Raw genomic sequence first — 72,089 nt, forward strand, 5'->3', positions numbered from 1 at the left:
TGCATTAGAATAAGAGAAGCTGTGATGCTATCATAAGAGGGGCTGAAGAGATGCTCAATTTTCACTCAGCATAAAAGATCTTTTTTTTCTCTCTCTCTGTCTTTTTCGCCTGATAGCTTTGGGGAGCAGGATTTGATGGTATATCATCCTGTTGGTTATATTTCTCATTCCTTCCTACTATATTCCATCTTCATGTTGCTCAAGGAGGGTTTCTCACTACAGAGTCCCCAAGGGCTCTTCTTGTAAAGGTTAGGATATTGGCCCTAGGCCAGCACAGTGTCCGTTTCCTGAGTGGTCACACCCTGCATGACCCACTCAACCTTATTTGGATCAAGTTCTGAACCAGAAAAGCCACTGGAGAAAGCCAATTGCTATTCCCTTACAGCCCTTCTTTCTTTCTCTTCCCTCTCCTCACCCCTACCACTTTTAATAAGTTACCACAGTAAGTAAAAAAGCAATAAAACCCTTTTGTCATTGAATTATAAATAGGAAAGTGTCCTTCTTCATTAATGAATGGTTTTTTGAATTGAAATGTTTTACATTCAGTTTGGTTATTATTTTCGTTGGTCCTTATTGAGGCCCCACTTCAGTTATTTCCCAGCATGTGGGCAGCTGCTGCATAATATTTTGAAAATGGACTGGCTCAGATCGCTACAATGGGAGAGGTCAAGTGTGCCTTCATAATTCTGTCGTTTCTATTTTTGCAACTGTAATGATCATCACAATTCCCGTTTCTATTGTTTGTCCATGTTTCTGTTGCTTCTGTTCTAGAGTGTTTTCATTCTCTACCCTGTACGTGAGTTAGGGTAATGTTGGTTGCCCAGAAATCTCAGTGGTCTAAACCATCAAAACTGATTGCTCTCGCAAATCAAGCCCAGTCAGCTGGAGGCTGGGGATGCGGGTTGGGTCTCTGCTCCACAGAGTCTTCCAGAGACCCAGGCTGACTAAGACTTTGCAACCTTCGAGGAAGTTGTAAAGAGTCAAACCTGAAACTGAACCACATCGCTTCCACCTACATTCCATGGACCAGCGCTCAGTCACACCTAACTGTACCTAACTGCAAGGGAAGCTGGGAAATGAGGTCCAGCTGTGGGCCTAGGAGGAAAGAAAACAAGTGTGGCTGAAGGAAAGCTTTCTGAAGAAAAAACCCTTAAAGTATAAGCTCACTGCCAAATGCACCTTATGACTGCTTGTTAAATGATGAAAATTGCCTTTAATTACCAGGGGAACTGGTAATTCATTTTAAAAAGTAGCAACATAACTTGTTTAGGGACTAAAAAAGTTTGTCTCTGAAGAGAATGTGTGATTCAAATCGACTCCCCTTTGTCTTACTATTGATACTTTTGAGTATTTGACTGCCCCATAAGCCCTGACTGCCCACTTGAAAACAATTGGCAAAGCTACAGCCCTATGCCTCAGCCCTGCTGAACCTCTGGAACAAATTTTACACACAATTACACAGTGTTGAAATCTGGTGCTCTTTGGAATCGCTTGTCTACAACTTCATAGCAGAATGGAATTCTCTAACATAAGTTTGAAACTGCTTATCACCGCTACTGCAATGATAATTTCGCAAACTCTATTTGTATTTTGCAAATGTGTTGCAATCCTTCACCGTCTTTGACAGAATTTCCATTCTCATTTTACAAGTGAGGTAGCAAATGGCACTCAAAGTTCTCGTTTTGCAGTCCTGAACTGGGCCCCCTCTCCTGTATCTTTATCTGCAGATAGATGATAGATAGATAGATAGATAGATAGATAGATAGATAGATAGATAGATAATCTGCATCTGTAGTTTCATCATCCTTCTTGTTAATGTATTTGTGAACATGTTTCATCTACAACTTAAGTGATAAAAAAAAAAAAATTGACAGCATCTGCTTTCATGAATCTCTGCCCTAGTAAATGACAATCATATTGGTAGAGCTTATTTCCAAAATTGTCTTCATAAAAGCATTTACATGATGGCAAAGGAAAATGGTATAATCCAAACTAGATTATTTTTTTAGCCAAGTTCATTTTACCTGTGTTAGCTCATTTGTTCCTTCATTTTTTTCAGTTCTCCATTCATTCCTTCAGTCAATCATTCAAAAATATGGTTCCATCATTTTAGTTAACTGAAAAATAGCTACATCTGGTGGGGTTCTGTTCAGAGGACACATTCTGTGCAACATGAACAGGGTTCAAGTTCCACAGACACAAAACTACAAGCAGAGAACTCTTGTTACTAAGTTGTGTTCATGACATATTTGTACGTGCTGCACAGATATCCAGTTCACACATTCATTTATTTTTTCCAGCTGTACTGAGGTATAATTAACAAAAAAAATTGTAATATATTTACAGTGTACGAAGTGATGATTTGATATACACATATATTGTGAAATGATTAACATGATCAAGTTAATTAACACATCTATTACCTTCCATGGTTACTTTTTTCCCCTTTTTTTGAGAATGCTAAGATCTACTCTTTTAGCAGAGTTCAAGTATACAATACAAAATTATTAAATATAGTCACCATGCTGTACATTATAGCCTCAGAATTTATTCATCTTATGATTTAAAGTTTGTACCCTTTGACCAGTATCTCCCAACCCACAGCCTCTGGCGACCACAGTTGAACTCTCTGTTTCTATGAGTTTTTATTATTTATTTATTTATTTATTTTTAGATTCCACATATAAGTGATACCATACAGTGTTTGTCTTTCTGTCTGGTTTATTTCACTTAGTATAATGCCCTCCAGTTTCATCACTGTTGTTGCAAGTGGCAGAGTTCCCTTCTTTTTCATGGATGAGTAATATTCCATTGTATACATACATCACATTTTCTTTATCTACTTACCCATCAATGGACACTTAGGTTGTTTCCATAGCTTGGCTACTGTAAATAATGCTGCAATGAACATGGGGGCACAGATATCTCTTCAAGATAGTGGTTTCCTTTCCTTTTTATTTATACCCATAAGTGGGATTACTGGATGGTGTGCTAGTTCTATTTTTCTCAGGAGCCTCCTTACTGTTTTCCACAGTGACTGCACCAGTTTACATTCTCACCAACAAAGCACAAGGGTTCCCTTTTCTCTACATACTCGCCAGCACTTGTTATTTCCTGTCTTTTTGATAGGTGATATCCTTATTTATTCATTTATGCATCTGTTCTTCACTTACCTATTGAGCAGGTACCACTGCTGGGCATTGTCTTAGATGCTGAGGATCCCAAGATGGATCCCAAGACAGACAAAGTCTATCCCTCATGGAACTTCCATTCCTGTAGAGAAGACACTCAATAAGCAGATATATGGATGGATAGATTATATATATATAATATTTATAGAATTATCACATACATATTCATCGTTAACATCTGTAGATAACAATGATATATATTATATCACAGGTAAAGCCAATTTGTGACTTTTCCTGTCTCGACAACAGTCCTATATAAACATCCACATTCTACCTCTGCCCTTTTAGCATTCAGCACTTCAGGAAAATTCTGGCGATTGGAGAACAAAAGGGCTGCAGCATAATAAAAGGTAACAAAGTTCACTAATGATTGGCATACACATACAAGTGTTGCATTTTGCCATTTTTTAATTATATTATTTTAGAAAAGAAGACTCCAGGGCCCCAAGTTGTTGCTGGTTGAGTTGTTTCTCTTCTTCCCGTCACATGAACACAAATATATAGAATTCTAAAGGCCCTGAGAGATCATCTTCTCTCACCACATTATTTTACAAATGAGGAGAGTTAGGTTCAGAAACATGAAGCAATTTGCCCAAGATTACAGAAGTAGTTGGGGAAGAGCTGGACTGGATTCCTGTTCTAGTTTTACATCCCTGGGAGAGCACAATAGTAACAATCTATTTTATAATACTAATGAGAAGGCAGACTCAGCTATATAAAGTGCGAATTTGAGGTTGTAAACTAGAAAATCGAAAAGTCTATTGAGGGTCGTTTTCTTTTCTTTCTCTCCCTGCCTCTCCTAGGGAATGAGACAGATTTTCTTTACAAAGTTGAATGACTTTCTGACATGGTTGGGAAACTGAATCGGAGCTGAAAATTGAGAAAACAAGACACTGGAGAAAAAGAAATTAAACTCAGGATTATCCCCCTAAACACAAGCCAGCTGGAGGGCACTTTTTCAGAAAAATATACCAGGAGTCCTGAAACGCTCATGCCCTTTGACTCAGAAATGCACTTTTAGGAATTGGTCCTAAGGAGATAATCAGAGATCCAACTAAAGATTTATATTCAAGGATACTCATCACTGTGTTGTTCATGATGGCAATATATACATATTTTTAATACACATTTATATATTTATATAACAGGCTAAACATCCAACTAACAAAGCCATGAGTAAGTAAAGTATGGTATGGATTTTTCTCTGATTATTAATGATGTGAGAGAAAATGCTCACAATGTAAAGTTACATCAGAGATTCTCAACTGGGGATGACCTGCCTACCAAGGGACACTTGGCAATGTCTGGAGTCATTGCTGGTCACCACAACTGGGGGGAGGGGCACTACTGGCAGCTAGTGGGTAGAGGCCAGGGAAGCTGCTAAACATCCTATAATACACAGGCAACCCTCTCCCCCTACAACAAAGGATTATCCTGTCAATAGTGCCACAGTTGAGAAACTGTGTCAGATGGATAAAACACACACAATGCTATGAATGTTGACTTATCTCAAGTTGTAAGAGGATAAAACAAAGACATCACTTGGTGATAAAATTATGGATGAGGTTTATTTTCTTCTTTACACTTTACTTTCCTATTCTACCATGAACATGTATTATTCATAGAGTCAATTAAAAAATGTCAAATAATCCTTCAAAAGCTCTCTGCAGTCTCTTACATCAAATCAAACTCATCTCCACCCTCAGGATCATGCATAATTTGGCCCTGCCTGACCTCTGGAAACCTTCTTCTTCCCCACTTTTCATCAAGAACTCTCCACTTCAATTAGACAGGTTTCTCCTGCACCGCCAACCCACCCTTCTCATTTGCTCATCTCCTTGATCATCTGTGCCACGGGGTAACTGCCCACCTCACGGGATTGTTGAGAGGATCAAACGAGATAAAATGTGCAGAAGGATTTTATAATTGTCGAGTGCACAAATGGTAGTTTTCACTCTGTCACCATGCCCACCTTCTCTCCAGCTGGACTAAACCCCTCCATGATTCAGCTCCTAACCCATGAATCTCTTTTTCTATGATGTCTGTCCTGACTTCCCCCAGGCTGTTTTGGGGAACAGTGAACCCTACAACTTTGCCACCCTAGTAAGAGAAAGGTTGAAGTTGAAGCATAGTTTCCCAAAGTATACTCCTTGGAACACTAGTCTCATATCAGTCGAGGTTATGTCAGGAAATACACGGTACTTCAAATTGGGCGATTTGAGGGAAGTTTAACAATGGGCTATTCACAGAGATGAGGGCAGAGTGTAGGGAAATCACAAGAGATAGAGCAGGGCCCCAGATCTAGTAACAGCAGGGAGCTGTGACCATCCCTAGGGGAAAGAGGGTGGAACAATTTACTGAACCCATAATCAAGAAGGAAAGAGTCCTAGGGAGAAGGTTCCAGATAGGAGCTGGGAGTTCTGTCCACAGACACAGACAAATATAAGTGACCCAGCAGAGTGTGATCCAGAGAATAAACACCGTAACCCAACTCTCCTTCCTTCCTCTAATCACCTGCAGGTAGGCCTTACTGGCCAAACCAACCCAGAAGTTAAGGTGTGTATCAGTCAGGGTTCTCCAGAAAAACAGAATCAATATTGAGAAAGAGAGAGAGATTAACTGTAAGGAATTGGCTCATGTGATTGGGGTTGGGGTGGGAGGTTGATAGTGAAATCTTGAACTAGAATTTCTCCTTCAGGAAACCTCAGTTTTTGCTCTTAAGGCCTTCAACTGATTGGGTGAGGCCCACCCACATTATAGAGGGTAATCTGCTTTACGTAAAGTGCACTGATTGTAGAGGTTAGCCACATCTATGAAATTCCTTCAGAGCAACATCTAGATTCACTGTAACCATGAGAGAGGTCAGCCTCCCTCGTGAGCACACAGCAGAGTGAGGGAGGGTTGAGGGCAGACCTGGAGGAGCAAAGAGGAGACAGAAGCTCTCCAGCACAGTTTTAATGGCCATCTTGTGAGCAAAAGTGTTCCATGGGAAAATAAATTTGAGAAACACTGCGTTAAACAAAGTTAAACCAATTATATTCCTGGTAAAATGAAGAGGGGAAGCATTGTGAACAAGAGAGGTGGGATGTGCAAAGGCTCACGGTTAATAAGTGGGTATAAACGTACACTGCGGGTGTCAATGGTCTTATGAAGCTGGAGTAGGATGCCCAAGTGGAGGAGGGCAGGCAGGGGGCCATTAAATGGAAGACTATACAGGCTGAGGACTTCAGCGTATATAATTAGGAGGTTTAATTTTATTCAAGAGGTAATTGAGAGGTATTCTGGGCTCCTTAGAATGGGAGTGACCTAATCCAAATAAAAGCCAAAGAAAGTATTCATGCTGCTATGTGTAGGATGCATTGGAATAAAGACAAGAAACTAAGAAGACAGAAAGGAGGCAGCTGATGCCCTGGGATCTAAGGTGGCCGTTCATTATTATGGGATTATGGCGGGAATGAAAAGGAAGCAGGAGAGCCAAAAAAGCTTCCAGAGAAAAAAATGCTTAGCGGCAGGCTTGAAGTAGAAAGGAAAGGAGGGAGATACTTCTAAAGTTGGAAAATAACTGCAATGTTATTTCATCATAATTAAAGGTCTAGGATATTCATGCAGTCCAGCCAACTCCAATCAGCAACCAGTTCTCTCATCCCCAACAAAAATTAGAAGATGCTTTATGTGAGAGGTCAAAATAACACAACCCCCATCCACTCCATTGTGCCACCGGAGAGCCACTTCTTATAATAATATAATAATTGAGACTAAAATTGCAGAACCTTCTTGAGGAAAAAGCTCAGAAAAGAATAAACTCATAATGGGAAATAATCAGTGTAATTGAAGAAAACTGTGGAAGGATTGTGTTACCAGATGCAATAAGAGAGTATCTTTCATGATGGCAATCGATGAGGACCTCCACACTCCAGCAGGCAAAGAATCAGGAACCAGGGAAGAAAGGCCATGTACATGTTTTCCACAAAATATGTCTCCCATGCCAGCACCTGAGCTTTTCATGGAAATACATAAAGCTGTGTCCCATTCTCCATCACAGCCTCCAATGAGGACACAGGTAAAGCCTCACTCTCTCCAACCACCCAACCTGCCACAGTGGACAGGGAAGACCCTAGGAAAGAGGTTTTTGCACATACCATGGCCCAAAGGAATGGCCATTGTTCTTAGAGTTGGATGATACAGACCCTGGCTCTGCCACTCGACTTGAGCAAACCCCTTCACCTCTCTGAACCTGCTTCCTCACCTTTAGAATGGAGATAACTTAGAGTGATAACACGATTACATAAAATAATGTAAATAAAAACATTTCATGGACTGAAAAATATAATCCGGTTTATGGTATTACTGTTCATTGGGATCCTTTTGCTATCAGCAGTCACCCCGACCTCCACTGGCCCCACCTTGAGTAGAAAGGGGCATTTGGAGCTCGGGACTTGGGTGCACTGAGAGACACAGATAGACGCCATCCACAAACGGATTCTCTAGGGTCCCCAGTGAGTGGGAGAAAAGTACCAATGGACCAGAACTCGGTTTCCTCTCTTCTTCCTACCTGGTTGCCATGGAAACCCCTAGTCATACTTCCAAAGATTCATTTGACCTGCCATTTTGATGTAATAGAAACAGAAAAATAGGCTTTAATATAGTTAGAATTAAAGACTTCTATTAATTGCTTTTACAGAATTTTTCTGCCATTTAATTAAGAAAAAAGCAAACAGCAGTAATTTTCCCCAAAGGTCAGTGAACAAGAACATAGAGGTAATTTCTCTTCTCTCAGAATGGCTTCAACTTGTCTGATAAAATACCATCTCCCCTGAGTAAGAAGTTACTGTTTTCCCAGAAGATGTGGCAGAAAACTAGAAAATGTCAACTGTGATGACAGTTCCCATTACAGGGGGCCTGAGATTAAGCAGAAACTATGAGCTGTGTCCTCTTGCCACATCAACCATTAAAGATTAGAAGAGGGACTTCCCTGGTGGTCCAGTGGGTAAGACTCCATGCTCCCAATGCAGGGGGCCCGGGTATGATCCCTGGTCAGGGAACTAGATCCTCCATGCCACAACTAAGAAGTCCGCATGCCGCAACTAAAGGTCCCGCGTACCACAACTAAAGATCCCGCATGCCACAACTAAAGATCCCGCGTGCCACAACTAAGAGCCCGCATGCCGCAACTAAAAAGGATCCCACATGCCACAATGAAGATCCCACACGAGGAAACGAAGATCCCACGTGCCGCAACTAAGACCCGGCACAGCCAAATAAATAAATAAAATATTTAAAAAAAATAAAGATTAGGAGGGATCCAAGACCCAGAAGTTACCGATGATATCAAGGTAGTCCAGTCAGCGGGTCATGTTAGCAACTCCAAGGGGTCTATAAAATTGAGAGAGTACATTTCAGACTGTGGATGTGATGAGCACACAACGAGAGCTCACGTTTATTGAGTGCTGACAATGTAGGCTAGGCACCAGGCAGAGCTCCTTCCCTGCATCAGCCCGCTGAATCCTCACAAAAATCTCTTAAAGTAAGCGTGATTATTTGCCTCCACTCTACAAGCAAGGAATCAGAGGTTTAGGGAGTTAAGTAAGTAAATAGCTGAAGCCCTCAAAGAGAATAAGGAGCAAAGCCACCATACCAGTGTGGACAAGTATCATAAGAATCCCAAGGTCAAAGCAGCCTGTCCATAAATTCAGGGTGATTATCATCAGCATCTCAAAGTTCTTGCATTTAACTCTTCCTGCTCACACAGACCCTCAAAAAAAATATCCTCCCACCCCAAAATATCAATAAAAGCCTTCAAAAGATGCCTCTCCTGTGCCCATGGACCAGCTTGTCAGCCAGTCAGCACCTGCCATTTTCACAGTCCTTTCTCCTCCAGCTCCCTCCATCGATGTCTTTGCTAATGCAGCCACTAGGGGGAGACTCAATGCTGACATGGCTGATGGACATCTTGGAACAACCTTGCCCCTGTCTCCTCCCGGTCCAGAGTTGCCAGTTTTGAAAATGCCAGAGTGGTCCTGGGTGCCACGGAGAAATGGGGACACTGGCTCTCATCCTTTCACAGTGATGCCCGTTGTCACGTGGACCCTGAAGCAGCTGAGTGTCTGGCCCTCCCCTTCCTCATGAGGGTTCAATACCTGACCCTCCTTTCCTAGTTTTCCCCAGTCCCCTTCCCTGCACCTCAGGCACAGAAGCAAACACAAGAGGACAGAATATCGAAGTCAGTTTACACTAGGGTATTTTTCAGAGCACCTTTCATAATTAAAACTTCTATAATTCAAGAATAATTTTCCTGTAGGATTGACAAAGAATAGCATCATGTAGTTTTGTTTATCAGCAACCGTAGTAACAGCATAGCGTTTTCGATTCACTCAGTCCTCCAGTTTTAAACATATGTGATTACGGACTTTTTTCTTCTCATTTGGGGAGGTTCACATTAGTTCAAATTTTGTTCCAGAAATAAGACTTTGTAAGTATATTTTTAACCACATTTATTTCATATTTACATAATCCAAATTCACATAAGGCTATATTAATACATGAATATTTCAGCCCTTCCCACTTTCCGCCTGCTTCTAAAGAGGAAGGAATCTTACTTGAGAGTTAAGCGCCGAGTTTCTCCTATGGAGTGTGGAATCTGGGAAATGAGATGATTCTCAGAGAAATAAAAACAGATTATCCACCCCAGAGGCCCAAATGTATCACAGAGGGTCAGATACTGGGAGCGCTAGCTTTAGGAAGGTATGACTGTGTATGAACAGCTTAAGGATGGAAAAGAAAGAGGTGGTGAATGAAGGAGTATCACCGTGGTGAGGGTAGAGTTTAGAGGACAGGACAAGAAAGAGATACCTAGCTCTATACTTGATTGGGGACTCATAGTCAAGAGACCAAAAAGCTGTGCCTTTTGGCTTCAGGGAAGAGTTTTCAAAGACTAAAGAGAAAAAGGGAAGAGAACATTTTATATTTTCATGAGCCACTTCCAGAGAGTTCTTAGGAGTGCTGTTATAAGGCATCATAGAAAGACTGAGAACAATAAAGATGTCTAAAGAAGATGCTCTTTTAAGCTTTGCTAGCATTAAGAATGTACTCCCCCCTTTGGCATTTTTTTTTTCAAGAGGCTGAGTACAGATGTGATTTGCTGTCAATTATGTTTTTCTGCCACAATACTGTTTCTTTGAAGGCAACATTGCTCAGAGACTGAGCCATATAGGGCTTCAGGTGCACTCATGTTATACAGAGTAACAAAGAACTCCCTCTCTTTTCCGGAAAAAAAAAATGGCCCTCAGGCATATCATACATATAAACAGATACCAACCAAGGCCACCAACTTTTGAATCTCAGTATGACGTGAACTGGGACATATACCATAAAAGTTGAGTGCCATCTAGAATCGGCGCTATCTTCCTTCATACCAGTAGGCGTGTTTAAGATACTCAGACCCATTCAAATACTCTGGATTTTTCACAGCAAATACTGCCAAGAGATTTGTGTTTTCTGGGTAGTTTTAGATACGTGCCTCTCCATATCCTTTTTTTCTTCCCTTATTCTCATCTTTGGGACACAAAGTCAAATTTTACAGATCTCACTCCACTCTACTGCTGAATCCATCCCATTCTCCCTGTTTAAAAATAGGATCACAATCACCTCATATGACTGCTCATATCAGTTCCTAGTGGATTAAAACAACTACCATTTATTTCACTCATGATTCTGGGAGTTGGCTTGTTGTTCTTCTGATCGGGGCTGGCTCAGTAGATCCCTGCTGGACTTCTGTGTGCTTCTGGCGTCAGCTGATGGACAGGTGATGGCTGGATGATCTAAGGTGGTCTCACTCATATGCTGGGCGGTTGGCAGGCTGGAGTGACAGAGCCATGTGCCTTTCATCATCCAGCAGGATCGCCTGGGTTCCTTCACACAGTGGTCACAATGTCCCAAGACAAACAAAAGCAGAAGCCGCATGGCCTCTTGATGCCTTGGTTTGGAACTCACTTGATGTCATTGGTCACAGCAAGTCCCCAGGCCAGCCTCAGTTTCAAGGACCGGGAGATAGACTCCATCTCTTGATGAGAGGAGCCGAAAAGTATTGAGGCCATTTTTTGCAATGTATTCTACTACTGTTGTATCTGAATTCACTGTACCCTACTGCAGAGAATGACACTGTAGCTGAAGCTTCATGCACTCTTCCTGCCATTTACTGGCTGCTCCTGAATCGGGAGCAGTATTTTGGCAAAGTTCCTATCAAGACTACCAAAAGGTAACCACTTACATGCTGTGTGTGTGTGGTAGTGAAAGACCTGCGTATCTGCTAAATTCCAGTAGAGCCACTAGCGTTGCTGTATGGCCTGCAGGGAGAATGTCCCCTCTTATATATCTTCATTAACTGGTTAATCAAGTGGAAAGATGGCCCTTAGAAGAGGGCTCTGCCATAACAGAGTGGGACATAAGACATACAGGTGAGACATATCGAAAAGGATGAATCCAGAGATAGCCAAGGTCCCCCGGTGGAGAATGGGAGTTGGGTTGGGAGGGAAAGGGCCCTTCACTAGCCACAGACCGATAGAATGTCCTAGAAATTTGAGGGGGCTGCTACTAACAGATAGTAGGCACATGAAATGGTGATGGAAAATTCCAGTCACCTCACAACTTTATCTAGCCCCTTTTTTCCTAGCCTACCCTCTCCCTTCCCACCTCCCCCATCCTCACTCCAATTCATTGATCCCCATTTGCAATTTGCTAATTGATGTCTGCTTTGTCTTAATACCCTGCCAGTGCCTGACACAGTGACCAACTCATAAAGGTAGTCAGCAAGAATGAATGATGGTTGAGGGGGATGAATTGGGAAATTGGGATTGACATATATACACTAATATGTATAAAATAGATAATTAATAAGAAGTATAAAAGATAATAAAATAAAATTCAGATCAAAACCAAAACCAAAAAAAAGAATGAAAGATGGCAAGACCCAGACTCTTGAAATTAGTGAGCTGACCGATTCACTTTTTCCCTGAAGTTTTCCCTAGGTCTGAGTGATTAGGTAATGCAGATCAACATCATTCCCAACCTTCATCGATTCTTTTATAATTAACTTCTTATAAAGTGGTACTCAACAAAAGCTTGTTGGATAGAAGGATGGATAGACAAATGAACACCAACGGTGGGAAGGAATTCTGAGGTGCGAATACAGCAGCAGTCAGAGGTGGAGCCTGGGACAGACAGGGAGGTTGTCGAGAGGCTTTCACTGAAGAAGAGACGTGGGGAGGATGAAAACATTCCCCCAGCTGCTTTGGAGCAGCCAACTCACACAACAGCAAACCTGGTACTTTTATCCTCAGGATGTCTCTGAAAAGATCTGGCCTCATGATCTTGCGTTGTTTTAGTTTTGAACCATGACTTTGCCAGGTAATGTTTTAAAATGCGAGCTTCCTTTGAACAATTTTTTGCATAGTCCTTTGGCTACTCAGTGAGTTCTCTCCAAAATCTGATGCTCATTTCCACATCTGTGTTGTCCACAACATCGACAACATTTGTACACTGTAATAGAATAATAAAATCATGTAGCTTACAGACATCTGTAGCTCTTGGTGTTTTAGAAACGCAGATCTGTAGTATCAAAATTTTAATGGATAAAACCTGTAGCCATCATTTTATTTCTCTGCCTACGCAATCCAACAACATTACAAAAATCCCGTCATACAACATAAACTGTGGCATCAAAAGATAACTTCAATAAATGAAATATTGTTCTGTCCTTTCTGTTTAATTATGTAGTCCCAAATCCAATCTTGGATTGAAAGCCACTTGATTGATTTTGAAACTGTATATGTCGGGAATAGTCTCTTCAGTATTATAACCAAATAAAGAAGTTAATAAAATCGACTTTTTTTAAAAAAAAGCAAAACCTGCCCATATCTGGTATCTTCCTTCTGTAGAGTCTGACATTCAATAGCATATTTTATTATTTTATTTCAATTCAGTATTCAAGGAGAGCTTTTGAAACCATTTTGATTACCCTGACAGCTGAAATAAAATTTTTACAAGAACAGCATATTTGGAGCCAAAGATCGGGTTGACACAATGAATGCAATGATGAAAATCATTTTACAGCAGCCCAGCTTAGCATATTGGCTTCATTTAAAATTTATATCACAAGGGTTTAAAAAAACAAAAAACAAAAAACAACACTTTTCCTCTAAAAGAAAACAGTAGCTTTCAATTCTTTCTGTTGGCCACAAAAAGTCCTAAAGCTCTGGAGATTTGAATAGTTATCAGGAGATTTGAATAGTTATCAGGAGAGAGTCCCAGAAACCCATTACCCAGCATCTCAGAATTATTTCCAGAGGTTTTCAAAAGGAAAGCTATCCTGGGAGCTACACAATTAAGAAATTAGTCAATTATCAGAACAGTAGCCTCCTATAGAGACTTAATAAACTGTGCTTGAACATGTGAAATGCTCCCAGTAAAAATCTGCCCTCTCAAAACTGTGTTCTAATGGGCACTGACGCAGCAGTGGTTGCAGATTCAAATTGGCAATCAGATTCAAGACACATTGCAGGCTTTCGTCTCCATTTACATCCCTTGGTAGAAGGTTAGAGGAGAGGGAACAGCATCTTCATTTCATCAGGAACCTGTGGTACACAGAATCATGGCCCCCCAAAGATGTCCACATCCTAATCCCCAGAACCTGTGAATATGTTATGTTAAATGGAGAAAGGGAATTAAAGTTGTAGATGGAATTAAGGTTGATAATCAGCTGACCTTAAAATAGGGAGATTATTCTGGATTGTCCAGATGGGCCTAAAGCAATCACAGGAGTCCTTAAAAGTGGAAGAGTGAGGCAGAAGAGATTAGAGTGATACAATGTGACAAGGACTCAATCCACCGTTGCTGACTTTAAAGATGGAGGGAGAGACCACAGGCAAGGAACGCAGGCGACCTCTAGAATTTGGAAAAGGCCAGGAAATGCAATCTCCCCTAGAACCTCCAGAAAGGAACACAGACCTGCCGACACCTTGATCCTAGCTCCATGAGATACGTGACAGACTTCTATCCTACAAAACTGTAAAGTAGTATGTTTATGTTGTGTTAAGGTGCCAAGTTTGTGGTCATTAGTTACAGCAGTGACAGGAAACTCATACGACACTCAACAGGTACCCAAGTGCACAGCTTATTTTGTCCCCACACCCACGCAGGAAATGCAAGGCTGCCACAGAATGACATCCAGGGTGTGGATAGGTCACCTTGACACAGAGACGCCACGGCTACAGCTTCCCGACAATCTTTCATATGGTGCCAGTGATACAGGCCCCAAAGCTGCATGCCAGCCCCCAGCAGCCCTGGTCCAGGAGCGGTCTCCCAGACCAAGGCCTCACAACAAACGCAACAGGCACAATATGCCACATTCATTGATCGCTGCAGCCTGCAGAGACACAGGACTCTGAAGTCCTTCTCACAGGCAGGCTGGGATCAGCCCAGGGCTGAAGTGAACCCTTTCCTCACAGTTACGATCCCAATGTCATTATATCTACTACATTCTAAACCTGAGGAATCTGTCATTGTTTGAATCTTGGGTACAAGTAGGACCCCCTCCCCACAGACATCAAAGGCCAAGGACTTGCTTTCCCTGGACACAGGCAGCTTGGAAGGACACGGCAGTGTTTCAGTGCTCACTAATTCAGTGTTCCTTGTTACTTTATGGAACATCACTACCACACGTAATGAGAATCAGCTGTATTTAAATCACCAAGAATTGGGACTTCCCTGGTGGCGCAGTGGATAAGACTCCGTGCTCCCAATGCAGGGCGCCCGGGTTCAATCCCTGGTCAGGGAACTAAATCCTACATGCATGAGGCAACTAATAAGGAGCCAGTGAGCTGCAACTAAGACCCGGTGCAACCACATAAATAAATAAATACATAAATAAATAATCAGCGAAGGATTTAAAAAATAAATAAATAAATCACCAAGAATTATGCAGGAATAGAGCTAGAAAGAATGACAGGCAGTCTGAAGATACATTTTTGTCAAGGGAGAAGAGTGACACACGCACCTGGAGATGAGCACAACACAGAGTAGCAGGTGGTAAAGTATGATGCAATGAGATGCAAAGCTGGAGGATTGGAGGAGGGAGGAAGAAAATTCTGGAAGAATCAGTGAAGAGCAATTTAACATAAGGAATGGGCTAATATCAGAAATGGGAGACATCAGGGGCAGGTTTGTGACAGAAATTTTTTTTTTCTCGGTTGTTGACTAGCTCTAAACCTCACCGTGTCTGTGGTCACCCCTTCCTCCTATCTGTTTGGGAGCCTGGCTTCTCTACCCTCCACACAAGGACAATAGCAGGTCAAGCCTCTTCTCAACCTCCACGTTGGGAAAAAGAAAAGATCAGCTGCTGAGTACCGAAGCATAACTCTATCTTATGACTCAATATGTCACAAAATAGAATCCATTTTCTTTTGCTATTTCTATATAAACACCTCTATTATGTCCATAGAAGACAAAGGTTACCTTGTGAGAGAAATTATTCATGAGGGAAAAAATTAGAATTTTGAACAACCCTTTTAGGTGACCTATACAGACGTATGAAAATAGGACTTCAATCTATACTAGATGACGAATCCAAAAAGATGAAAACATAATCAAATTGCAGTAGCACTCCTCAATTTAATTTAACCTTTGAGGGGCCTGGTCAATGGTGTCTTAAAATTAATTTCACCCAGTGATTCTCCAGGAAACAGAGAGAAAGAACTTATATTTAAATATATGCATGCACATTTATAAACATACTGTAGTTTATTTGCCTTTATGTTTTTTCTCCCAACAAAGAATTCTAGATTGCTTATTAAGGCTTCTCAGCTTAAAAAAAAAAAAAAAAAAATCTCTGGAAAAGAGGCTTCATTCTGAAAAACTCCAGGATTAGTGTTCAATCCTGAAGTACTTCTGAAAAAACTTTCACCAAAAAATGTAAATTTTACACTGCCCTCATTATTAAGCCAACTTGTAATGGGTTTTTCTTAGGGTTTTAGCACTTATGAGATTCCTGATTAAAAATTCACCAAAAGTTTAATATCCAACAATAAGTTCAAAGAAATACTCAGACTTCCTTTTCTAAACTTCTTTTGAGTTTGTCATTTAATTCCTTTAAAAAATATTAAAGTAGAAATCAATAACCTACCAATTTGACAAGGTTCTTCCACCTGTAGGAACAAGAAAAACTTAGTAAATTGTCGGCACTAACCAGAAAAGATTGACTATATAATTTACCCAAAGTTTAATGGAATAGCTGAACTAGGGGACACTGGGGAGAGGTGTTTCATGGGAGAAAAAAAATGAGCTATTCATATATGAATTATTAAAGCCATACTTGGAGCTGCTGCTCAATTAAGTTTAAGAAGGAGTAATACTACTGCCAAGGGCTGGCATGAGTAGCAGGAAGCAGCATTATAAATTGGATCCAACTTTCTGGAAGGCAATTTGGCAATATATATATATAAAAAGCCGTAATAACAGATTACCTCATTGAACAGGACTTCCGTTTCTTGGAATTCACCTTAAGAAAAAAAAAGGAAGGCTGTAATAAAATTACACTGTTCCTTTTATTATTTTAAATAAATAATTTTATTATTGCACAACATTGATTACTCTGTTGTTTAAAACTAGAGAAAACTAGAAACAATGAAAATGCTTACCAATTAAGAATTGTTTAAATAAATGGTCTTTCTTCTCCTACCCTCGCCCCCTCCAGTCTATTTCCAACACAGCGGCCAACATCATCTTACAATTAAAATGTAATGACTTGAATGTTAACTTGACTTACTGTGATGATCGTTTCCCAGTATATACAAATATTGAATCATTATGTTGTACACCTGAAACTAATATAATGTTATATGTCAATTATACCTCAACAACAATAACAACAACATTTTAAGGCAATAACGATGGCTATGTCACTCCTGTGCTCAAAACACTCCAGTGGTTCCCCTCAATCAGGGTCAAAGTCAAATCTGTATCATGCTCTAGTGCACATTTTGCACAGTCTAGAGTTGCCATTTAAGTGGCTCTTCCTTGAGCAAGTGTATGTGCCCCCAAGTAACCTTCCATCTTCACTTTAGACACAGAAGAGCCTAGGATCTTAGCTCCCTTGTGAAGGACATTCCATTTGATATTTGCCTTGACACCCTCTTACATACATTTTAAAAAATATTTTCTCCAAAATTGTAATTATATTAGAGATACTGAGCAGAAAGCTGTTTTTCCCAATCACCACCAAATGACTATCATCTCTCATCTGGACTATTGCAAAGCTGCCCACCCTAATTATTCTTCCTACTTAATTTATTCTCCACACTACCTTTCTTTTTTTCAAAAAAATGGTCATAATTTCCCCATGCTTAAAATACCTTCCCATTTCTCTGCAAATGAAGATCCAAATTCCTGATGGTTAAGGTTCTAAAACAGTGCTATATAACAGAAATATATTGGGAACCATGTATTGAATTTTAAATTTCATAGTAGCCATATTTTTTCAAAAAGTTTCAAAATGGTAAAAATAATTTTAATACTATATTTAATTTTAGTCAATCTATCCAAAATATGATCATCTCAATATGTAATCAATAATTCAAGTAGATCTTAAATGTTATCACTACAAAAAAGATATAGTTATGTGAGGTGATTGGTGTGTTAATGAACCTTACTGTGGTAATCATTTTGCAATATATATACAGTGCATCTCAAATTGGACAAGCCACATTTCACATGATTCACAGCCCCATGTGGCTAGGGGCCGTCATATTGGACAATGCAGCTCTACAACAGGGGTCCCCAACTGCCAGGCTGTGGACTGGCACAGCAGGAGGTGAGTGGCAGGCGAGCAAACGAAGCTTCATCTGCCGCTCCCCATCACTCCCCATCGCTCCGCACTACCAGCTGAACCCCCGCCCAACCCACCCCCATCCCCGCCCATGGAAAAACTGTCTTCCATGAAAACGGTCCCTGGTGCCAAAATGGTTGGGGACAGCTGCTCTACAAGGTCAGGACTATGCCCACCTCTTCAGCCTTCTCAGGCTATAGACCTATTTAACCTTCAGGTACTCAAAAATCCAATTCTTTGAACTTTCCTAGTCCTTTATACATGTTGAGTTTTCATACAACAAATAATTTGAAAGAAGACAACCAAATTTTTTAATGGACAAAAGATTTGAATGAGGACTTCCCTGGTGGCGCAGTAGTTAAGAATCCGCCTGCCAATGCAGGGGCCATGGGTTCAAGCCCTGGTCCAGGAAGCTCCCACATGCCACGGTGCAACTAAGCCCATGTGCCACAACTACTGAGCCTGAGCCCTAGAGCCCGCATGCCACAACTACTGAGCCCGCATGCCTAGAGCCCGTGCTCCGCAAGAGAAGCCACCGCAATGAGAAGCCTGTGCGCTGCAACAAAGAGTAGCCCCCGCTCGCCACAACTAGAGAAACCCCACGTGCAGCAAAGAAGACCCAATGCAGCCAAAAACTAAAAATTAAAAAAAATTAAAACTAAAATAAAGGTAGGAGATTCAAGATGGTGGAGGAGTAGGTGGACGTGTTCATCTCTCTTCAAGGATGCATCAGGAATACATCTATAGATGCAACAATTCTCACAGAACACCGGCTGAAAACTAGCAGAAGACCTTGGACACCAGAAAGGACTATAAAGATTCCTGCATAACTGGGTAGGATGGAAAAAAGGGAGGAGGACGAGAGGGAACGGGATGGGACCTGCACCCTGGGGCAGGGGAGCTGAAGCAGAGGAGAGATTCCCGAATTCGGGAAAATCCCTCTCCTACAGGGAAATCAATTGGGACAGAAGGGAAGCATTTGAGGCTGTCAGAAGAGGGTGATGTGGCTGACCTGTGGCAGATGGGACAGAGTGAGAAATACACAGATGGTCCATACCACAGCCCTACATGCCCCGGACTGGGATGTGTGTTCACAGGTGTGTAAGGGGGCTGGGAGCTGGTGTGTGGGGATTGGAGAACAGGCCCGGAGTGAGAACTGCTGTTGGCTGTGGGGAGATGGACTGAGGGGACGGGAGGGAATGCCTACAGAGGAAGACAGGACTGCCATGGAAGCAGGGCACTACTGCTGAGTCACACACAGGGGGAGGAGTCACTACTGTAACTGCTCTCTCTCCACACGCCAGCACCTGCCGATGACAATAAAAGAAGCCCACTCAGGGCTGGCTCTTAAGCAATGGATGCCGAGCAATAAAAAAAAGCCCCCTCAGAACTGGCCCTCATGTGCCAGGTGCAGGGCCATAAAAAAAAAAAGTCTGGCCAGGGCTGGGCCTCATGCGACTTACGCCAGGCACCAGAAAAGGCCCTCACTGGACATATCTCTTGCGCCTGTGGCCGTTGGCTTCCCTGTGCATATGATGCCACTGGGGCTCCCGTGATCCAAACCGTCATACCTTCTCTGCACCCTGTCCTCACAGGGGCAGACCCAAGAGCTCCAAGGCAGCTTCAGGACCAGACTCTTGTGGGTGGACCACATGCAGAGGTGGGGATAAAACCAAAGCTGAACCCCAGGGACAGGGTGACTAAGGAAGATAGAAAATCTTTCCATCAGCTGTACAAGCTACAGATTGAATCCCCATGATCAGCTAGGTAGACCCTGCATCTACGAAAAATCTGAGTAGATAATGAGTGTTCCTGCAAATGAAAACGGCCTAGCTCTGGCAGCTGTGGACTTTAGGGGCAAGCACGCGCAGAAATTGGGCCAGATCAGAGTCTGAGTGATGCCCTCAGGGCCCACAGCAGGTCCAGAGACCAGCCCAGAGGCAGAGGAGAGCCTTTTGGGGAGGCAGAGGTAGGCTGTGGCTCATGGTGTGTGCAAGGACACTTACAGCAGAGACCCCAGGGAAACATAGTTATTACTATTAATTTTATTATGTTTTGATTCATTCTGTTGTTGCGTCTGGCTCTTTTTTTTGTTTTTTTGTTTTTGGTTTCTCTTTTTTGTTGTTGTTCATTTGTTGTTGTTTTAGTATTTTTTTTTATTTAGTCTTTTGGGATCTCTGTGTTTTATAACATATTTTTTTATGTATTTCTATTTTTACTTTGCTTTTCTATTGTTCTGTGTTCTGTTCTCTTATTCTTTTCTTCTTTTTAATATACTTTTCTTCTTTTTTTAAAAATATATGTCCATTTCTACTTTGCTTTTCTGTTGTCCTGTGTTTCTTCTCTTTTTACTTTATTTTATCATTTTTTTAAAAATCATTTTTATCGGTTTGTTCTGTTTCCTTGTTTTATTCTTCAGTTGGCACACTGCTTTGGTTTTGTTTTTAGATTATGTGTTTTTGTTAGTTTTAATCCTAATTGTTTTATTTCGTTTTTGAGTTCTTCTATTTGTCTGGTTGTTCTCTTCCTTTTTGTTTTATTTGGTTCTGTTTTTGTTTCTTTTACGTGTGTGTGTTTCCTTGTTTCTGTTTTTGTTTGTTTGATTCTGTTTTTACCACTTCTCTGGGGGTTTCGTTTGTCTTTTTTTTTTCCTTTAATATATCTTCTCTTTTTTTTTATATTTCTATTTCTACATTGCTCTTCTGTTGTTCTGTCTTCTTTTCCCTTTCTCTTTTTCTTTTTTTAATCATTTTTGTCAGTTTGTTTTGTTTCTTTGCTTCAATTCTTCAGTTGGCATTCTGCTTTGGTTTTGTTTTTTGTTTTTGTCAGCTTTCTTTTTAATTGTTTGATTTCGTTCTTGGGTTCTTTTGTTTGGTTGTTCTCTTACTTTTTGATTTATTTGGTTCTGTTTTTGTTTCTTTTGTGTGTGTGTGTGTGTGTGTGTTTCCTTGTTTCTGTTTGTTTGATTTTACTTTTCACCATTTGTATGGGATTTTGTTAGTCATCTTCTTCTTTTTTTTAATCCCCCTTTTTGCCAGGATGAGTGAATTGTGGGGTCTTGGTCCCTTGACCAGAAGTCAGGCCTGAGGCTCTGGGGTTGGAGCACTGAGTCCAGGACGCTGGATCACTAGAGAATTCCCGGCCCCAGAGAAGATTAACTGCCGTAAGCTCTCATGCAGGCCTCTATTTGAATCCAAGACCTGGCTCCACCCAACTGCCAGCAGCTCCCAGTGCTGGACGCCTCACACCAAACAACAAACAAGACAGGAACACAAACCCGCGCATCAGCACACAGACTACCTAAAGTAATACTAAGCTCACAGACACCCCAAAACACACCACCTGACATGGCCCTGCTCCTCAGAGGGAAAAGACTCAGCTCCACCCACCAGAACACAGGCACCAGTCCCCCCCATCAGGAAGCCTACACAAGCCACTGGACCAACCTCACCACCGGGGGCAGAGAACAGAAGCAAGAGGAACTACGACCCTGCAGCCTGGGGAAAGGAGACCTCAAATACTGTAAATTAGACAAAATGAGAAGACAGAGAAATATCTTGCAGGCAAAGAGCAAGATAAAAACTCACAAGGCCAAATAAATGAAGAGGAAATAGGCAAACTACCTGAAAAAGAATTCAGAGTAATGATAGTAAAGATGATCCAAAATCTCAGAAATAGAATAGAGAAAATACAAGAAATGTTTAACAAGGACCTAGAAGAACTAAAGAGCAAATAAACAACGATGAACAACACAATAACTGAAATTAAAAATACTCTAGAAGGAATCAATAGCAGAATAACTGAGGCAGAAGAACGGATAAGTGACCTGGAAGATAGAATGGTGGGAATAACTGCCACAGAGCAGAATAAAGGAAAAAGAATGAAAAGAATGGAGGACAGTCTCAGAGACCTCTGGGACAACATTAAACGTACCAACATTCGAATTACAGGGGTCCCAGAAGAAGAAGAAAAAAAGAAAGGGTCTGAGAAAATATTTGAAGAGATTATAGTTGAAAACTTCCCCAACATTTGAAAGGAAATAGTCAATCAAGCCCAGGAGCACAGAGAGTCCCATACAGGATAAACCCAAGGAGAAACACGCTGAGACACAAAGTAATCAAACTAACAAAAATTAAACACAAAGAAAAAATATTAAAAGCAGCAAGGGAAAAGCAACAAATAACATATAAGGGAACTCCCATAAGGTTAACGGCTGATCTTTCAGCAGAAACTCTACAGGCCAGAAGGGAGTGGCAAGATATATTTAAAGTGATGAAAGGAAAAAACCTACAACGAAGATTACTCTACCCAGCAAGGATCTCACATTCAGATTACACAGAGAAATCAAAAGCTTTACAGACAAGCAAAAGTTAAGAGAATTCAGCACCACCAAACCAGCTTTACAACAAATGCTAAAGGAACTTCTCTAGGCAAGAAACACAAGAGAAGGAAAAGACTTACAAAAACAAACCCAAGACAATTAAGAAAATGGTAATAGGAACATACATATCAATAATTACCTTAAATGTAAATGGATTAAATGCCCCAACCAAAAGACACAGACTGGCTGAATGGATACAAAAACAAGACCCGTATATACACTTGCTGTCTACAAGAGCCCCACTTCAGACCTAGGGACACATACAGGCTGAAAGTGAGGGGATGGAAAAAGATATTCCATGCAAATGGAAATCAAAAGAAAGCTGGAGTAGCAATTCTCACATCAGACAAAATAGACTTTAAAATAAAGACTATAACAAGAGACAAGGAAGGACACTATATAATGATCAAGGGATCAAGCCAAGAAGATATAACAATTGTAAATATCTATGCACCCAACACAGAAATACCTCAATACATAAGGCAAACACTAACAGCCATAAAAGGGGAAATCAACAGTAACACAATAATAGTAGGGGACTTTAACACCCCATGTACACCAATGGACAGATCATCCAAACAGAAAATAAATAAGGAAACACAATCTTTAAATGACACATTAGACCATATGGACTTAATTGACACTTACAGGGCATTCCATCCAAAAACAACAGGATACACTTTCTTCTCAAATGCATATGGAACATTATCCAGGATAGATCACATCTTGGGTCACAAATCAAGCCTCACTAAATTTAAGAAAATTGAAATTGTATCAAGCATCTTTTCCAACCACAACACTGAGACTAGATATCAATTACAGGAAAAAAAAAACTGTAAAAAAAAAAAAATACAAACACGTGGAGGCTAAACAATACATTACTAAACAACCAAGAGATCACTGAAGAAATCAAAGAGGAAATCAAATAATACCTAGAAACAAATGACAATGAAAACACGACGACCCAAAACCTATGGGATGCAGCAAAAGCAGTTCTAAGAGGGAAGTTTATAGCAAAACAATCATACCTCAAGAAACAAAAAAAATCTCAAACCTAACCTTACACCTAAAGCAATTAGAGAAAGGAGAACAAAAACAAGCCCCCAAAGTTAGCAGAAGGAAAGAAATCATAAAGATCAGATCAGAAATAAATGAAAAAGAAATGAAGGAAACAATAGCAAAGATCAGTAAAACTAAAAGCTGGTTCATTGAGAAGATAAACAAAATTGATAAACCATTAGCCAGACTCATCAGGAAAAAAAGGGAGAACACTCAAATCAACAGAATTATAAATGAAAAATCAGAAGTAACAACTGACACCGCAGAAATACAAAGGATCATAAGAGACTACTACAAGCAACTACATGCCAATAAAATGGACAACATGGAAGAAATGAACAAATTCTTAGAAAAGTACAACTTTCCAAGACTGAACCAGGAAGAAATAGAAAACATGAACAGACCAATCACAAGCACTGAAATTGAAACTGTGATTAAAAATCTTCCAACAAACAAAAGCCCAGGGCCAGATGGCTTCATAGGCAAATTCTATCAAACATTTAGAGAAGAGCTAACACCTATCCTTCTCAAACTCTTCCAAAATATAGTAGAGGGAGGAACACTCCTAAACTCATTCTACGAGGCCACCATCACCCTGATACAAAAACCAGACAAAGATATCACAAAAAAAGAAAATTGCAGGCCAATATCACTGATGAACATAGATGCAAAAATGCTCAACAAAATACTAGCAAACAGAATCCAACAACACGTTAAAAGGATCATACACCATGATCAAGTGGGGTTTACCCCAGGAATGCAAGGATTCTTCAATATATGCAAATCAATCAATGTGATACACCATATTAGCAAATTGAAGAATAAAAACCATATGATGACCTCAATAGATGCAGAAAAAGCTTTTGACAAAATTCAACACCCATTTATGATAAAAAAAAAAAAAAAAAAACAACTCTCCAGAAAGTGGGCATAGAGGGAACCTACCTCAAAATAAAAAAAGCCATATATGACAAACCCACAGCCAACGTCATTCTCAATGGTGAAAAACAAAAAGCATTTCCTCTAAGATCAGAAACAAGACAAGGTTGCCCACTCTCCCCACTATTATTCAACATAGTTTTGGAAGTTTTAGCCATGGCAATCAGAGAAGAAAAAGAAACAAAAGGAATCCGAATTGGAAAAGAAGAAGTAAAACTGTCACTGTTTGCAGATGACATGATACTATACATAGAAAATCCTAAAGATGACAGCAGAAAACTACTAGAGCTAATCAATGAATTTGGTAAAGTTGCAGGATACGAAATTAATGCCCAGAAATCTCTTGCATTCCTATATACCAACAACGAAAAATCAGAAAGAGAAATTAAAGAAACACTCCCATTTACCACTGCAACCAAAAGAATAAAATATCTAGGAGTAAACCTACCTAAAGAGGCAAAAGACCTGTATGCAGAAAACTATAAGACACTGATGAAAGAAATCAAAGAGGATACAAACAGATGGAAAGATATACCACGTTCTTGGTTCGGAAGCATCAACATTATGAAAATGACTATACTACCCAATGCAATCTACGGTTTCAATGCAATCCCTATCAAACTACCAACAGCATTTTTCACAGAACTAGAACAAAAAATTTTACAATTTGTATGGAAACACAAAAGACCCCAAATAGCCAAAGCAATCTTGAGAAAGAAAAACGGAGCTGGAGGAATCAGACTCCCTGACTTCAGACTATACTACAAAGCTACAGTAATCAAGACAGTATGGTACTGGCACAAAAACAGAGACATAGATCAATGGAACAGGATAGACAGCCTCAAAATAAACCCACGCACCTATGGTCAATTAATCTACGACAAAGGAGGCAAGAATATACAATGGAGAAAAGACAGCCTCTTCAATAAATGGTGCTGGGAAAACTGGACAGCTACATGTAAAAGATTGAAATTAGAACACTTTCTATATTTAGAAATGTAGATCAATGGAACAGGATAGAAAGCCCAGCGATAACCCCCACGCACATATGGTCACCTTATCTTTGACAAAGGAAGCAAGAATATACAATGGAGAAAAGACAGCCTCTTCAATAAGTGGTGCTGGGAAAACTGGACAGCTACATGTAAAAGAATGAAATTAGAACACTCCCTAACACCATACACGAAAATAAACTCAAAATGGATTAGAGACCTAAATGTAAGACTGGACACTATAAAACTCTTAGAGGAAAATATAGGAAGAACACTCTTTGACATAAATCACAGCAAGATCTTTTTGATCCACCTCCTACAGTAATGGAAATAAAAACCAAAATAAACAAACGGGACCTAATGAAACTTAAAAAGCTTTTGCACAGCGAAGGAAGCCACAAACAAGATGGGAAGACAACCCTCAGAATGGGAGAAAATATCTGCAAATGAAGCACCTGACAAAGGATTAATCTCCAAAATATATAAACAGCTCATGCAGCTCAATATCAAAAAAACAAACAACCCAATCCAAAAATGGGCAGAAGACCTAAATAGGCATTTCTCCAAAGTAGACATACAGATTGCCAACAAACACATGAAAAGATGCTCAACATCACTAATTATTAGAGAAATGCAAATCTAAACCACAATGAGGTATCACCTCACATCAGTCAGAATGGCCACCATCAAAAAATCTACAAACAATAAATGCTGGAGAGGGTGTGGAGAAAAGGGAACCCTCTTGCACTGTTGGTGGGAATGTAAATTGATACAGCCACTATGGAGAACAGTATGGAGGTTCCTTAACAAACTAAAAATAGAACTACCCTATGACCCAGCAATCCCACTACTGGGCATATACCTTGAGAAAACCATAATTCAAAAAGATACATGTGCCCCAATGTTTACTGCAGCACTATGTACAATAGCCAGGACATGGAAGCAACCTAAGTGTCCATCAACAGATGAATGGATAAAGAAGATGTGGCACATATATACAATGGAATATTTCTCAGCCATAAAAAGGAACGAAATTGAGTTATTTGTAATGAGGTGAATGGACCTAGAGTCTGTCATATAGAGTGAAGTAAGTCAGAAAGAGAGAAACAAATACTGTATGCTAATGCACATATATGGAATCTAAAAAAATGGTACTGATAAACCTAGTGGCAGGGCAGGAATAAAGACGCAGACGTAGAGAACGGACTTGAGGACACAGTGGGGGAAGGGGAAGCTGGGACGAAGTGACAGAGTAGCACTGATGTATATACACTACCAAATGTAAAATGGATGGCTAGTGGGAAGTAACTGCATAGCACAGGGAGATCAGCTCGGTGCTTTGTGACCACCTAGAGGGGTGGGATAGGGAGGGTGGGAGGGAGGCTCAAGAGGGAGGGGATATGGGGATATGTGTATACATATAGCTGATTCACTTTGTTGTACAGCAGAAAATAACACAACACTGTAAAGCATTTATACTCCAATAAAGATTAAAAAAAAGTTATTAAAAAAATTTTTGAATGACATTTCACCAAAGGAGATACACCAATGGCCAGTAAGCAGATGAATGATACTCAACAGTCATTAGGAAAATACAAATCAAAACCAAAATGAGATACCACTTCACACCTACTAGAATGATTATAATTAAAAAGCAGAGGGTGGGAGGGAGGTTCAAGAGGGGATATATGTATTCATATAGCTGATTCACTTCACTGTACAGCAGAAACACAACATTGTAAAGCAATTATACTCCAATAAAAAAAAAAAAAGACAATAACAAGCGTAGATGAGAATGTGAAGAAACTGGAACTCTCATATATCGCTGGCAGGATTGTAAAATTGTTCACCATTTTACAATGGAAAACAGTCTGACAGTTTCTTAAAATGTGGAACATAGTCACCATAAGACCCCACAATTCCACTTCTAGGTATCTACCCAAGAAAATGAATGAAGACATATGTCTACACAAGACAGATGTCCATACCAGACTTATAGAAGCAACCCAGATGTCCATCAACTGGTAAAAGGATAAACAAAATGTGGTCTAGCCATACAATGCAATACCATTCAGCAATAAAAAGAACAAAGTACTGATCCATGCTACAACATGGATGAACCTCAAAAACATCATGCTAAGTGAAAAAGATACAGAGGGACACATACTGTATAATTCCATTTTTATGACATGTCTAGAAAAGGAAAATCTATAGAGACAGAAAGTAAATAAATGGTTGCCTAGGGTGGGGCATGGGGATGGAGGATGGCTGCAAATGGGCACAGGGACCTTTTGGGAGTAATGGAAACGTTCTAAACTTGGGTCATGGTGATGGTGGCACAACTGTATAAAATTACTACAAATTATTGAATTGTACACATGAGTGAATTTTATGGCATAAAATACACATCTCAATAAAGTTATTTTTAAGAAAAATGAAATATTCACAAGAATTAAAAAATAAACTTGAGGCAGTGCGCGCGGCGGTCCCGTGGATCTGTCTCTTGCTTCCACGGTGTTTGGACAGAACAGACCCAGAGACACCCCTTCCTCCAGCCCCCGACCACCCTCCAACCTTTTTTTCCAGTTGTAACCTTCAGACCCAATCACTCAGCTATCCTTGGCCTCCGGACCAGCCAACACCATTTTCTGAGCTTAGCTCCTTATTATCCATCAACCATGAGCTCCCAGATTCATCAGAATGATTCCATCCAGGTGGAGGCCGCCATCAACCGCCTGGCCAACATGCCTCTGCGGGCCTCCTGCACCCACCTCTCTGGGCTCCTATTTCCACCGCAGTGATGTGTTTCTGGAGGGCCTGGGACACTTTTTCTGTGAATTTGAGACAAGCTGGAACCTGGGCTCTGGGACCGTTTGCTGCAGTGCTGGCACCTGGACAAACGTCTCCTCGAGCAACAAAATACAAAGAAACTACAAGGGACTAAAAATAACCGCGTGCGTGTGCAGTTGGGACAAGTTATGAACAATAAGATATAAAAAGACCAAAACCCAACTGCCACCTCTGAAGAGCTGGGAGCAAAAGCAGGGTACTGTGCACGATCCCTGCACACGGCACCACCAAGTGGTGGGCATATCACCTAAGCCGCCCCTACGGCCGGACCCCTGGACCCGCCCCTACCCTCACTCCATTTAAGGCTCCCCCTCAGGGAGGGGGAGCGAGCAGGGTAGCCTGTTACCAGTTTTCCCTCCTTCATGCTGCAGCATGAATACCAATAAAGCCTTGCCTGAATTTCTTGTCTGGCCTCTTATCAACTTCTATTGATTAAACAGTCTGAGAACCCAGGTCGGTAACAAATTAGCCAAGGAGAAGCACGAGAGCGCCCAGCACCTCTTGAAGATGCAAAACCATCCCTCCAGTCGCGCCCTCTTCCAGGACGCGCAGAAGCCGTCCCAAAAGGAGTGGAATAAAACCCAGGACGCTATGGAAGCCGCCATTCTCATGGGGAAGAACCTGAACCAGGCCCTTTTGGATCCGCATGCCCTGGGCTCTGCCCGCGCAGACCCCCGCCTCTGTGACTTCCTAGAGAGCTGCTTCCTAGATGAGCAGGTGAAACTCATCCAGAAGGTGGCAACCACCTGACCAACCTCCACAGGCCGGCTGGTCCCCAGGCGGGGCTGGGCAAGTCTCTCTTCGAATGGCTCACCCTCCAGCACGACTAGGAGCGTCCGGAGCCCAGCGGTTTTGAGGAGCCCCTCTGGTGTCAGGGCGTCCGCCTGAAGCCCCTCTCTGCAGCCACTAGGCAGCTTTTTAACTACTCTGGAGCTGTCTCCCAAGCCTTGGACCAAATGCAAACAATAAAGCTTTTTGCAGCAAAACAAAAAACAACTTGAATGTTTACATCATGCTGTAAATGTTTCATACCTTTTATATTCCCAGCCTCCTCCCACCAGATGGTTAAGTTCCACGCAGGGCCTCAGACAGCTGTTGAATATATTGTGGATAAACTGCTTGGGCAATTTCAAAAAGATCACAGACACTTAAAAGTTTTTAAAAATCCTACTCAGCAATAAAACACACTCAACAACATGGATGAACATTATGAAAGAAGCCAGCAACCGCTGAGTACATACTATATGATTCCATTTATAAAGTTCTAGAACAGCTAAAACTAGAAATCTGAACAGTGGTTTCCTGGGGCAGTGGGGGGCAGGCATTGAGGGGGAAGGGGTACAAGGGAACTCTCACGGGTGATGGAAATGTCCTATATGCTAACCGGAATGGCAGTTATATAGGTGTACATTTGTCAAAATTCATCAGACTGTACACTTAAAATCAGTGCATGTTGTATACAGATTATATCTCAATTTAAAAATGTGAACACCTCTGGTAAAAAATAAAATTAAAAAAATTATTTAATAAAGAAAGCCTCCTAGTTCTTTAGTAGGAACTGCAAAGCTTTCCATGGTCTGGTCCCTGAGTGCCACTCCAAACTCACTTCCAGAAACTTGCCCCACTGCCCTCCCCAAATTGCCCCCCTAAGCCCATCCCCACAAACCCTGGGCTCCAGTCTTATTGAACTGCTGGCATTTCCCCAAATATACCATGTCCATCCATGCCTCTGTGCCCTCCCTTCCTGAAACTCCTTCCCCCTCCCTGAACCTCCTTCCCCCTCCTTGACAGCTGGGCACCTACTGATTTTGCAAAACTTCGGCAAGCTGAGTGGCCAGTGGGCACTAGAGATCTTTTCGGGTGATGGAGCCATTCTAAAACTGGGTTGTGGTGAAAACTGCACAACTCTGTAAACTGACATTCATTGAATTATACGCTTAAAACAAGAGGCTTTTATAGGATGGTATGTAAATTCAACCCCAATCAAGTTATTTAAAAAAAAAAATTTCACAACATATGTAAATCAAACCACCACACTGTATGCTTTTAAACTTATGAAGTGGTGTCTGTATGTCAATTTCTCAATAAAATCAGAAAAGAAAACAAAAACTTAGCTCAAAGATAACCCCTCTGTGAAAATCTTCCCATCCCCTCCCAAATCCCTAAACCAAACACCTATTTTCTCTGCCACACCCTGCTGTACTCTGTACCTACTCCTGTGAAAGGCCTCCATGCTTCAGTGCACTTTTTTCTCTAAATGTCTTTCTCTCCTCAGACTCCGAAGTCCCTGCGGGCGCTGCCTTAACCAAGCTTTTGTCACCCATGCCTAACACCACACCTGGCACCTAAAGCAACTTAATTGCTGCTTATTGGATAAACGTGTTGCCTTTTAACTTCATAATTCCTTGTACTATTGCAAAATTAAGCCTAAGAGTTGGGCCCTGGTTAAAACTGGATGTTTACTTATTTTGACAGGTGTGGCTTTGGCTCTCTCGAACTCATGAGTGTTGCTGGTAGAAACACAGCAAAGCATACCCACAGTGTGCTTAGTTGTGATTCTTGCCCTTGGATTTGCACTTCACCCCATCTGGACCCCCCCCTACTCCTACCTGCACTTGAAATACCCAGCTCATTTACATGGACTTAAAAGCCCGTCAAGAACAGAATTTGGAGAACACCATCCAGTCTCACCAACTTGAATTCGTTGGCCCCCAGTTTGCTTAGCAGTAGCCCTGCAGGCTTCAGAGTGTCTTAGAAACCATACCATGTTCTGATTCTTAGCTTTCTTGTCCTAATGAGGTCAGCCTAATTTCACTTAAAACCCTTGAAAGGAGTGCTGGCCCGAAGTCTTCCCCAGGCAGCAGGCACTGTTTCTGGATCGTGTGAGATATTCCAGGCAAGCGAGGAGAGCACTGGATTTTAGGTCAATGGCCCCGAGCATAAGCCCCGCCCCGCCCATCGCTACCCATGTGACCCAAGGGAGCCGCTGAACCGTTCTAAGGTGCGGCTTCTGTTTCTGCAAAAGCAGGTTTAATAACAACTGCTCGTTTCAACTTACCGAGTAACCCTGCACACCAAGAGAGGCAGCGTATGAGAATGTGCTCTTTAGTTTAAAATGCTCCACGGGTCCAGAGTTGCTAATCACTGCCTTCCTTGCTGGTTTTCTTTTGCACTTTGCCCTAACGTGTCATTAGTCCACTGGGATCTGCAAATTATCCCCCAGTTGCTGTAGAACAAAGAACCACTTGATCCCCTTCAATGCAACTGGAGAAATGTACATGGAGTAAAGTCTGTATAAAGGGCTTCCCCAAGTGTCTCGAATGACCTTTCTCCAACAGCTGATCATAGTAGCTTGATTTAAAATAAAGTGTGTTATTGCTAGGTCAGCAAAAAGGGATGACATTTCTTCTCGTGTTTATACTCTTCCTGTATTTTTTTCCAATTTTCCACAAAGAACAGATATTGCTATTACATTTAGGGAAAAGTGTTGTTTTTAAAAAAAGAAAAAACTTTAATGCTAATTCTATTTTGGACCAACCATATATAGCTAATACTTTCAAAATACTTACTTAGTAGGAGGCCCTATTAGAAGAACTTTGTATATATTATCCTCTTGACAACTCTATGAGGTAGGTGTTATTATTTCACTCCATTTCACGGATGAGGAAACAGAGGTACAAAGGTGAAGCAGTCTACCCAGGGTCACACAACTAGTAAGCGATGGAACTGGGATTTGAACCCCAGCACTTGGGTGTCGGAGTTCATGCTTTTGACTAGTATTCCAGGGGGAAAGAATGTGAGTGACTGGTATTACCATCTACCGTGGCTCTAAGAGTCCAATTACACAAGCAGGCTCTCTCAGAAGAAATGAGTGCTCTACTAGACTATGGAATCCTGAAGGCAAAAACAGTGTCTTATTCATCTGTGTTTCTGTACAGCTTTTGCTGCATAACACACCCCAAAACTTAAGTACTTAAAAACCACAACCATCACTTTCACTCACAATTCTATGGGTTGGCATCTGGGCGGGGCCTTTCTTTGCTGGTCTTCCGCCATGCTTAGCTGAGCCATGTCAATTAACTGCTGCTCTGCTAGATGTCCCTGCTTCTGGAAGTCAGCTGGCTGTCAGATGGGGCAATAGAAGCCCCCAGTCACAGGTCTCTGATCATCCAGCGGCCTAGCCTAGGCTTCCTCACATGGCAGCGGTGGCAGAGCCCCAAGAGCCTCAAGAGTGGATAAGTCCCAGTGAAAAAGAGCTTTTCAGGTCTCTGCTTACATAACATTTGCTATTGACCTACTGGCCAAAGCAAATCACACGGCCAAGCCCAGAGTCAGTGTGGGAGGGGCCCACCCAAAGGCATGGATGCAGAGGGGTACGTAATCTGTGGCCATTTATGCAATCTCCCAACATCTCCATAACCAAACACAGAACTTAGTAAAGAGTAGGCACAAAATAAATGCTTACTGAACTGAATGCTATCTCCCCTTCATGAAAAACCAAAACAAGACCAACCATCTCTTCCCTCTCTACGTGAAGGACGCCATATTACGCAGATGGAAAAGGCTGACTGACACCTCCTCGCAAAGGAGCACCTCACCCTGGGGGGTGGAGCCTACCACCTGATGGTTACCTCCCAACACAGGGCCTTCTCAGCCCTTGGGGTGAGGGGTGTGTTCTTACTGGGGGCTGCTTCCCTAGAGCTCTTAGAATCCCAGGACTTGCTCTCGTCAATGGTTCCGTCAAGTTTCCCAAGGGACCTTCCCTTCTCCCACAGCTTCTGTGGGGTCCCTCAGGGACACCTCTCTAAAGCTGCTCCAATTAGCATTTCTGCTCGCCCTCTAGCGGTTCCCTAAAGTTCTGCAATCCTTTGAAGAAAAGTGCTCAAAGCTTTCTATAAGGGCACCAGAAGAAACGATTGTGTGTGTTTTAGGTCAGTAGTTTCCGATAGGAGGCAATATTTGCCCCATGGGATATTTGGCAGTGTCTAGACATTTTTGATTATCACCACTGGAAGAAGGGTGCTGGCATCTAGTGGGTAGAGGCCAGGGATGCGCTAAACATCCTATAATGCACAGGACAGTCCCCACAGCAAAGAATGATCCAGTTCAAAATGTCAATAGCCATGTTTGAGAAACCCTGCCTAAGTTCAGAGGGAGCCCTTCTTCATCCTAAGGATGCACCCACTGCCCCACCTGGGGTTGTTACATGACTGGATCCATCACCCCCTCTGAGAAGAATCACCCTCTAGGCAATAATGCTAAATTTTCTCTCTGCAACTTAAGTCTCAGGAATGGTTCATGGGGCACCCCATAATTCCCCAGGTTAGACCGACCAACTAAGATCTAAATGGGAGCTTGGTTACATGCAAGATGATCTTATTGTCTCTTCCTATTACCTATGCTCAATCCTACTGATTCTGGGAGCAATTTTCTCAAAAAAAGAGAAGTGCTTAAAGGTTTTTATTGTGAACCAGTTAATAGCCTCAGGAAAGAAAAATGGCTTCCTATGGAGACGAGCATTGTGGGACTTCTGTGTGAACCACCCAAACCCTTTGATAAAATGCACATGAGTTGCAAGGAATAGATGACAGGCATTCAGTTTTAACAAAATGACACTTGTTCCACGGAGGAAGAGAATTTCTTACTGTCAGAGAGAATACCAAGATCCAAGGGAATAAAGCTACACAGACATTGATTGCTATGTCAGCTCCATGTACAAAAGCGCCAGGAAATGAAAGCCTTGATTCTAGTAGCCCATCTCACTGTGGCATTTTAGCAATGCTAATTAGAAGAGAGGAGCTGACATTTCCCTAGCATGAAAGATAAACTAAAATTTACCCAGGGAATTTACTTCTGAAGTTTTCACAGAAGAATTCTAAAGGTGCTTTTTATTAACCCTGGACTTTATTCCTTGCCTGTTCACTTTCTTAGACTCCGGTATGCTAGTAGCTAGGGACATCCTCCTCGCTCATTCCCTGGAGCTCCTCATTCAAGAGTGAGGCAGGGATGGGACTTCCCTGGCGGTCCAGTGGTTAAGACTCCGTGCTTCCAATGCAGGGGGCGTGGGTTCCATCCCTGGTCAGGGAACTAAGATCCCACGTGCTGTGCAGCACGGCCAATAAATAAATAAATAAAAATTAAAATGTAATATTTTTTTAAATAAAATTTTTAAAAATAATTTTTAAAAATTAAAAAAAAGTGAGGCAGGGAGAGGAAGAAGGCAGTGAGTGTCCATGGCTCCAGCTACTCTTTGTTTTACTTAAAACCCTTTCTTTCTCCACTTCTTCCCAGGTCCTGAGGCTTCTGAACACCCTCCTCCCCCTGTCCTCCATCTCCATCTCCTCTCTTCTTCCTCCTGTTTCCCTCACCCCCGCCTCTGGACCCCAGAGGCCCTGGAGGGCAGACGGGGACTAACAGGAATCCCAGGCATGGGGTGGAGATATGGCCAGTGCTGGGGGGAAGGTACATCGCTCCTTCCACACCCCACAGGGTTTGCAGTGTGACTCAAAATAGGATTTGGAACAAAAGGCCCTCTACCCTGGTCATTCTCCTGATACAAGGCCAGTTCTGGGATTTAGACTCATCCAAGGAAGAGCCAGGAGTCCGTCCCCAGCCCCCTGCATTGTGAACCCAGCTTCCTATGTGGGCCTCATCCTCTAGCATCCTCTAAGCTAGCTGCTACCTGTGACTGCCTAGACTTCTCCAGGTAAGCCGCGGAGCAGCAGGAAAGTGTGCCCAGGAGTTTCTCAAGCCAAGTTCCCCTTCGGGTTCCTGATTAGGATCCCACCGCTACTGGTTCTTATGCCAAAGTCCTCTCACTTCAGAGGAGAAACTTTAAGGAACTGTGAGGCTGGGCTCTCCATCCATGCCGGGAACCACTTTTGGCTGAACACCATTAATTTCCATTCTGTCACAGTGGAGTCAGACTCTGTGTCGAGTGGCATTATGGAGTGTAAAGGATAGAGACAGCTGACATGCTGGGACAAAAGGGTGGCCCAAATGTACATTGAAAAAAACATGAGCTTTTGAGTCATAAGGTTCTTTATTAAGTGCCTATTTTGTACTAGTCACTGCACTAAGCACTTTATATATTTTTTCCCACAGGCTGTGTGACTTTGGGCAAGGTGGTTAACTTCTCTGTTTCTGTTTGCATCGCCAGACAGAAATAGCTACCTTGCAGAGTTGTTGTGAGGACTACAGTTCTGGAAACCACAAAGTCCAGTACTGGCTGATTTGGTTCCTGGTGAGAGCTCTCTTCTTGAGTTGCAGATAGTCAACTCCTCACTATGTCCTCACATGGCCTTTCTTCAGTGCATGTGTGCAGAGAGGGAGAGAGCTCTCTCTCTCTCTCTCTCTTTCTTCCTCTTCTTATAAAGCCACTAATCCTGTCATGAGGGCTCCACCCTCTTAATCTAATGTAACCCTAATCACCTCACAAAGACTCCATCTCTAAATACCATCACTTTGGGGGTTAGGGCTTCAACATATGAATTTTGGGGAGACACAAACATTCAGTACACAACAGTAAGCAGTAGGCATTAAGTAAGTGGTAGCTGTTATTACCACTAAATTATTATTAACAAAACAGGCACTGACACTCAGGAAACAGCTACAATGACACGGCTTTGTCTAAAACAAAGGAAATCTGTCTTGAGCACCCACTCACCTGAATTGGTACTGGCAGAAAGTAAAGCATCACTTTCTTAGTGCCCTTTCTCAGGCTCCCAGTGCTGGAGCAGAGCCAAGCTATTTCTCCTTGCTGAATCTTGAGGTTTCTGGGGAAGCAGGGTCCCTCATCACTGGTTGAGCACCAATGATCTGGGCAGGCTGCAGCTGTGCCACGATCATTTCCACCATCTACTGTGCATTAACCATGATCATTTCCACCATCTACTGTGCATTAACCATGATCATTTCCACCATCTACTGTGCATTAACCATGATCATTCCCACCATCTACAGTGCATTCTCTGTGGTCCTCCCACACCTAAAGTGCTACATTCCTATGTGTTCTGCTTTTTTCCAGTTGTGGAACTTGCAATCCTGGTTGCTCTTCCTTATTCTGAGGATCCACAACACCCAGGATCAAGCTTCTCTCCTCTTGGTTAATTTCCAAAATACACAAATAGCTCATACAACTCAATTAAAAAAAAAAAATCAAAAAATGGGTAGAAGACCTAAATAGGCTCTTCTCCAAAAAAGACATACAGATGGCCAACAGGCACATGAAAAGATGCTCAATATCAGTAATTATTAGAGAATGCAAAGCAAAACTACAATGAGGTATTACTTCACACTAGTCAGAAGGGCTATCATCAAAAATTCTACAAATAATAAATGCTAGAGAGGGTGTGGAGAAAAGGGAACCTTCCTACACTGTTGGTGGGAATGTAAATTGGTGCAAACACTATGGAAAACACTATGGAGGTTTCTCAAAAAAACAAAAATAGAACTACCATATGATCCAGCAATCCCACTCCTGGGTATATATCCAGAAAAGATGAAAACTTTACTTTGAAAAGATACATGCACCCCAATGTTCATAGCAGCACTATTTACAATAGCCAAGACATGGAAGCAACCTAAGTGTCCATCAACAGATGAATGGATAAAGAAGATGTGGTATATATATATACAATGGAACATTACTCAGCCATAAAAAAGAATGAAGTATCGTCATTTGCAGCAACATGGGATGGACCTAGAGAATGTCATACTAAGTGAAGGAAGTCAGACAAAGACAAATATTATGTCACTTATATGTGGAATCTAAAAAAATACTACAAATGAATCTATGTACAAACCAGAAACAGACATAGAAAACAAACTTACGGTTACCAAAGGGGAAAGGGAGAGGGGGAAGAATAAACTAGGAGTATCCTAATTATTTAACAGATACACACTACTATATATAAAGTAGATGAGCAACAAGGATTTACTGTATAGCACAGGGAACAATGTTTAATATCCTGTAATAACCTATAATGGGAAAGAATCTGAATATACTGAATATATATAACTGAATCATTTTGCTGTACACCTGAAACTAACACAATATTGTAAAGCAACTACACCTCAATAAAAAAGAAAAAAAGATGTACCAGTGGGGAAGAGCAAAAAACAAAAGCAAAACAAACAAGAAAGATTCTCCCCCCTTTAAACCTCTATGCAGAAGTCTCCACCCACCACGTCCTCGCATTCTTTGACAGTCCAACCCAGTTGTAGGTTGTCTTCAGGGCAGCTTTCACACCTCCCAGTAAATTCTTCCTTTTTCATACTGAGAAGGGTGAAAAGTATGTTTATTTCTATCTTGGTGAATCTTCAAGCAAATAAGTCAAAAATTAATTTCTCAATTATTTTCTACGTGATTTTCAAAAGGACATTTGCTGATGGAGAGATAAGATGCTATAAAATTTCAACAAATTCAGTTAAAGGGGAACTAAGCATCCTCATTTGTTTTCATGGATATGGAATATGGACTTTCCTAAGTTCTTAGAGGCCATTTAATCAATACCCTCAGATGAAATATTAAATTCTCTCTGTCAGTTACACCTTTTACCCCACCAAATGCAAGCAGAATGTCTGATGAAAAGAACATCAAGCTAGACCTCAAAAAATCTGGGCTCTGGACCAAACTCAGTCTCTATTGGGGGTTTCGGCTTCCTCATCTTTAAGGTTCCTTTCATCATGAGCATTCTGCGTTGCTTTAAGAAAATTTCCTGAACTCCAAAGTGGTTACAACATTTAAACATGGCGTTCTGTTCTATAGTTAGCCCCCTTTCCAAATGTCCACTGTATTTCAAAGAGCAGAGAGAACCATCACTAACCATTTAATCCAGCAAACACTGATAGAGTGCCAACAGAATTCTTGATAGGTTCAAATATTTCAAAATTCCCTGAGCACCCACTGGCTTGAACCCTTAACCAAGCTTATGTGAAATACACTCCTCTGATTTACCATTGCATTCTTAGGCATCGGTCTTCTGCTGTTGAACCACAGTGGAAAAGGGATAAAATTTCAATATAGAGAGACTAAAGTTTACTGTCTTTGAGGCAAATATTGCCCCCTGTTTTATCACCCAAACATAATATATAATCTTTGGGCTGAAAAGTGAAAATGGGGCACAAAAGTGAAGGCTATATGGTGGAAATGTGATCTGTGCATTCTGATATAAAGTAGAAGACGGTATCTGGCATAAATCCTCTCATGCCTCTCCTACAGCGTGCAAGAATCTGGGGAACAGAAGAGTGTGATACTTCAGACTCCCATTTATCTTATGTGGAAAACAGGGATAAAATTGTGGGTCTCAAAAGGAAGTTGTCAAAATGAAAATATATTCAAATCAGAAAGATTTATTGAGCATCTAGCCTGTGTCCCACGCCATGTAGGGCCAAGAGGAAACAGATCACAGCCTCTGTTCTCTTGACACAAGCAGGACTGAGCAAATCTTTGCAGGTGCCACGAAGGATTCATTTGCACCAAAGAATTCGTGAAAATTTTACTGATTGTCTCCAGAGGAAATCAATAAGGAATTTCCATTGCATAGCACACAATATTGTCCTAAAAAATATTGTTTTTTTTATTCCTATAAATAACTCTTCCCACATCTCTTCTCTGAGCCATGTAATTCCACGGTCTTCTTCCTCCATCTTGGACACCACAACCCACCCTACTTGTGTGAAGATTTTAGCCCTGTCCTGGCTTCTCTCTTCAGTCTCATGTATCCCACCCAATAGTGTGATCGTAAGCTTCTTGAAGTGGTTTATACTGAAGTAGCAAAACCAAAAGCAGTTTTATAAAAAATCTTCCATTCTCTCCATAACAGCAGGCTGGGGGTGGGGGGGGTGTTGTGAAGAGCCGGAGGCACCCCGGATGCCTTACCCTCAGGAAAATGGCTTTTCCATGTCTGAGGAATACTAACTGTTGAGTGGGAGTGCACAAGACTGGAGAAAGATGCTGGGACAGCAGAAGAAAGGAGAGGAATGGAGGAAGGGGAGTAGCCTGGAGCCATAAGTGGGGTGGCTGGTAGCATCTGGGGAATTGAATGGCTGAGAGGACAGACTTGGCAGGAGATGTTACTAGAGAGTTTTTGAGAGACGAAAGTGTGTTGTACAATGTACACAAAGCCCTGGCATAGAGTGCGGATTTTACACAGAAGGAGGGGCAGTAGAAGTAAGGGCAATTGCCTAAGTGTGAAGTGTGAGGGCTTACATACGGGTGGCAGCAGGGAGTATTCTGAAATCCGAATAAAAAATATTTTGTCTAAATTTTTATTTCTTTTTTAACATGGCTAGATAACAATTTGTAAATGTCTCCCACCTTAGAATGACCCTCTTATCCCCCTCTCAATCTCCTTTGCGTCTTTCAAGACTCAGATCAATTTCCATTCCGACCATGAAGCCTCCTCAGATTTTCTGGCCATAGCAACTCTTTTCCTTCTCTCAACTTAACAGGTATAATTTGTATTGTTGAGCTGCTTTCTTTGGGTTCTCCCTCTCCTGCCATCCGTCCAATTTATTATTATCTAAGTAATCCTTAACCACAGTTTTCATCATCATACCTCTACTCAAAAAACTTCACTGGCTTCTTTCTGCCAACAGGACTTTAAAAATTGAAGGAAATCAGTCACTTCTGATCACAAGCAACGTATTCTACAGACACAGGCTCAGTACCTCTCGTGTGAAAGCATTTTCCCAGGGCTTGAGTGAAAGTGGCAATCTGTCATAATTCATTCCTTTTTCATACTATTTTATAGCTTGTGATCCTGCCCTGCTCATCTACATGCCAATTCAATACAGCTTCCAAAAATTCAGAGCCAGAGGGGACAAAACTTAAGGCAATATCTTAATGTTTTTCAAAGCCTAGCATAACCTAACAATCAAAGACTTATCCACTGTATCATCCCCAGAAACATGTAAATGTTATTAAAAGGATTCTAAACCCCCTTTGGAAGGAATCATTCTGAAACTTCCATTGTTACGCCGTTGTAATGCTATTTAAATATTCCCAAACCTGTTGCCCAAATCCAGTCACGTGCTCCTCACTAGACAGTTTTCCTAAAAGTTTATCCTAACTTCGGGTGAACGTTCAAAGGGTTGGAACCAAAATTACAACTGATTCAAGCGATGTTTTGAACCCTGGCCGTGCATCAGAATCCCCAGTGTTCCCTCCAGGCCAATTAATTCAGGACCTCTGGGGGTGGGCCGGACATCAGTGTTCCGATTCTGATATGTGGTCAGGGTTGGAGCCACTGCATTAAAGGGGCTGCCTCTTGCTCTCTCTGCAGAAAAGGGGGCATTCCTAGGTCAGGTGGAGGGGCTTCCGAAGCCATGTCAGTGCACCAGTTCTTGAGAAGGCCGGCAAGAGCGAAGAAGGATGCCAGCTTCGGAGAACCCGGGCACCACGCAGAGGATTGAGGCAGGGACACACCCAAAAGGACCAGGACACCTGCCCGCACAAGAAGGTGGGCAGCCTGGCCACACATGCTGCCACATTTCTACAGTGAGCTAGATACGCAGAATCTTTCTGGTATTCAGAGCATCACATAGCAGTGAGGAGAATTGGTTAAACTTGCCTACGACACTCTCTTGATTCTAGAGAAAAAAAATCTGTATGATCTGTAACTCTGCAGAGAAACCCTGTTGTCCTCTGACTTAATTTAAACGATTATTAAACCACTTCTTAATAGATTCTGAAGACGGAAAAGACAGAATGGCCATGTTTTAACACTGATTTTTGTACCAACCACTCCTGACTTTGCGACCAACTCCCAGACTGAATTTTCAGGGAGATTCAGGGTAAAAGATCAATGAACAAACACAACCTCAAATGATAAAATTGGAACTATTTGTCAGGCTCGCTTTAGCTCAATACTAGAGATGACATAGAAAGCGGGAGACCAGACATGACGCAGCTCTGGTAATTACAAACAACTGCAATCTTCAGATAAAATTGTATTTTAATCCTGATAGGGTAACTTTCTTTTTTTTTTTTTTTGACATTTATTTATCTAATTATCTATCTATCTATCTATGTACCTATCTATCTACCTTTTTTTTTTTTTTTTTTTACAACATTTAGATTTTATAGCTTCCAGATATTTCCAAAACTTGAATCCAGTTGTTGACAAAGCACAAAAGAGCCTTTACATTCTGGAGAAATATGAATCCTTGGAGTGGCCAGTGCTGCACAGGTGACCATTTCTTCCATAATATATAATAAAAACTAGCTGGGTCATGTAAGTCAGTCTCCTGGGCTCCACGACTAAGAGGGAAAAACAAAACCTTGTGGCCCTCCTTGCCCCTAAAACTTGGGGTCCCAAGACCCTCAACCCCTTATTTCTGTCACACTCATCCAACCACTCAAGCCACACCCCAAACACCCACCATGCTAGCCTGTCCTCTCCCTCAGGCTGGAGTCCATGTTCATCCCTGGGTCTCCTGCCCTCAAATTCAACTCCATCCTCCCCAAATGGTGAAACGTTCCTGCTCTCTTCTTCTTAGGAGGTCAGCACTGGGAATTTGAAACAGGGGTGTGCCTCCCCCCGTGGGACCACTTTGTCACCTCCACTCTCATTCTCTTGCCCACCAGCCTCAGAGCAAGCAAGAGATATATGTCTAGATACATGCAAATACATACGTGTATGTATGTATACTCGTGTGTATGGATGTGTATGTGCATCCCTGTGATCAGTGAAAGAAAACAGGGGATCCCCCCACACACCAGCTTCCTTATTATCTCAACCCACTCCTAGTGTGTAGCTGTGACAGAGTTAAAAGGAATAAGTATGCGTGCACAAACCAAACAGGACGCCTCACTCCAGCACCCTGCATCAGCCAGCCAGCCCGCAGTCTTTGAGACCTCAAGACTCCAGAGACCCATAATTCAAACTCTTAGAGCCCCAAACACTAGGTTGTCAACTTGCCATTGTATGGAATGTGCAGGATGGCGTATGCATGAAAGGAGTCACCGACTCTCAAAGCAGGAGGCAAGCCCCTCCCTGCCTCCACTGGCCTTGTCGTGCTAGAGACGGACAATCTGTCCACAGCTTTATCCACACTCTGTGACTCTCCTGCTTAGAATCATAGCATTTCCCAATCCAACTGTAAACTTCTGACAGTGTTACCTTGGAAATGAATGGTGGGATTAAGAGAGTGATGGGGAATGAAAGGTGACTCCAAAGAGAAGGAGGGAAGGTACTTTCCTAGACTCAGAGAAACTTGGGGCTGGAGGCTCTGGTTGGAGTTTTGTGGCTCATAATGACCTCAGATACGTGGCCATCCAACCTATGATCAATACCTACTGAAGCAGCCCATTCTATTTTCTGACTGTTCTAATCATCAGACCCATTAAAATAAGTGTCGAGACGGTAAGCTCTACAGAGCGTGGATCTTAGTCTGTGTTGTTCAGTGATATGCCTCCAGTGACTAAACAGTACTCAGCACAGAGCCATCACTTAACAAATACTTGTTAAGTGAATGAATGCCTCCCAGTGGCTCCTCACAGTGATGGCCTGGCACATATTTTAAGACAACTATTATGCTTCCCTGCCACCACAACTTTTTTCTTTTCCAAGTTTAACATCCCTGGTTCGTTGAGCCATTTCTTATAGGGTAGATCACCAGTCCCCCCCAACAAAGATGTATTGGATGTCTGTTGTGCAGTCATCACCAGAGAGAGGTGGGACCCTCAAAGAATTCTAGGTGTTATCTACTCCATTCATCAGAAGCTGACCCTCTCATCCCCCCACGCTGTTCTCATTTGTCCATCAGGACACCAATGAAAGGCTTTGGCAAATGGCCCGCATAAATCCAGGTGAACTGTGGCTACTATTCTGCCCCAATAAAGCTCTTTGGCTGCTTCATCCAACAGGAGGAGGAGGAGGAGGGAGAAACGAGGTTAACCTGGCACTACCTTCATGGCTACATGCAGTGGTTCTCAACCTTGGCTTCATGTTGGAATCACTTGGGAAGCCTTGATAAAAGATGGACTCCTGGGACACCATCTCAGAGATTCTGATTGAATTGGTCTGGGATGGAGGCTCGGCACCAGAATTTTTCAAAGCTCCCCCAAGTGCTTCTTTTGTGTACCCAGGGCTGAGGACCACTGCATTTATGCAAACTCCTGGGGATCAACACATCTCTTTTAAAGAGCTCAAAATCTTTTTTTTCTTTTTTTTTTTTTTTTAAAGCCCATTCAAGGAGCCATCTGGCTCTCCATCCATTTTTAAGAATAAAGTTTAGTTGGACCACAAGCACGCTTGTTCATGTACACATTGACTATGGCTGCTTTCACCCTTCAACAGCAGAGTGGGGTAGTTGTGATGGAGACCATGTGGCCGGTAAAACCTAAAATAATTACTATCTGGCCCTTTAGAGGAAAGTTTGGTAGCCTCTAGCTTAAAATCAATGTCAAATTCACCAGTGTATAGTTTGAGGAATTTACAGCTTTTCCCTTGAAAAATCAAGCTACCATTATTTGTCTGTTTTTAATACTGGACCTTCCCACCTAGTATGCTCCCAGACCTGCTACTACTTCCCAAAATTAATTAAGAAAAACTGGCAGTATTTTGCCAATATCACCTATCACAACTCTAAAGATGAGAAGCAATAGGTTTTATTCTGTTGTATGAATGTATGTAGTAGAAAACCTAAGGTTGCCGATGATTGCATTGAATAATTCCCATGAACACAAGGTTATTGACCAGAATGAGTATGCATTTTCTAAGTGTTTACATATTTTCTATCTGAGCAGACTGTGTGCAGCCAAGCTTCCTACTCCATTCTCTGAACCTGCAGTCTATTAAAACCTAAGCTTATAATATATGTCACACATCATATTTGATATACAACGTTTACTATTTAGTATATACCATGTGGTATATACTAGGCAAGATCTATCTACGAGGCAGATAGCCCTGCTGTTGCACGGTCTCTTGGGCGTTTTTGGATCCCACCCTGCAGGTGTTTCTAAAGCTTATGACTAATGATCCATGGGAAATGAGCCCTAAAAATGAACGTGTTTCACTGAAATTTGAGGCATGAAGAATATGCAGGAAGACACTTGTAAGAATATCCACCTCACCCAACTGTCCCTAGATGGTTCCCATATTGCACAATAATCTGAATTTTGATATCATGCAGCACCATCTGCTGGTAGGGTGGCCTGAGCATTTATAAGTAATTATGACACATGCACTTCCGCCCCAGGAGAATTAGAATTAGTGATATTTTCTCTATCTTTTTTAGAGACTTGTTTTCCATGGGACATTGATAAATCCTAAAAATTGCCACAGTCAGAGAAACTGCATTGAGGCCTGGGCCTGCCTCACTCCCAGACTTGCTGTGGTCCTGGGAGCTTGCAGGTTCAGAGGATGCAGCACTGAGCTGGGCTGCTGGCAGTCCTCAGAAATTAAGTGTGTAATCATGTCTCCTGTGTGAGAGTCACTCTCGTTTCAGTCAATAAGCCTGTGAAGAAAATTGAATCATTAACTGGAATAGTAAAATCTGAGAAAGCACTTTAACGCATTTACTATATGAAATGCTGTCACCCCTAGAAAGCCCTTTGATGGAAGGGTAGAAAATTGCTGAGAATTTACAAAGGCTGAATGATCTTCAGAGCTACTTCTAAACATTATACCAATTTGATCTGAATCACAAGTAATGAATGGCTGTACAGTGGGCCCCACACACGAATATACACAATTTATTAACGTGTATTTTGACAAGAAGATATAGGAACCCATTTTGATTAAAGTCACGAATACGTATTCAAGATACCCAACTGCACATGCACCTGGTCCTCAAGTGGCTGAGAAACCGTCTCCCAGCTCTACCTCAGCAGAACTGTCATCTCATTACTCAGAGGTGGTTGGCCCTGCTTCCTGGTCCCTCAAGTTGTAACCATCTAAATCATCACTGATTTCTGGAAATCCACTTCAAATGATCACAAAGAGCTGTTGTACTTTTAGTGTCAAGTATGTGTTTTTTGTCATCTAATTCTTTTCAAAAGCAATGGTAGATCTGTGGTATATTTCTCTCCACCAGAATGTGGAATTAACCAGAAGACTCCATTGTCACATGTAGCATAACATAGTCTAGTACATCAAGTCACAGAAAAATAATTGTTCTGATTCCAGCACTGAGCAGGGAAGATCATACTCTGTTCTTTCCCTTATAGAATGTCCCACGTCTCAGCCAACAATGGTAGAGAAAGGATTTGACCCCAGCCCATCACTTCTGAGCAGGGAACATCATGCTCTGTTTTTCTCTCCCTCTCAGAGTGGCCCACAACTCAGGTGAAAATGGTGGAGGTGGGAGTTGACACAGGCCAGACTGGCTCTAAAGCCCACATTATTTGCTCTTCACAATAATGCTTCAGATTATGTTTTAAATGTACCAAGTCTGCTTACTAGTTAAAATAAGGATGGGATAAATCTTTTAATAAGTCAATTAGTCACCTGATACTCTCTCTGCTGGTCAAATCCAAAGTTAAACAGAGTCACCATATGACCCAGCAATTCTACTCCTAGGTATATACCCAAGAGAAGTGAAAACGTTAAGTTCACACAGAAACTTGTGCATGAACTTTCTTTCCAGCATTATTCATAATAGCCAAACAGTGGAAACAACCCAAATTTCCATCAACTGATGAATGGATAAACAAGATGCGGCATTTCCATACAATGGAATATTATTCAGCCAAAAAAAGGAATGAAGTTCTGATTCATGCTACAACATGGATGAACCTTGAAAATATTAGGCTAAGTGAAAGAGGTCTGACACCAAAGACCACATACCTATGAGTATATTTATATGAAATGCCCAGAAAAGGCAAATCTATAGAGACAGAAAGTAGATTAGTGGCTGGCAGAAGCTGGGGTGATGGGGTGGGGAACGGGGAGTGACTGCTAATGGGGAGAGGGTTTCTTTTGGAGCGGATGAAATCATCTGGATTAGACTGTGGTGATAGTTGCTTTACTTTGTGAATATACTAAAAACCACTGAACTGTAAACTTTGACAAGTGAATTTTATGGTATGTGAGTTATATATCAAATTTTAGGTTGTGGTCATCCATTTACAATGCTTGGTGTCAGTTTATTTATCACTTGTAAAAATAAAATACAGTGTGTGTGTGTGAGTTGTGAAAAAAAAAATTTTCAAGATGTGATTATAAATAGACATCTCCAGAAGTTAGTAAAAAAGAATCTAAATTCAACATTTCAAGCAATAAGCATGAAAGATGATTCTTCAGTAAATTAAAATTCATTTTCTAACAATGTTGGAAAACATCTATTTGTACACATTTATGCATATAACATTTTATTATGCTTTAAGGAAAGCCAATTGGAAGAATCAATATAAATGTATCATGTCTTAATATTCCCAAAGTTTAACTCCACCTAAATACTGACAATGAAAATATCTATTTTAATTTAACCCATAACTATAGGTTTGCTTTAGAATCTATGGAACTGTTTTAATTTCTTAACTTGTCAGAATCCACCTGCCCTCCACTACTGCATTTAGTTGCTGGTTTCAATTTCCATCCTTTTCTGCCCTGTAGTCTTCATGTTTTTTCAGTTAGACTCTGGACTAAATATCAGCAGAGGACACAGACACCCCCCTCCCCCCCAACTGGAAGAGAGGAGGTGCCATTTACATTCTTTATTGAGATGTGCCTATAAACTCATAAAAAATATCCAAGGAATAAACAAAAACTGAAAGTAAAAAAAAAAAGAAGAAAATTTTAGGGAGGGAGGGAGGAGGGAAGGAAGGAAGGAAAGAAGGAAGGGAGGGAGGGAGGATGGGAGGATGGGAGGATGGGAGGATGAGAGGATGAGAGGATGAGAGGATGGGAGGATGGGAGGATGGGAGGATGGGAGGATGGGAGGATGGGAGGATGGGAGGGAGGAGGGAAGGAAGGGAGGAAGGAAGGGAGGAAGGGAGGGAGGGGGGAGGGAGGGAGGGAGGGAGGGAGGGAGAGAGGGAAGGAAGGAAGGGAGGGAGGGAGGCGGGAAGGAAGGGAGGGAGGATGGGAGGATGGGAGAGAGGGAGGGAGGATGGGAGGGAGGGAGGGAGGGAAGGAAGAGAGGGAGGGAGGGGGAGGGAGGGAAGGAAGGAAGGAAGGAAAGAAGGAAGGGAGGGAGGGAGGATGGGAGGATGGGAGGATGGGAGGATGGGAGGATGAGAGGATGGGAGGATGGGAGGATGGGAGGATGGGAGGATGGGAGGATGGGAGGATGAGAAGATGGGAGGATGGGAGGGAGGAGGGAAGGAAGGGAGGAAGGAAGGGAGGGAGGGGGGAGGGAGGGAGGGAGGATGGGAGGATGGGAGGGAGGGAGGGAGAGAGGGAAGGAAGGAAGGAAGGGAGGGAGGGAGGCGGGAAGGAAGGGAGGGAGGATGGGAGGATGGGAGGGAGGGAGGGAGGGAAGGAAGAGAGGGAGGGAGGGGGAGGGAGGGAAGGAAGGAAGGAAGGAAAGAAGGAAGGGAGGGAGGGAGGATGGGAGGATGGGAGGATGGGAGGATGGGAGGATGGGAGGGAGGAGGGAAGGAAGGGAGGAAGGAAGGAAGGGAGGGAGGGGGGAGGGAGGGAGGAAGGATGGGAGGATGGGAGGGAGGGAGGGAGGGAGAGAGGGAAGGAAGGAAGGAAGGAAGGGAGGGAGGGAGGGAGGTGGGAAGGAAGGGAGGGAGGATGGGAGGATGGGAGGGAGGGAGGGAGGGAAGGAAGGAAGAAAGGAAGGAAGGAAGGAAGGAAGGAAGGAAGGAAAGAAGGAAGGGAGGGAGGGAGGATGGGAGGATGGGAGGATGGGAGGATGGGAGGATGGGAGGGAGGAGGGAAGGAAGGGAGGAAGGGAGGGAGGGGGGAGGGAGGGATGGAGGGAGGATGGGAGGATGGGAGGGAGGGAGGGAGGGAGGGAGGGAGAGAGGGAAGGAAGGAAGGAAGGAAGGGAGGGAGGGAGGGAGGCGGGAAGGAAGGGAGGGAGGATGGGAGGATGGGAGGGAGGGAGGGAGGGAAGGAAGAGAGGGAGGGAGGGGGAGGGAGGGAAGGAAGGAAGGAAGGAAAGAAGGAAGGGAGGGAGGGAGGACGGGAGGATGGGAGGATGGGAGGATGGGAGGATGAGAGGATGGGAGGATGGGAGGATGGGAGGATGGGAGGATGGGAGGATGGGAGGATGAGAGGATGGGAGGATGGGAGGATGGGAGGGAGGAGGGAGGAGGGAAGGAAGGGAGGAAGGAAGGGAGGGAGGGGGGAGGGAGGGAGGGAGGGAGGATGGGAGGATGGGAGGGAGGGAGGGAGAGAGGGAAGGAAGGAAGGAAGGGAGGGAGGGAGGCGGGAAGGAAGGGAGGGAGGATGGGAGGATGGGAGGGAGGGAGGGAGGGAAGGAAGGAAGAAAGGAAGGAAGGAAGGAAGGAAGGAAGGAAAGAAGGAAGGGAGGGAGGGAGGATGGGAGGATGGGAGGATGGGAGGATGGGAGGATGGGAGGATGGGAGGGAGGAGGGAAGGAAGGGAGGAAGGAAGGGAGGGAGGGGGGAGGGAGGGAGGGAGGATGGGAGGATGGGAGGGAGGGAGGGAGGGAGAGAGGGAAGGAAGGAAGGAAGGAAGGGAGGGAGGGAGGGAGGCGGGAAGGAAGGGAGGGAGGATGGGAGGATGGGAGGGAGGGAGGGAGGGAAGGAAGGAAGAAAGGAAGGAAGGAAGGAAGGAAGGAAGGAAAGAAGGAAGGGAGGGAGGGAGGATGGGAGGATGGGAGGATGGGAGGATGGGAGGATGAGAGGATGGGAGGATGGGAGGATGGGAGGATGGGAGGATGGGAGGGAGGGAGGGAGAGAGGGAAGGAAGGAAGGAAGGAAGGGAGGGAGGGAGGGAGGCGGGAAGGAAGGGAGGGAGGATGGGAGGATGGGAGGGAGGGAGGGAAGGAAGGAAGAAAGGAAGGAAGGAAGGAAGGAAGGAAAGAAGGAAGGGAGGGAGGGAGGATGGGAGGATGGGAGGATGGGAGGATGGGAGGATGAGAGGATGGGAGGATGGGAGGATGGGAGGATGGGAGGATGGGAGGATGAGAGGATGGGAGGATGGGAGGATGGGAGGATGGGAGGATGGGAGGATGGGAGGGAGGAGGGAAGGAAGGGAGGAAGGAAGGGAGGGAGGGGGGAGGGAGGATGGGAGGATGGGAGGGAGGGAGGGAGGGAGGGAGAGAGGGAAGGAAGGAAGGAAGGGAGGGAGGGAGGGAGGCGGGAAGGAAGGGAGGAAGGAAAGAAGGGAGGGAGGGAGGGGGAGGAAGGGAAGGAGGATGGGAGGATGGGAGGGAGGGAGGGAGGGAAGGAAGGAAGGGAGGGAGGGAGGGAGGGAGGGAGGGAGGGAAGGAGGGAAGGAGGGAGGGAGGGAAGGAAGGAAGGAAGCCCTAAGGACTAAAAGGGAATACCAAGGAAGAAACAAACTTGGAATGGGGTGGGAAGATGGCTCTCCAAGGCTGAGATTCAGCCCTCACTGGAGAGAGCGTGGCTGTAGCGCACCAGGTGGCAGAGAAATTTGCTAGGTTGCCCTGGGCCAGAGCTGGTCTGTGAAACAAGCCAAGAGCCATGGCCGGGAGCTGTGGGCCAGGGCTGGCAAGCTGAAAGTCCCCAACCAGGGGCCAGCAGGGCCAGGTGGTGGGAAGAAAACTGCCCCCTGGGTGCTGATGGAATTCACTGGAAAGCTGCCCTTGGGGCTGCTGTTGAATTTGTAGGAAGCTGGCAAGGGCACTGGCTGGAGTGTCCAGAAAGCCACGAGGGTGCCACACACAGGAGGTGCCACTGAGTTCAGGGGGAAGCCAGCCGAGGCGTCCACCGAGGGGCTGCCGCGAGCCCCGTGGCTCAGGCACCTGCCAAACTTGCCATAAAGCTGCCTGCAGGGGTGCCACTGACAGACGCTGGGGGGCTCCACCAGGTTTCCCACATGCCCACCCACACCGCAGGAACGAGAAGAAACAAGCGCACGGAAACCCTTCCTACCGCAGGGTCTCCCCTGCACCCCTACCCCGAAGCTTAACCTTGGGCCAGCTGGCAATGGAGCAACACTCCAGGACCACAGTCAGGGCAACAAGAGTGGATGTGGAGCTGAGAGGCAAGAGACTGATAACGGGCACACATGCTGATGGCCGTCCTTCAGAGAAAAAAGTTCATGTTCAAGTGAGTTTGGAAAACACTACTTAACATACCACCCTCAAAATACACATTAGCGTTTTGGCAGCGCTGAGGCGTCCTATGGGGAAGAACCCCACTGAACTCTGCTCCACGTATCATTTCCAAAGCTCATTTGATCACACAACTCTGTTTCTCCGGATAACTGACACCTGCAGAATCCTCGCTGGGAAACCGCCCTGGGCACGGTGTGGGGAGACCGGCGCGCCATACCCAGAAGAGGATCGAGGCAGCGCGGCCGGCGAGCAGCTTGTGCACCTTCGCCGCATCTCATGGAGGCCGTCTGCTGTTGAAGGGACTCCTCTGGAACAGAATGCACACAAATGGAGTCATCTGGCTGGACTCCTTCGTGGCATTTCCATTGCTTTATTTACTGCACAAAAACCATAAGTCTGCAGACACTGTGGAAATACAGTTTATTTAGGTAACTAAAAATATCCCCCAAATGGCATTTGGCCACTGCTGCATTTCCCAACACCTCCTGCTCGCCCAGTGTTGGCTCTAAATTACCCCTAGATGGTACAATGGAAAGAGGATGGGATTTAAAAGCTGGAATTGATGGCATTAGGGTCAGGGGCCTTGGAATGCCATAACCCTGCCTGGCCACTCACCTCATTTTCCCTTTTGGGGTTCCTGAGGTAACTAGAAACACAAAAAGGAATGGGCATGAATCAAACCTGTGTTTATTATCTGCCCACTGGAAGGGGCAGAATGCAGCTAGGGAAAAGGTGTGCATAGGTGGGCTGTGTGGGGAGAGAGCCCCTACATCATTCAGTCTTAGGTTAAAACCCAGTTCACCCCACTTTTGGACAATGTAGGGGAGGAAAAAATAATCCTCCCTCTATCCTTTAGTGTTTTCATCTGGGGCCCCACTAACCAAAGAGATTAGCAAGGGAAAATGAACAGATTTATTAACATGTATACATGGGAGAGACCTAGGGGAAAATGAGTAACTTGCAGAGCTGGCTTAGAATTCAGGCTTAAACACAGGCTTAAATCAACTATACTTCAATTAAAAAAAAAAAAAGAATTCAGGCTTAAATACCATCTTCAGCTAAAGACAAGAGAGAAGGGTGTGAGGGGGAAGCCAGTTATGGGGAAGTAACAGGAAAAGTACAACGAACACGAGTAAGTGCTGATATGCAGATTTAAGCCAGGGCCGCCTCCTTGGATAAGGGGATATAAGTGGCACTCCAAGCTACCAGAAAGATTCAGATTATCTATATAGAATGTACAGGATTCAAGGCCTCTCTTGGATTACTTGCTCTGGGAGAAGGCAGCTGCCATACTGTAAGCTGGCCTATGGAAAGACTGATGTTGTCAGGAACTGAGGGAGGCTTCAGACCAACAGCCATTGAGTATCTGAGACGTCCTGACAACAGCTACATGAGTGGGCCATCTAGGAAGCAACTCCTCCAGCCTAAGTCAAGTCATCAAATGACTGAAGCCTCAGCTGACAGCTTGGCTACAACCTCGCGAGAGACCCTGAGCCAGAACCACTGGCCAAACTACTCACATATTCCTGACCCTTAGAAACTATGTGATAATAAATTTTTGTTAAGTCACTAAATTTTGAGGCAATGTGTTACACAGCAACAGATAACTAAGACTCTCCAAATGTAATTCTGAGTAAATGATTCTGAACTCTGGGATTCCATCTCATTTTGAAACACACACACACACACACACACACACACACACAAATAGCCTTGAATACAATTCTCTGGTCATGATATCTGGTGAAACCAGGTTTAAGATCTCCCAATTCTATTATATCACAACTACATTTCTTGCATTTATTCCCATATTCATTCATTCAGCAAACATGATCAAGCACTTACTATGTGCCAGGCAATGTTCTAGACACTGAGGATACAGCAGTAAGCAAGACAGGTGAAAACCTCTGCCATCATGGGACTTCCATACTCATGAAGGAGAAACAAACAACAATATATAGAATGTTAGGTAGCAATAAAAGCTAAGGAGGTAGAACAAAGAGTGAGTTCAATCAATCAAACTTCACTTCTAGCTCTCAAAATAGTCTAGGGCAGTTTCCCTCTGGGCGGTGATTCAGAGACAGGCTCCTTCCATCTTCTGGTTCTACCTCCGCAGGGTCTCAGGATCCTCTGAAGATGACCAGCCAATGAGGGCGGGAAGGGAGGAGAAGGTACACTTGTTTCTCAATCGCCTCCAACCAAGAGTGGCCACATCCTTTCCACTCACAAACCACAACAGTAAAATGTTACGCTGCCCCACCGAGATGTGAATCACTCTGGGAAATGTAGCCCCAACGAAATCTCTTTGCTACAAAGGGGAGCCGAATCTCTACTAGGGAGCCATTTTTCTCCACTCCAGTCTCATTGATCTACTCCAGCTCTGCCTGTTCTACCTGCTGGGCCAGACTTAAGCCCAGGCCCAGTCACGCCAAAGGGGGAAAGTGTCTCCCACCTTGATATCGAAAATCCCACCACAGAAAATTCAATTCTTTTTCTGAGTCATGTCTCTATTCTTTAACACCTTGACGAAAATGCAGTCACCTGGAGTGGTGATGTATGGCGTTCTCAAGCCTTAGAGAGGCTTATCGGATTTCCTTTTTCATTCCCTGAGATAAGAAATACCAGCTTAGCTGGGAACTCCATGAGTTTTTATGAGGGAAGAGAACAGAGGCAGAGTGGGCCAGTGCCAATAACCACTCACAGCTTGCTGTGAGTGAGTGGTTGGGTTCTCCATCACCAGCTTGAAACTACTCCTGGCATCACCTTAACTGCTTAGCCACAGCTCCTCTCCCAAGTCCAGAGAACACTTGACAAACGGATATTAGCTGCATATAGTTCTCCTCAAAGAGAAAAGAAGGGCCCCAGTTAATTGCACAAGCAGCCAAATGTCAGGAGTAATCACTGAGATGAGAGTGGTTCATCAAAGCAAGTCAGGAAAGGAGTCTATTTAAAAGCTAAATGCGATTTCCGGGCTGATTTTATTTTAATGCAAAGATCCATTCTTTCCTCTCACTCCCTATGATTACTTTATACAAATCGCATTACATCAGTCGCTTGGGAAATACAGGTGTAAGCTTCATTTCCACTTCCTGGGACTGAAAATGACTTTGAAGGGGCCAAATTCGATTTTTTTTGCTTTAACATTCTTTAAACCTTCCTATGTTCTGCAAGTAACAGATGCAAACGCAGAGACACATTGCCTTAGGTGACAGTCTCAGTGTTTCTAACTTCAACCTGTAACCTTCTATGCTAAAGAAATTTGTTCACCCAAAACAATTTACCAACTTCCCCTCGAAAAGGCAAATCATCAGCATATTTCTATAAAAGTGAATTAATTTGTTAACCCACAAGAATAAAAAAAAAAACACCCTGGGTTTTTATTAGCAATCACATCTGTTCCAATTCTGTCTTGGGAACTGAATGTGTAAAATGTCACTACACAGACAAAACACTGTAGGCATTTTAACCCAGGCGACACTAGAATACATGCTGGTCTTGGTGTTTCTGTCTGTGACATTAGAATCAGACACTGCGCAAGGACAATACTCTCATCCCAATGATGCTTCTTCAAGCCATTCAAGGGCTCTTCCTTGGAAACAAGTTTGCAACTTGGTCAGGACTGTGTTTACCATTGATGAAGGCTTCAAGAGGGGATATGTCTAAAGAATGAGGCTGATTTTCTTTAGGTGGCTTCAAAACCATCTTTGAAAATGTATTAGTTTTCTAGGACTTCTGTAAAAAAAAAAAAAAAAAAAGTACTACAAACTTGGTGGCTTTTTTTTTTTTTTCAATCAAAGTACTGTAATGGGACCCATTGTAAAGCAGATGTAATCCTACATAATTGAAACTGCCAAACAAAAGAGAACATTCCAAGTTCTTAATGCTCAAAATCATGTTATATTTTGGTGTTCAATATGTAGTCTATGAGTTTCTTATTCAGCTTTTTGTTCTCTAAAGAGTTTCTAATTCTATTTCTTATTACTGGCAGCAAAACACCCCCTTGGTGGCTTTCAACAGCAGAAATTTATTCTCTTCCAGTTCTGGAGGCTCGAAGTCCAAAATCAAGATGTCAGCAAGGCCATGCTCCCTCCGCAGTCTGTAGCAGAGAATCCTTCCTTGTCTCTTCCAGTTTCCAGCAGCCCCAGCTGCTCCTTGGCTTACGGCAGCATCACTCCAACCTCTGCTTCCATCTTCACCTGGCCGTCTTCTCCCTGTGTGTCTTCGTTCTTCACTCATTGTTTTCCCCTTCTTATAAGGATGCCAGTCCTAATGGATTAGGGCCTGCCCTAATGACCTCATCTTAACGTCCTTACATCTGCAAAGACCCTATTATCCACACATTCCAAACCCTATTTCCTCACAATCACAGGTACCAGGGATTAGGACTTCAACCTACCTTTTTAGGGGGACACAATTCAACTCAGAAGGTACTCCAGAGAAGGGGTTCAAAGCAATGTTGGAAGATCATAAACCCCTCCAAGCTACTACAAGGACTTTGTGAAGTAAAATTTCCAGCGCCTGGAAGCAAGAATACAAATGGAAGGCCACATTCCATAACCCTAAAGAAACAGCACTTACAAACCAAGCTAGAGCCACAGCCTGGCCCACGTTCCCACCCAACGCCCCACGGCCTGGGGGCCTCTGTTTACCTCAGGCTGACGGAGCTCAGGCTCCTCCAGCAGCAGCCCTACTGTCTGAGTCTACACAACAGAATGGTTCTCACGGGGTAGGGCGCAGTGGAAGCCAGACCCAGGGGCGACTGGACCTGCCCCAAATCGACCAAGTCCCCAAGGAGCCAGGGGGCCGTTCTAAGAATTTCCCAAAACTCCACCAGCTGAGCAGAAGGGAAGGAGGGAACACAGTTACCTGGGGAACCCTGTTTGCCTAATCACCCACATGGAATGACTGAGGGTGGTCAACTTTAAATGAAAGCAGCCACCCTTCTTCAGGTTTCCTGGGGCAGAGGCAGTGTTTCCCACATACACCCCACCACACACACACACACACACTTACAGGCTCTCAGCCTACCATTCTCTGGCCCGGGGCTTGGGGGGGGGGTGGTCTTTCTGGCCTGGGGAGCCTGGGTCAACCAGTGCATCTCTCCCATAATTCCCAGTAACTTAATCAGTTACCACACTTTTTAAAATGTTCTTAAACCTGTAAAATTCATAAAACTTGTTTAAACTTTCAAATTTTACGAGTTCAGAAAAATTCCAAAAGTCATTGCTTTTCATTGCTTATGATGTGGGGCACAGAGCAGGGGCCCCTCGTGCCCTAGTCTGAGAGCAGCACTGAGGCCCAGTTGTTATGCATTTGTTTAAGAGAAGAATCCTTGGGCTTCCCTGGTGGCGCAGTGGTTAAGAATCCGCCTGCCAATGCAGGGGACACGGGTTCGAGCCCTGGTCCGGCAAGATCCCACATGCCACAGAGCAACTAAGCCTGTGTGCCACAACTACTGAGCCTGTGCTCTAGAGCCCGTGAGCCACAACTACTGAGCCCACTTGCCACAACTACTGAAGCCCGCACGCCTAGAGCCCGTGTTCCGCAACAAGAGAAGCCACCGCGATGAGAAGCCCGCGCACCGCAACGAAGAGTAGCCCCAGCTCGATGCAACTGGAGAAAGCCTGAGCACAGCAACGAAGACCCAATGCAGCCAAAAATAAATAAAATAAATAAGTTTTAAAAATAAAAATAAATAAATTAAAAAAAAGAACTAGGCTACGCTTGATATAGTTCACTGTAAGAAAAAAAAAAGAAGAATCCTCATTCCTTTATAAGCCCCAGAGGGAGGTACAAATCCTGCCAGGCCCCCACTTTGGCGGGAAGGCAGGCCACATTCATCTCACCACTAGGGGGCGAGGTGGTTACTGAGGCGCTTCTGACCTCACTGACAACTGCCACCAGCCAAGCCGGCCAGGTTCTTCAAGTATCCAAAAGCAAAACACCTGTTCTACTTGTTTCCTGGGCAACCCCGGTTGGAACACTTTAGCGGAGGCAAGAAAGTTCAGACTGGGCCAGGTTGTGAGGCTGTGACATCCAAGGTTGACAGAAGTTATCTTTGAGGGGACTTTCGGTTTTCCTTTGGTTTCTCTCTTAACCAGCCCCACCATCCTGCTTTCTGCTCCCGAACTCATTTCTTCTCCCCCAGTTCCCACCTCTTCCTGGGCCCAGAGGCCTTTTGGGCTTCTCATCTCCTGTCAGGAAAGTATGCTGTCTGATAAACACATTTGTACTGACATGTTAGTAAATTTATACATTATTCTTTCCAAGGTTAATGACTTTTAAAGCGGAACATGGGAACAAAACAATGCTTAACCCCAAGGGAAAATTCTGGTGATTGAATTGTAGACATCAGAAGATGTATTATGTTTATATTGGGAATCTTCCCAGCACTTCTCCCTTTATGGCATGTAAATCATTACCCACTCCACTGAAGGTAAAGCCTGTCCTTGTTTTATTATTATTATTTCAGTATTTACATAAAATATTAACTAATTGATTATATTATTATCATATAAGCTTGAATTTATTAGGCTTAGAGGGTAAGCCATTCTAAAACTCTAACTCCTTAGAGGAAGTTATATCTCTTTAATGACAGCTACAAAATGTTACCCAGCACACACAGGGGATGGTGTAAGAGCAGAAGCAATAGTTCTTCTCATCTAATAAACCTTGCATTTCTATTTACACTTGGACATCTGATCCTGGGAGCAACCCTGTATAACGTATGCTGGATACTTAGTATGATCTGTATTCCCATTTTACAGAAGAGGAAATTGAGGCTTAGGGAACTTAAGTGCCTTGCCCAAGTTCATATAACTTAATGAGGGGAAGAGGTGAGGTTGGGCTCCAACTGGTCTCTTCACTTCAAGCCTGGGAGATATATACTAGCATACAGATCAGAAGGGAGAAATGAGAAAATATGATGTAAATAGGTAACTCCTAAAAAGTAGGCATCACAATGTGAACATTGTAGACAGGATTTTCAGAGGCCTAATAATATCTCACAAAGAAACTGAGGCATCCTCTTGAACTTTATCTGAAAGGAAAGTCTTTCCAGTTATAATAAACTTACAAACTAGAAGAGCTCAAAAAGTTCTCCAGTTTTGTTAGTGAAAATAGATCTGTCTTTAAGTGGCACAGGCCATGTCCTCCTCTCTCAACTCAAAGTACTCCAGGACAAGCAGAAAAAAACGGATCTGCAATCTGATTACTTTTTTTCAAAAGAGAGAAAATCAAAAAGAAATGTGAGAGTAGCTTGCTGGGAGTCCTTTACAGAGTAGTTCCTCTTAGAGATGGAAAATGAGAAGAAAGTTACCGTCATTTGACATACATTAGCTTAGACCAGGCACAAATGAAACTCCTGCTCCTCCTGAAAGGTACATTTCACCTATAGTGCCTTCAGCCACATGATCAGAGTCTGTGGTAGACTGATTGCACCAATTCTCCACGACTTTTGTCATGTGGTTTTGTAGTTCATCTCACTAAAGACACAGAGTCTATTTCCTCACTCCCTTCAATCTGAGCTCACCCAAGGGCTTTGGACAATAGATGAGGCTTAGACCACAAACAGGAAGCCTTGCATGTTCCCACTTGCTCTGAAATTGCCATGAGAACCTGCCCAGGAGAGCCTGCTGGAGGATGAAAGACTCATGGAACACAACCACAGTCAACCTGGCTGAGGTCAGCCTAAATCAGCCAAGAGTCAGCAGACCCCCAGACAAGAGAGCAAGGTCTCAGAACTCTCAGATATGTGGGTGAGCCAAGCCCAGCCTACAGGAACCTACAGCCAGCCAAGCTCCAGATGTGGGAGTGAGCCCAACCAAGAGCAGGAGAGCCACCTGCCCAACCACCCCAGGTGTGCGAGCAACAGCTCTTGTTGTTGCTTAACGACTAAGGTTTGGTGGTGGTTTGTCATGCAGCATTACGGGAGTAATAGATAACTGATACAGACTCCTAGCTTTTTGGCTCCACTCTTATTAGAGGAGAGTCTAGAAAGCCAAAGACAGCTTCATGATACCTGACCACTCAACAGTTTCACGGGGCAGCCAACCAATCCACTTCTTGTAGCATCCTCCCTTTGTCCCTGAAAGGATGCAAGCCTGTGGGTAACTCTGTAGGTAACCTCCCTTGGTATCTTTCATTAGTAGGCCAGCCCTGACCACATGAATCACGTAGATATAAAAGAATGAGGAAAGTCTATGCCTGTTAAAGATACTTGGTGGTAGCACAACATGGTTTCATTTATGTAAAAAAATTATAATAAAATATATACATATGCATAGAAAAAAACCTCATACGACCTTACATACTGAGGCTTCCAAAACGTTTTTTTCCTGGGAAGCTAGGTGGGATTATAGGTTAATATTCTTCTTTTGCTTATCCATAATATCTGATTTTCCTGAAATGAACATGAATTTGTTTATAATTTTAACAAGGAGAAATATAAACCATGACAGAAACAATAAAACTTTAAAAGAAAAAGAACAAATATTTAAATTTATTTTCAGGGGTTGAGCAGGTTATTATTTATAGTTTGCCAATTATGCAGAATTGTCAGATGAAAATTAGCTGAGACTTTAAAAGCAGAAATCAGGGGGAAATTCTGAAAAGCAGACAAAATTACTTGCAGACATATAAATAGTTGCCAGGTGCACCCAAATTAGCAACGCTAAAAAAAAAAAAAAAAAAAAAAAACAGGGGCTGGGTATAAGCCTTTTCCGATAAATTTCTGCCTAGAGCAGGGGTGAGAAAACTATTTCTGTAAAGCGTCTGACAGGAAATATTTGAGGCTTTGTGGGCCAGACTGACTGTTACAACTACTCTGCCACTGTTACACAAAAATAGCCACAGACACTCTGTGAATGAATGAGCGTGCATGTGTCCCAATTAAACTTTATTTATAAAAGCAGGTGGCAGGCCAGATTTGGCCTTCTGCCATAGTTCGTCTACCTTTGGAGTAGATAAACCGCTGCCATAACAGTAGTAGCTAATGATCGTATTGACCATAACTTACTATGTCATCGTGATGAAGTGTTCTCTGCACCGGCAGGCCCTGACCACCTTTGCCTGATGTCAAATCCTTTTCCTTCTTTATGTCTCACCATCCTCTTCAAGAAGCCTGAGACTGTTTATGTTAGAAGAATGTTCTAGTCACCTATTTACTTGTCCTTCTCCTCCATTAGGCTAAGAGCACCTAACAGCAAGATAATATCTAAATCACTTTTATATCTCCAGAGCCTTGTGGAGAACCTGGACCACAGTAGCTGCTCAATAAATGAATGTGAAGTGAATGATTCAGCAAAACAACAGTCATGTCAAGAGAATGAGAAGACAAGCCACAGCCTGGGAGAAAATATTTGCAAAAGACATCTCAGATAAGACTGTTACCCAAAACATACAAAGAACTCTTAAAACCCAACAATAAGAAAATGAACAACCCAATTAAAAAATGGGCAATAGATCTGAACAGACACCTCACCAAAGGAGATAGACATATGGCAAACAAGCATAAGAAAAGATGCTCAACATCCTATGTCTTTAGGGAATTGCAAATTAAAACAACAGTGAGATACCACTACACACCTATTAGGATGGCCAAAATCCAGAATACCAACCACACCAAATGCTGGTGAGGAAGTAAAGCAACATGAACTCTCATTTACTGCCGGTGGACATGCAAAATGGTACAGCCTCTTTGGAAGACAGTTTGGCAGTTTCTTACAAAACTAAATGTACTCTCCAAACAATCCAGCAATACTCATTGGTATTTACTCAAAGTATTTGAAAACTTACGTCCACAAAAAAACCTGCACACAGATGTTTATAGCAGCTTTATTCATAATTGCCAAAACTCTGAAGCAACCAAGATGTCCTTCAGTAGGTGAATGGATAAACCGTGGAACATCCAAATAACGGAATATTAGTCAGTGCTAAAAAGGAATGAACTATCAAGCCATAAAAAGATATGGAGGAACCTTAAATGCATATTACTAAGTGAAGGAAGCCAGTCTGAAAAAGCTACATACTATATGATTCCAACTATATGACATTCTGAAAAAGGCAAAACTATGGAGACAGTAAAAAGATCAGTGGTTGCCAGGAGTTGGGGACAAGGGGGAAGGATGAATAGGTGGAGAACAGAGAATTTTTAGGGCAGTGAAAATATTCTGCATGATATTATAATGATGGATACATGTCATTATACATTTGTCAAAATCCATAGAATGTACAATACCGAGAGTGAACCACAATGTAAACTATGGACTTTGGGTGATGATGATGGGGCAGTGCAGGTTCAATGATTGTAACAAATGTACCTCTCTGGTGGGGGATGTTGATCATGGGGAAGGCTGGGCATGTGTGTGGGAGGGGGTCTATGGGAAATCTCTGTACTTTCCACTCAATTTTGCTGTGAACCTACAAAAACTTTAAAAAATAAAATCTACTTAAAACACACACACGAGGGAGATTAACCAAGATGGCGGAGTAGAAGGACGTGCTCTCACTCCCTCTTGCGAGAGCACCAGAATCACAACTGGCTGCTGGACAATCATTGACAGGAAGACCCTGGACTTCACCAAGGAGGACACCCCACGTCCAAGGACAGAGGAGAAGCCACAGTGAGACGGTAGGAGGGGCGCAATCAGAGTAAAATCAAATCCCATAACTGCTGGGTGGGTGACTCACAGACTGGCGAACACTTATACCACAGAAGTCCACCCACTGGAGTGAAGGTTCTGAGCCCCACCTCAGGCTTCCCAACCTGGGGGTCCGGCAAAGGGAGGAGGAATTCCTAGAGAATCAGACTTTGAAGTCTAGTGGGAATTGATTGCAGGACTGTGACAGGACTGGGGGAAACAGAGACCCCACTCTTGGAGGGCACACACAAAGTAATGTGTGCATCGGGACCCAGGGGAAGGAGCAGTGACCCTGGGGGAGACTGAACCAGACGTACCTGCTGGTGTTGGGGGGTCTCCTGCAGAGGCGAGTGGTGGCTCTGTTTCACCTTGGGGATAAGGACACTGGTAGCAGAGGTCCTGGGAAGTTCTCCTTGGCGTGAGCCCTCCCAGAGTCTGCCATTAACCCCACCAAAGAGCACGGGTAGGCTCCAGTGTTGGGTTGCCTCAGGCAAAACCAACAGGGAGGGAACCCAGCCCCACCCATCAACAGTCAAGTGGATTAAGGTTTTACTGGGCTCTGATCGCCACAGCAACAGGGAGGGAACCCAGCCCCACCCATCAACAGTCAAGTGGATTAAGGTTTTACTGAGCTCTGATCGCCACAGCAACAGTCAGCTCTACCCACCACCAGAGCCTCCCATCAAGCCTCTTAGATAGCCTCAACCACCAGAGGGCAGACAACAGAAGCAAGAAAAACTACAATCCTGCAGCCTGTGGACCAAAAACCACAGTTACAGAAAGACAGAGAAGATGAAAAGGCAGAGGGCTATGTACCAGATGAAGGAACAAGAAAAAACCCCAGAAAAACAACTAAATGAAGTGGAGATAGGCAACCTTCCAGAAAAAGAATTCAGAGTAATGATAGTGAAGATGATCCAGGACCTCGGAATAAGAATGGAGGCAAAGATTGAGAAGATGCAAGAAATGATTAACAAAGACCTAGAAGAATTAAAGAACAAACAAACAGAGATGACCAATACAATAACTGAAATGAAAACTACACTAGAAGGAATCAATAGCAGAATAACTGAGGCAGAAGAACGGATAAGTGACCTGGAAGACAGAATGGTGGAATTCACTGCTGCGGAACAGACTAAAGAAAAAAGAATAAAAAGAAATGAAGACAGCCTAAGAGACCTCTGGGACAACATTAAACGCAACAACATTCGCATTATAGGGGTCCCAGAAGGAGAAGAGAGAGAGAAAGGACCAGAGAAAATATTTGAAGAGATTATAATCGAAAACTTCCCTAACATGGGAAAGGAAATAGCCACCCAAGTCCAGGAAGCGCAGAGAGTCCCATACAGAATAAACCCAAGGAGAAACACGCCAAGACACATAGTAATCAAAGTGGCAAAAATTAAAGACAAAGAAAAATTATTGAAAGCAGCAAGGGAAAAACGACAAATAACATACAAGGGAACCCCCATAAGGTTAACAGCTGATTTCTCAGCAGAAACTCTGCAAGCCAGAAGGGAGTGGCATGAAATACTTAAAGTGATGAAAGGGAAGAACCTACAACCAAGATTACTCTACCCAGCAAGGATCTCATTTAGATTTGATGGAGAAATCAAAAGCTTTACAGACAAGCAAAAGCTAAGAGAATTCAGCACCACCAAACCAGCTCTACAACAAATGCTAAAGGAACTTCTCTAAGTGGGAAACACAAGAGAAGAAAAGGACCTACAAAAACAAACCCAAAACAATTAAGAAAATGGTCATAGGAACATACATATCGATAATTACCTTAAACGTGAATGGATTAAATGCCCCAACCAAAAGACATAGACTGGCTGAATGGATACAAAAACAAGACCCATATATATGCTGTCTACAAGAGACCCACTTCAGACATAGGGACCCATACAGACTGAAAGTGAGGGGATGGAAAAAGATATTCCATGCAAATGGAAATCAAAAGAAAGCTGGAGTAGCAATACTCAAATCACATAAAATAGACTTTAAAATAAAGAATGTTACAAGAGACAAGGAAAGACACTACATAATGATCAAGGGATCAATCCAAGAAGAAGATATAACAACTATAAATATATATGCACCCAACATAGGAGCACCTCAATACATAAGGCAACTGCTAACAGGTCTAAAAGAGGAAATCGACAGTAACACAATAATAGTGGGGGACTTTAACACCTCACTTACACCAATGGACAGATCATCCAAAATGAAAATAAATAAGGAAACAGAAGCTTTAAATGACACAATAGACCAGATAGATTTAATTGATATATATAGGACATTCCATCCAAAAACGGCAGATTACACGTTCTTCTCAAGTGCACACGGAACATTCTCCAGGATAGATCACATCTTGGGTCACAAATCAAGCCTCAGTAAATTTAAGAAAATTGAAATCATATCAAGCATCTTTTCTGACCACAACGCTATGAGATTAGAAATGAATTACAGGGAAAAAAACGTAAAAAAGACAAACACATGGAGGCTAAACAATACGTTACTAAATAACCAAGAGATCACTGAAGAAATCAAACAGGAAATAAAAAAATACCTAGAGACAAATGACAATGAAAACACGACGACCCAAAACCTATGGGATGCAGCAAAAGCGGTTCTAAGAGGGAAGTTTATAGCTATACAAGCCTACCTAAAGAAACAAGAAAAATCTCAAGTAAACAATCTAACTTTACACCTAAAGAAACTAGAGAAAGAAGAACAAACAAAACCCAAAGTTAGCAGAAGGAAAGAAATCATAAAGATCAGAGCAGAAATAAATGAAATAGAAACAAAGAAAACAATAGCAAAGATCAATAAAACTAAAAGTTGGTTCTTTGAGAAGATAAACAAAATTGATAAGCCATTAGCCAGACTCATCAAGAAAAAGAGGGAGAGGACTCAAATCAATAAAATCAGAAATGAAAAAGGAGAAGTTACAACAGACACCGCAGAAATACAAAACATCCTAAGAGACTACTACAAGCAACTTTATGCCAATAAAATGGACAACCTGGAAGAAATGGACAAATTCTTAGAAAGGTATAACCTTCCAAGACTGAACCAGGAAGGAACAGAAAATATCAACAGACCAATCACAAGTAATGAAATTGAAACTGTGATTAAAAATCTTCCAACAAACAAAAGTCCAGGACCAGATGGCTTCACAGGTGAATTCTATCAAACATTTAGAGAAGAGCTAACACCCATCCTTCTCAAACTCTTCCAAAAAATTGCAGAGGAAGGAACTCTCCCAAACTCATTCTATGAGGCCACCATCACCCTGATACCAAAACCAGACAAAGACACTACAAAAAAAGAAAATTACAGACCAATATCACTGATGAATATAGATGCAAAAATCCTCAACAAAATACTAGCAAACAGAATCCAACAACACATTAAAAGGATCATACACCACGATCAAGTGGGATTTATCCCAGGGATGCAAGGATTCTTCAATATACGCAAATCAATGAATGTGATACACCATATTAACAAATTGAAGAATAAAAACCATATGATCATCTCAATAGATGCAGAAAAAGCTTTTGACAAAATTCAACACCCATTTATGATAAAAACTCTCCAGAAAGTGGGCATAGAGGGAACCTACCTCAACATAATAAAGGCCTTATATGACAAACCCACAGCAAACATCATTCTCAATGGTGAAAAACTGAAAGCATTTCCTCTAAGATCAGGAACGAGACAAGGATGTCCACTCTCACCACTATTATTCAACATAGTTCTGGAAGTCCTAGCCACGGCAATCAGAGAAGAAAAAGAAATAAAAGGAATACAAATTGGAAAAGAAGAAGTAAAACTGTCACTGTTTGCGGATGACATGATACTATACATAGAGAATCCTAAAACTGCCACCAGAAAACTGCTAGAGCTAATTAATGAATATGGTAAAGTTGCAGGTTACAAAATTAATGCACAGAAATCTCTTGCATTCCTATACACTAATGATGAAAAATCTGAAAGAGAAATTATGGAAACACTCCCATTTACCATTGCAACAAAAAGAATAAAATACCTAGGAATAAACCTACCTAGGGAGACAAAAGACCTGTATGCAGAAAACTATAAGACACTGATGAAAGAAATTAAAGATGATACCAACAGATGGAGAGATATACCATGTTCTTGGATTGGAAGAATCAACATTGTGAAAATGAGTATACTACCCAAAGCAATCTACAGATTCAATGCAATCCCTATCCAAGGGCATTTTTTACGGAGCTAGAACAAATCATCTTAAAATTTGTATGGAGACACAAAAGACCCCGAATAGCCAAAGCAGTCTTGAGGCAAAAAAATGGAGCTGGAGGAATCAGACTCCCTGACTTCAGACTATACTACAAAGCTACAGTAATCAAGACAATATGGTACTGGCACAAAAACAGAAACATAGATCAATGGAACAAGATAGAAAGCCCAGAGATTAACCCACGCACCTATGGTCAACTAATCTATGACAAAGGAGGCAAAGATATACAATGGAGAAAAGACAGTCTCTTCAATAAGTGGTGCTGGGAAAACTGGACAGCCACATGTAAAAGAATGAAATTAGAATACTCCCTAACACCATACACAAAAATAAACTCAAAATGGATTAGAGACCTAAATATAAGACTGGACACTATAAAACTCTTAGAGGAAAACATAGGAAGAACACTCTTTGACATAAATCACAGCAAGATCTTTTTCGATCCACCTCCTAGAGTAATGGAAATAAAAACAAAAATAAACAAGTGGGACCTAATGAAACTTCAAAGCTTTTGCACAGCAAAGGAAACCATAAACAAGACGAAAAGACAACCCTCAGAATGGGAGAAAATATTTGCAAATGAATCAACGGACAAAGGATTAATCTCCAAAATATATAAACAGCTCATTCAGCTCAATATCAAAGAAACAAACACCCCAATCCAAAAATGGGCAGAAGACCTAAATAGACATTTCTCCAAAGAAGACATACAGACGGCCACGAAGCACATGAAAAGATGCTCAACATCACTAATTATTAGAGAAATGCAAATCAAAACTACAATGAGGTATCACCTCACTCCTGTTAGAATGGGCATCATCAGAAAATCTACAAACAACAAATGCTGGAGAGGGTGTGGAGAAAAGGGAACCCTCTTGCACTGTTGGTGGGAATGTAAATTGATACAGCCACTATGGAGAACAATATGGAGGTTCCTTAAAAAACTAAAAATAGAATTACCATATGACCCAGCAATCCCACTACTGGGCATATACCCAGAGAAAACCGTAATTCAAAAAGACACGTGCACCCGAATGTTCATTGCAGCACTATTTACAATAGCCAGGTCATGGAAGCAACCTAAATGCCCATCAACAGACGAATGGATAAAGAAGTTGTGGTACATATATACGATGGAATATTATTCAGCCATAAAAAGGAACGAAATTGAGTCATTTGTTGAGAAGTGGATGGATCTAGAGACTGTCATACAGAGTGAAGTAAGTCAGAAAGAGAAAAACAAATATCGTATGTTAATGCATGTATGTGGAACGTAGAAAAATGGTACAGATGAGCCAGTTTGCAGGGCAGAAGTTGAGACACAGATGTAGAGAATGGACATATGGACACCAAGGGGGGAAAACTGCGATGAGGTGGGGATGGTGATGTGCTGAATTGGGCGATTGGGATTGACCTGTATACACGGATGTGTATAAAACTGATGCCTAATAAGAACCTGCAGTATAAAAAAACAAACAAAACAACTAATACTAAACTTTCATTGGGTTATTTGTATGGAAATATGTTAATATAAATGTTTCAGACATTAAAAAAAAAAAAAAAAACACACACACAATCACATCATTATTGCAAGTGCTTACTCGGGCTCTTCTATGTCCTTTAGGAGACATTAAAAGCTAATTACCTGTAGGCAATGGTTTTGTAGATCTGACACCAAAAGCATAAATAACAAAAGAAAAAAATAGATAAATTGGACTTCATTAAAATGTAAAACTTCTGTGCTGCAAATCAAGAAAGTCAAAAGACAACCCATGGAACTGGAGAATATTTTTTACAAATCATTTATCTAATAAGGGACTGGTATCCAGAATATGTAAAGAACTCTTACAACTCAATAATAAAAAGGCAAATATGTCGATTTTAAAGTGGACAAAGGATTTAAATAGACATTTCTCCAAAGGTATACAAATCCACATTTCCTAGTATAAGAGTGAAATACTGCAATAATAATAATGACTGATAATACTATTAATTTTATGTTAAAAAGCAATTATTAAAACCTTTCAAATAAATAAATAGGGAAAGGGATTGACAATAAAACTGACTACTGGGAGAATGCATTAAGTGGATACGTTTAAGAAAACCTTTATAATGGTTTATCCCCACCAATGTTATACAGTTTTAATAGTGATTAGATTATATGTAATTCTAATTTTTGCAGAATTGTTCAATGGACATTCAGTCATAACATTAATCAAAATAAGCTTTAAGAATTGTATGTAGGGACTTCCCTGGTGGTCCAGTTGGGTAAGACTACCACTCCCAATGCAGGGGGTCCAGGTTTGATCCTTGGTCAGGGGACTAGATCCTGCATGCTGCACCTTAGATCCCACATGCCACAACTAAGACCAGGCACAGCCAAAATGAATAAATAAATTTTTTTTTTTAAAAAGTTGTATTTAATTTTCTGTTATTTAAATGACATCTCAAACCATTGCAGATATGAAAATACAGTGGGGAGCTTCCAGGCCAATTTCTACAGGAAAGCTTGACACTGAAGAGGTAAGTGGAAAAGCAAAGCCTCAAGCTGCTTTAGTCCTTTGGCTCCTAATTACTAACACAAACACTTGCCCTCAATTCCAAGACCATTCCAGTCCAGATGAACTGAGCCGGAGCCCCGGGCACAGAGAAAGGGGAACTTACGGTAGGTAGGAGTGGGACCGGCCCGTCCCTCCCTTCCCCCACACCACTGTCACCAAACCTCTGTGAACGGCATGGATCTGAGCCAGAGGAGGAGAGGGAAGACATCCCAAATATTAAACCAAGATTGGAGGAGCCAGCTCTGGGGGATAATCATCTACTTAAAATTTTGGATGTTTTAAAAATACTTGAAATTAAAGTTATCACCTATAATCCCTTCTCAGCCATCTGAAATACTTTTTGGACTAAGACAGGTTTAAATGGATCATTAAAATAAAAATTGTTCCTTATATATATATTTTTTTAATTTTACAAATGACAATATCAAAAGTTCAACTTTTGGAGAGGAACCAAGATGGTGGAGTAGAAGGACATGCTCTCTCTCACTCCCTCTTGCGAGAACACCAGAATCACAACTAGCTGCTGGACAATCATCGACAGGAAGACGCTGGAACTCATCAAAAAGGATACCCCACATCCAAAGACAAAGGAGAAGCCACAATGAGATGGTAGGAGGGGCGCAATCACAGTAAAATCAAATCCCATAACTGGTGGGTGGGTGACTCACAGACTGGAGAACACTTATACCACAGAAGTCCACCCAATGGAGTGAAGGTTCTGAGCCCCACATCAGGCTTCCCAACCTGGGGGTCTGGCAACTGGAGGAGGAATTCCTAGAGAATCAGACTTTGAAGTCTAGTGGGAATTGACTGCAGGACTTCGACAGGACTGGGGGAAACAGAGACTCCACTCTTGGAGGGCACACACAAAGTAGTGTGCACATCGGGACCCAGGGGAAGGAGCAGTGACCCCAAGGGAGACTGAACCAGACCTACCTGCTAGTGCTGGAGGGTCTCCTGCAGAGGTGGGGGGGTGGCTGTGGCTCACCGTGGGGACAAGGACACTGGCAGCAGAAATTCTGGGAAGTACTCCTTGGTGTGAGCCCTCCCAGAGTCTGCCATTAGCCCCACCAAAGAGCCCAGTAGGCTCCAGTCTTGGGTCGCTTCAGGCCAAACAACCAACAGTGAGGGAACCCAGCCCCACCAATCAGCAGTCAAGTGGATTAAAGTTTTACTGAGCTCTGCCCACCAGAGCAACAGTCAGCTCTACCCACCACCAGTCCCTCCCATCAAGCCTCTTAGATAGCCTCATCCACCAGAGGGCAGACAGCAGAAGCAAGAAGAACTACAATCCTGCAGCCTGTGGGAAAAAACCACATTGCCAGAAAGATAGACAACATGAAAAGGCAGAGGACTATGTACCAGATGAAGGAACAGGATAAAACCCCAGAAAAACAACTAAATGAAGTGGAGATAGGCAAACTGCCAGAAAAAGAATTCAGAGTAATGAGAGTGAAGATGATCCAGGACCTCGGAAAAAGAATGGAGGCAAAGATCGAGAAGATGCAAGAAATGTTTAACAAAGACCTAGAAGAATGAAAGAACAAACAAACAGAGATGAACAATACAATAACTGAAATGAAAACTACACTAGAAGGAATCAATAGCAGAATAACTGAGGCAGAAGAACGGATAAGTGACCTGGAAGACAGAATGGTGGAATTCACTGCTGCGGAACAGAATAAAGAAAAAAGAATGAAAAGAAATGAAGACAGCCTAAGAGACCTCTGGGACAACATTAAACACAACAACATTCACATTATAGGGGTCCCAGAAGGAGAAGAGAGAGAGAAAGAACCCGAGAAAATATCTGAAGAGATTATAGTCAAAAACTTCCCTAACATGGAAAGGAGATAGCCACCCAAGTCCAGGAAGTGCAGCGAGTCCCATACAGGATAAACCCAAGGAGAAACAGGCCGAGACACATAGTAATCAAATTGGCAAAAACTAAAGACGAAGAAAAATGATTGAAAGCAGCAAGGGAAAAACGACAAATAACATACAAGGGAACTCCCATAAGGTTAACAGCTGATTTCTCAGCAGAAACTCTACAAGCTAGAAGGGAGTGGCATGATATACTTAAAGTGATGAAAGGGAAGAACCTACAACCAAGATTACTCTACCCAGCAAGGATCTCATTCAGATTCGATGGAGAAATCAAAATCACAAGCAAAAGCTAAGAGAATTCAGCACCACCAAACCAGCTCTACAACAAATGCTAAAGGAACTTCTCTAAGTGGGAAACACAAGAGAAGAAAAGGACCTACAAAAACAAACCCAAAACAATTAAGAAAATGGTCATAGGAACATACATATCGATAATTACCTTAAACGTGTGAATGGATTAAATGCTCCAACCAAAAGACACAGGCTTGCTGAATGGATACAAAAATAAGACCCATCTATATGCTGTCTACAAGAGATCCACTTCAGACCTAGGGACACATACAGACTGAAAGTGAGGGGATGGAAAAAGATATTCCATGCAAATGGAAATCAAAAGAAAGCTGGAGTAGCAATACTCAAATCACATAAAATAGACTTTAAAATAAAGAATGTCACAAGGGACAAGGAAGGACACTACATAATGATCAAGGGATCAATCCAAGAAGAAGATATAACAATTATAAGTATATATGCACCCAACATAGGAGCACCTCAATACATAAGGCAACTGCTAACAGGTCTAAAAGAGGAAATTGACAGTAACACAATAATAGTGGGGGACTTTAACACCTCACTTACACCAATAGACAGATCATCCAAAATGAAAATAAAGAAGGAAACAGAAGCTTTAAATGACACAATAGACCAGATAGATTTAATTGATATTTATAGGACATTCTATCCAAAAACAGCAGATCACACTTTCTTCTCAAGTGCACACAGAACATTCTCCAGGATAGATCACATCTTGGGTCACAAATCAAGCCTCAGTAAATTTAAGAAAACTGAAATCATATCAAGCATCTTTTCTGACCACAATGCTATGAGATTAGAAATGAATTAAAGGGGAAAAAACGTAAAAACCACAAACACATGGAGGCTAAACAATACGTTACTAAATAACCAAGATATCACTGAAGAAATCAAACAGGAAATCAAAAACTACCTAGAGACAAATGACAATGAAAACACGACGATCCAAAACCTATGGGATGCAGCAAAAGCAGTTCTAAGAGGGAAGTTTATAGCTATACAAGCCTACCTCAAGAAACAAGAAAAATCTCAAGTAAACAATCTAACCTTACACCTAAATAAACAATCTAACTAGAGAAAGAAGAACAAACAAAACCCGAAGTTAGCAGAAGGAAAGAAATCATAAACACCAGAGCAGAAATAAATGAAATAGAAACAAAGAAAACAATAGCAAAGATCAATAAAACTAAAAGCTGGTTCTTTGAGAAGATAAACAAAATTGATAAACCATTAGCCAGACTCATCAAGAAAAAGAGGGAGAGGACTCAAATCAATAAAATTAGAAATGAAAAAGGAGAAGTTACAACAGACACCACAGAAATACAAAGCATCATAAGAGACTACTACAAGCAACTCTATGCCAATAAAATGGACAACCTGGAAGAAATGGACAAATTCTTGGAAAGGTATAACCTTCCAAGACTGAACCAGGAAGAAACAGAAAATATGAACAGACCAATCACAAGTAATGAAATTGAAACTGTGATTAAAAATCTTCCAATAAACAAAAGTCCAGGACCAGATGGCTTCACAGGTGAATTCTATCAAACATTTAAAGAGGAGCTAACACCCATCCTTCTCAAACTCTTACAAAACATTGCAGAGGAGGGAAAACTCCCAAACTCATTCTATGAGGCCACCATCATCCTGATACCAAAACCAGACAAAGATACTACAAAAAAAGAAAATTACAGACCAATATCACTGATGAATATACATGCAAAAATCCTCAACAAAATACTAACAAACAGAATCCAACAACACATTAACAGGATCATACACCATGATCAAGTGGGATTTATCCCAGAGATGCAAGGATTCTTCAACAGATGCAAATCAATCAATGTGATACACCATATTAGCAAATTGAAGAATAAAAACCATATGATCATCTCAATAGATGCAGAAAAAGCTTCTGAAAAAATTCTACACCCATTT

At 42.4% G+C, this 72,089-nt stretch overlaps 1 protein-coding gene across 1 annotated transcript; it reads left to right on the top strand.

Moving 5' to 3' along the window:
- Positions 1 to 28,137: 28,137 nt before the first annotated feature.
- Positions 28,138 to 29,037, top strand: LOC103000507 (ferritin light chain-like). The gene is made up of 2 exons (XM_028164237.2): positions 28,138 to 28,273; positions 28,751 to 29,037. Exons 1-2 carry the CDS (start codon positions 28,138 to 28,140, stop codon positions 29,035 to 29,037), a joined length of 423 nt encoding a protein of 140 aa, XP_028020038.2.
- The last annotated feature ends 43,052 nt before the right edge of the window (positions 29,038 to 72,089 follow it).

The sequence above is a fragment of the Balaenoptera acutorostrata genome, chromosome X, assembly GCF_949987535.1.
Source record: "Balaenoptera acutorostrata chromosome X, mBalAcu1.1, whole genome shotgun sequence".
NCBI classification, from domain to species: domain Eukaryota; kingdom Metazoa; phylum Chordata; class Mammalia; order Artiodactyla; family Balaenopteridae; genus Balaenoptera; species Balaenoptera acutorostrata.

Excerpts from the sequence above, each read along its gene's own strand:
- LOC103000507 (XM_028164237.2), top strand. The coding sequence starts at position 28,138 with ATGATTCCATCCAGGTGGAGGCCGCCATCAACCGCCTGGCCAACATGC. Across the intron at positions 28,274-28,750 it reads CCTGGGACACTTTTTCTGTG|AATTAGCCAAGGAGAAGCAC; the intron begins AATTTGAGACAA and ends AGGTCGGTAACA.